This window comes from Lynx rufus, unplaced genomic scaffold (assembly GCF_022079265.1).
Source record: "Lynx rufus isolate CCGP_SWC_20201006 ecotype Redwood Valley unplaced genomic scaffold, mLynRuf1.p SCAF_5, whole genome shotgun sequence".
Taxonomy (NCBI): domain Eukaryota; kingdom Metazoa; phylum Chordata; class Mammalia; order Carnivora; family Felidae; genus Lynx; species Lynx rufus.
In genome coordinates, this window is record NW_025814867.1 from 92,481,090 (window position 1) to 92,553,178 (window position 72,089).

At 40.1% G+C, this 72,089-nt stretch overlaps 1 protein-coding gene and 1 pseudogene across 1 annotated transcript; one reads left to right on the forward strand and one right to left on the reverse strand.

Moving 5' to 3' along the window:
* Positions 1-13,757: 13,757 nt before the first annotated feature.
* Positions 13,758-21,204, reverse strand: NDUFB4 (NADH:ubiquinone oxidoreductase subunit B4). Its single transcript, XM_047099601.1, has 3 exons — positions 20,970-21,204; positions 16,178-16,324; positions 13,758-13,879 (listed from the first exon to the last, which is right to left on the reverse strand). Exons 1-3 carry the CDS (start codon positions 21,147-21,149, stop codon positions 13,817-13,819), a joined length of 390 nt encoding a protein of 129 aa, XP_046955557.1. The 5' UTR covers positions 21,150-21,204; the 3' UTR covers positions 13,758-13,816.
* A 13,622-nt stretch (positions 21,205-34,826) lies between these two features.
* On the forward strand, positions 34,827-51,823 carry LOC124527225 (40S ribosomal protein SA-like; annotated as a pseudogene).
* Positions 51,824-72,089: the final 20,266 nt, after the last annotated feature.

Consider the following 72,089-nt stretch of genomic DNA (forward strand, 5'->3'; position numbering starts at 1 on the left):
CCAATAATGTACTTCTTATTAGCTTCCCTCCCCTCCTTTCCCCACTGTCCTGTGGTGCTTCCTGAGCTCTTCTCTCAGATGACCCAAACTAAGACAACCACTCAAATAGTTTATTCCCAAACTCCAGTCTTTCCAGAACGAGCTCTTCTAACTCTGCTTTTAACCATGAACCCAGACTCTCATCTATTTCTGTTCACTCCATCACCAGTTTGGTGGCCAAGCCTCCCTAGAGCTGAAGAAACGTTCAGCATTTACATCCATCCAGTCCGAGCCCTTGGGCTTTATCTCCTCCACTTTATCTTGTTGGCAGCAACTCCTCAGCAAGAGACAATATTTCCCCCAGGCCAGGCTGTTCATGCTAATTAAAAAAAGATTTAGTTTCCTTCTGTTGTGCTTCAGATCAGCTAGAAAGATCTGTATCCTTTCCTTAACTCCCTATTCTCAAAAACACCTTCCTCTACCACACTCCTGAAGAAATATACCATCTCTTTACTGAGAAATAAAAATTCTTTAAAAAAAAAAAAAAAAAGCACCCTGATTAGTTCTCCTCAAATCGCAGGAGGGTTTTCTGACTGATCCCCTTGGCACTATTATGTATTTTCCTGTCTGAGAGGGTGAAATAGAAGCCAACCTTCCTTTTTTTTTTTTTCTTTTGGAGAAACTTCTCTCACAGAAGTCTCCACAGTAGCTTGGACAACAGCAATGGCTCGAGACCAGTGATTCTCAGTAGGGTTTTGTCTCCTCCAAGACATCTGACAAAGTCTAGAGACATTTTTGATTGTCACAACTAAGGAAAGTGCTACTGGCATCTAGCAGATAAAGGTTAGGGACATTGCTAAACATTCTGTAGTGCACATGACAGGCTCCCAGAACAAAGAATTAGCCAGGGCTGAATGTCAATGGTGCCAAGGTAGAGAAATCGTGCTGTAGCCACAGTGTTCCTCAACTTCAGCTGTATACTGGATCTCCTGGCAGCTTCCAAAACTCCAAGTGCCTGGAGTATACTGCAGATCAACTAAGTTGGGAATAGTGAGGATAGAGCGCCAATGAATTTTGTTAAGTTATTTTTTGTTTTAAGTTTTTTATTTTCATTCCGATAAAGTTAACATACAGTGTTATATTAGTTTCAGGTATATGACAAAGTGATTCAACAATTCTATACATTACTCAGTGCTCATCATGATAAATGTGCTCTTACTCCCCCCACCCCATCACCTATTTCACCTCCTTCCCCCTGGTAACCATCAGTTTGTTCTCTATAGTTGAGTCTGTTTTTGAATTTGTCTTTTTAATTTTTTTATTTGTTCATTTGTTTGGTTTCTTAAATTCCACATAGGAGTGAAATCTTATGGGATTTGCCTTTCTCTGACTGACTTACTTCACTTAGCATTATACTCTCTAGCTCCCTCCATGTCATTGCAAATGGGAAGACTTCATTCCTTTTTATGGCTGAATAATATTTCATTTTGTATATACACTACATCTTCTTTATCCATTCATCTATCATTGGACACTAGGACTGCTTCTATATCTTGGCTATTGTAAATAATGCTGCAATAAACATAGGGGTGCATATATCCTTTCAAATTAGTGTTTTCTTATTTTTTAGGTAAATACCTAGTAGTGCAATTACTGGATCGTAGGGTAGTTCTATTTCTAACTTTTTGAGGAGCCTACATATTGTTTTCCACACTGGTTGTACCAGTTTACATTCTCACCAACAGTGTACCAGGGTTTCTTTTTCTCTACAGCCTCACCAACACTTGTTTCTTGTGTTGTTGATTTTAGCCATTCTGACAGGTGTGAGGTGATATCTCATATTTGTATTTCCCTGATGATAAGTGATGTTGAGCATCTTTTCATGTGTCTATTGGCTATCTGGATATCTTATTTGGAGAGATGACTGTCCAATGGACTGTCTTCTGTCCATTTCTTAATTGGATTATTTGTTTTTTGGGTGTTGACCTGTATCGGTTCTTTATATATTTTGGATACTAACCTTTTATCAGATAAGACATTTGCAAATATCTTCTCCCATTCCATAGGTTGTCTTTTTTTTTTAAGTGATTTTTTTTGTTGTTGTTTATTTATTTCTTTTTGAGAGATAGAGTGAGAGGAGAATCCCCAGCAGGCTCTGTGCTGTCAGCACAGATCCTGACATGGGGTTCGATCCCACAAACCATGAGAAAATGACCTGAGCCAAAATCAAGAGTCAGCTGAGCCACCCAAACACCCCTCCGTAGGTTGTCTTAATTTTGTTGGTTGTTTCCTTTGCTGTGCAGAAGATTTTTTATTTTGATGTAGTCCCAATAGTTCATTTTTGCTTTTGTTTCCCTTGCCTCAGGAGACATTTCTAGAAAAATGGTGCTATAGCTGATGTCAAAGAAATTACCGCCTGTGCTCTCTTCTAGGATTTTTATGGTTTCAGGTCTCACATTTAGGTCCTTAATCCATTTTGAGTTTATATTTGTGCATGGTATAAGAAAGTGGTCCAGTTTCATTCTTTGGCATGTCCAATTTGTTGACAATGTCCAGCACCATTTGTTGAAGGGATTGTCTTTTTCCCATTGTATATTCTTACCCCAAATGAGAATTTTTTTTTTAAACTCCTCAAGCAATTCCAATGCACAGGCAAGGCTAAGGACCACTGTTTCGGAAACTACCTTAAGATTAGTATCTAAAACACCTTCTGGGGGTGCTTGGGTGGCTTGGTCGGTTAAGCGTCCGACTTCGGCTCAGGTCATGATCTCACGGTCCGTGAGTTCGAGCCCCACGTCGGGCTCTGTGCTGACCGCTCAGAGCCTGCAGCCTGTTTCAGATTCTGTGTCTCCCTCTCTCTCTGCCCCTCCCCTGTTCATGCTCTGTCTCTCTCTGTCTCAAAAATAAATAAACGTTAAAAAAAATTTAAAAAAAATAAAACACCTTCTGTTTCCAACCTTAGATCCTGGTCTGAATCAGGGCTTCCTAGATTAAAAGGAAGAGAAGAATTAAGGTGAAAAATATCCCTAAATCTCCCAGTAAACAGAATAAGTCTTTGTGTCTGCTGATGTTTGCGCCACCTGCTGCCTGTCAGGCTTCCTGTGGAACCATACCTTGGGCCACTCGACTGACCAACCCTTAAACTTAGACTGCCATACCCCCACACCATCCCTTGTCAGCTTGAAGAAGCCAGCTGGTCATCGTCCCTGTTGCCTAACAGCAGTTAGAGGCCCTATTCCAGGGGGAGGAATGAGTAGGGAAAGGGTTACATTAGAAAAGGAGATAAGGGAACTTCAGGGAGGCAGGATGCAGCTACAAGTGCACGACTGAAGAAGAGGCAGTGGCAGTGGAGTTTGGGGAATAAAGAGGATAAGATAAACGTGTTCCAGACCTGACTGGGCTAGGTGCCATGTGTGGATTCTCACAGACTTTCTGATAAGGTCCCAATAAAAAGCCAGGGACAGAAATCCCCAGCGGCAACCCAGTTGGGAGCCCTCTCATTCTTGAGAGCTTTACACTTTCTCTCAATAAATTCTATTACTTTGCTCAAAAAAAAGGCGGGGGGAGGGCATGGGCTGTGTTGGAGGTATTACCCAGGAAGGAAAGGAGCCTTCAAATGCAGTGGTGAGAAGGGCCACTGACTCCCTCCAGAAAGAGTGAAATTTGGTACCCAGGTGGGACACGGGAAGAGTGTGGGAAAGAGAGGAGTTAGGAAACCTAAGGCCTAGATGTAAATTCTTTATAAGTTAGAAGTTAATGTGTAGTTTCTGTACCAGAGTGACAAAAAAGTTATCACTATGGATTTGAAAGAAGTTCTGTCTTGGAAAGATATCTTACTACTACTACTAAAAAAAAAAAAAAAAAAAAGGCTTGAGTGCTGACCTTTAAAGTTCTTCATTACATTTACTGATCAACTAGCCTTCAATTTCATATAACCAACTTTATATAATTGCATCAAAAATCTGAGGCATGCCAGTGTAGTGCATAGTTAAGAGAACAGATGCTAGAACAAGACTGGGTTCAAATCCAGGCTCTACCACTTATGAGCTGTGTGATCCTGACCAAGTTACTTAACTTCTCTGAGCTGCTGTTTCCTCGACTGTAAAATGTAGATACTTCTTCATAAGGAATCCAAGATTCTGGGCTCAAGACCGTGCTGAATAAGTTTGAGCAAGTGACTTAACCTCTCTAAGCCTTCCCTTCCTCATTTGAATGAAGGAAATTACCTTTTTCACAAGGATTTGGTGGGGGTGAAATAAAACCATGCACTGAAGGCACCCACACTAATCTTGGCGCACGGTGAGCATAAGGAAATATTAGCAATTATTATTGTTAGTGGCTATTGTTGCTACTGTGACTCAGTGAATACTTATTCATTCCTGACTCAATGAGGCTGTTGTGCCACGTACTGCAGGTGACACTGGAATGAGTAAGCCAAGGTCCTTGTCACTAAATAAACAAGCATATAGCTGATGATTCTAATGCAGTAAGTAACAGAAGCCCAAAGTGTAGAAAATTTAGAAGTACCACCTCCTTTTTGACATCTTCTAGGTTTTGAAACATGAAAACCTTATTAAAGCTCAATTTAAGATCTCAACAGTGCATATTAATAGCTCAATTAAAGTGAAAGTTAAGACAGAATCTACACTTTGATGTAAGTAGTTTGCATATGACTAGCTACAGAGCTTTTCCTGGAGGAATCTTAACTAATCATGTAGGCCTTTGGGACTCTAATTAGCCTATTCTCAGTTTTTTTAAATGCAAAATGATAGGGCGCCTGGCTGGCTCAGTCAGAAAAGCATGGACTCTAGATCTCAGGGTTGTGAGTTTGAGCCCCACGTTGGATGGAGAGGTTACTTACTTACAAATAAATAAACAGATTTAACAAATAAATAAATCTGAAATGATATCAGAAACTTCGACACAACTCACCACAGCACTATCAACAGTGATACCTTGTAAAAACCAAATGTATGCAATTCTATACATTCCCTGGAAAAGAAATTTAACAGATGGGGCAGTTTTGCTCATTCACAAGCATTTACTACCTTTATTTTGGATCCTATGAATAAAATTAAAACCTGAAGGACAGGTGTACTTTATGATATGACTTCTCTTAATAAAAAGATATGGTATCAATTAAGAGTGCATTCAACTGTAAGAAAAAAAAACCTGCAAAACTGAAAATCTAGCATTAGCTTAACAACTAGGACTTTATCATATAAAAGAAGTCTGAGGTTGGCAGGTCAGGACATGAAGTGATCCTAGACCCAAGTTCATTCTGCTTTTCCGCTCCACTATTTTTGGCAAATTGTTTTATCTTCATTCCATTTCTAGGCCTCATATCCATGTTATTGGTCAGAGGAAAAGAAGAAAGCAAAAGGGGGAAGGAACAGAAAGGATTTCTCCTTGGGAAATTCCTTTTTATTTGGGAAAGGAAGCCCTCCCCTGCAGATCCTCCTTATGTCTTATGCACAGAACTGGGTCCCATGTCCACACTTAGAACAATCCCCAATTCATTCCCTGGAGCTGGGATCATGTACACCTTGCCTGAGAAAAAGGGAATTCCAGCAACCTCCTGTACAAACTGGGGTTCTATCAGAAGGAAACGAGGGCTATTGGGTGTTGGTGGGCAACCAGGTGCCTGTCAGGGATACCTTCCTGTGGGAATCCAGCAAGAACAATACAGAAGGCATTGGGTTTGAACCTAACATCTTCACTCTCACAGCCACAAGAGACAAATCTGCGAATATTTGCTTTATACAGGAAATGCTCCAAACATCTGCCTGATTCCTCCAAATACATCCTTATTAATATGCCTTATCAAGTCTTCTGTTTGTATGAAGTACAAATAGTAGGTTGGTGAGCAACTGTTTCAATTATCCCAAGTCTCATTTTTCATCACAAACAGGTGACATGGACAATCAGAGCCAGTGTTCTTAATCAAAACCTAGCTTCCTGTTTTTGTGCCAGTACCATATTGTCTGGCAAAAAAACAGACACATGGATCAATGGAACAGAATAGAAAACCCAGAACTGGATACACAACTATATGGCCAACTAATTTTCAACAGAGTAGGAAAGAATATCCAATGAAAAAAAAGGCAGTCTCTTCAACAAATAAAATGTTGGGAAAACTGGACAGCAACATGGAAAAGAATGAAACTGGACCACTTTCTTACACCATTCAAAATGGATGACAGACCTAAATGTGAGACAGGAAACCATCAAAAGACTACAGGAGAACTCAGGCAGCAACCTCTTTGACCTCAGCTGGAGCAGCTTCTCACTAGACACGTCTCTGAAGGCAAGGGAAACAAAAGTAAAATGAACTATTGGGACCTCATCAAGATAAAAAAACTTCTGCAAAGTGAAGAAAACAATCAACAAAAATAAAAGGCAGCCTACAGAATGGAAGAAGATATTTGCAAATGACATATCTGATAAAGGGTTAGTATCCAAAATATATAAAGACCTTATCAAACTCCATACCTAAAAAACCAAATGATCCAGTGAAGAACTGGGCAGAAGACATGAATAGACATTTTCCAAAGAAGAAATCCTCACACCTATCAGAATGGCTAAAATTAACAACAAAAGAAACAAGTATTGGCAAGGATGTGGAGAAAGTAAGGGGAGCCCCCTTAACACTGTTGGTGGAAATGCAAACTGATGCAGCCACTCTGGAAAACAGTATGTAGGTTCCTCAAAAAGTTAAGAATAGAATTACCCTATGATTCAGTAATTGCACTACTAGGTAACCCAAAGGATACAAAAATACAGATTTGATGGGGTACATGCACCTCAATGTTTGTAGTAGCATTATCAACAATAGCCAAATTATGGAAAGAGTCCAAATGTCCATGCATCCATCAACTGATGAATGGATAAAGAAGACATGGGGTGTGTATGTGTATGTTTGTATGTAAGTATGTATGTATGTGTGTGTGTGTATATATATATATATATGTACACATATATATATATATATATATATGAATATTAGTCAGCCATAAAAAGGAATGAAGCCTTGCCATTTGCAATGATGTGGACAGAGCTAACATGTATTATGCTAAGCGAAATAAGTCACTCAGAGAAAGACAAACACCGTATCATTTCAGTCATATGTGGAATTTAAGAAACAAAACATGAACATATGGGAAGGGGCAAAAAAAGAGAAACAAACCATAAGAGACTCTTAACTATAGAGAACAAACTGAGGTTTGATGGAGGGAGGTTGGGGGGCGGGATGGGCTAAATGGGTGATGGATACAAAACAGGGCACTTGTGATGAACACTGGGTATTGTAGGTAAGTGATGAATCACTGAATTCTACACCTGAAACCAATATTGCACTGTAGGTTAACAAACTAGAATTTAAATAAAAATTTTAAAAGAAAAAGAAAAAAAGCATTAGATTTCTAATCCTCAAATTAGGATTTCTTGAAGAAACGGACAAATCATTTCTCCTGTCAAAATCTTTCCTATAGAATTAGGCTGTGAGACTAGCAGATCTTTAAAGATTTTTCTGGCTCTAACATTCTATATACCTGTGGATGTGCTAGAAAATCTAAAGGTGCAAGTGGCAGTCTCTACTCTTAAAGATGCCACCTCTTGAACCCTCCAGGCTGGGTTAGGTATTCTTTCTCAGTACTGGACTCCACACAGCGTCAGTCTTTATCCTGTCCAAAGAATGGTTAAAGATATGCCCTCTGGAGTCAGCCTGCCCAGATTTAAGTTCTGACTCAGCCCTTGTTAGCTACAGGACGCAAGCAAATTAGTTAACCTCTCTAAATCCCTCTGCATCATGGGGAATTTTAAGGCATGCAGTGAGATGTGTAAAGCCCTAACTTTAACTTAGTGACTAGAACACAAGCAAAAGTTTAATTAAGTGTTGGCTGCTATAATTGTTTTTCTCCATTGTTCATTCCTCCAATAAGGAGCTGTATCTTTATTATATAAGTATCCTCAATGCTTAGTACATGACTGAGCTCAGTGAAGTGATCAATTCAGAGGAGACCTGACAGCCAATGTCCTACTAGAATTCAGTAGACACAGGCTCCTTCACCCCTGTGGCTCCAGGAAACCAACCATCCCTAGAACCTGCAGACCGACAGCAGCTCATTCTCCTTGCAGCCTGCACCATGTCTCCTCCCAAAGGTCCTGATAGGACCAAACACTTCTGTGCCACCCCTTCTCTAGAGCATGATTTCGAAGGAGAAGCTGCCTATCCAGTTTCTAATAGATAGCTGCAGGGTAGTTGGCCACCCTTATCTCCATCTACCCTCATCCAAGTCACTTCATAAAAAAATAGTAACACTCAGGGTGCCTGGGTGGCTCAGTCAGTTAATTGTCCAACTCTTGGTTTCAGCTCAGGTCATAATCTCTCGGTTTTGTGAGTTCAAGCCCTGCATTGGGCCTGCACTGTCAGTGTGGAGCCTGCTTGGGATTCTCCCTCTCCCTCTCTCTCTGCCCCTCCCCAACTCACACTGTCTCTGTCTCTCTCAGGATAAATAAATAAACTTCAAAAACACTTTTTTAAAATAGTAACACTCTTTGATGCTGTCTCCATCCTATATAAAGCATAAATAAAACCCTCTCTAGCAAACTTTGTTTTCTTAAATTATGAAAATAAGTAGAAAAAAATGTGCTTACCTGTGCAGATGTAGTTTCAAGAGAAGTTCCTTCACCTTCTCCTCCTACTCACAACAATTTCATATCAGACTGGTACCCCCTGAGTCCCTCCTACATTGATTTCTGGAGCAGACTCAGCCAGTTGCCTCCTTCATTTCCACTCCCCATTTTCTTTAGAGCCTAATTATCAAATAAGAGATGAATGATTTAAATGCAATTGATGATAGAAGTAAAGAATTGACTCAAAACTGCTAAGATAATACTCCTTGTAATTATGGAGGAAAAGAACTTGAATTCTTTTTTTTTTTTTTTTAAGAACTTGAATTCTAATGGTAAGTTTGTTTGCTCCAGAAATCTCAGATGTTTCACCAGCAATATTCAAATGATTGAATGTCAGACTTTAGGTTGACTTTAATCTTTTAAATCCTGAAGCTTGGCGATGAGATCGATGCACACTGCACTTTCTTGGAATGTTGAAGGGTAGATGACAGGGATCAGTGTCCCTCCAGGCCACAGTGAATATCAGCAGAAGGGGAAATGGCAATAAACAAGGCAGCCAGAGGGGAGACTAGTAGAAGGATTACAATCATAACTGTTGGTATAAACGGATCCTCTAATAGAAACATGATAAGGGCGCCTGGGTGACACAGCTGGTTAGGTGTCCAACTTCAGCTCAGGTCATGATCTCATGGTTTGTGAGTTTGGGCCCCACACCAGGCTTTCTCCTGTCAGCACAGAGCTGCTTTGGATCCTCTGTCTCCCTCTCTCTATGCCCCTCTTCCGCTCACTGTCAAAAGTAAACATTAAAAAAAATTTTTTTAAGAAACATGATAAAATTCTATTTGTTCATACAAAGGTAGAAAGTAGCAGCAGACATTTTGAAAAGCTCGAATCTTTTAATATATTTATGGTATTTTATAATTTACTAATTTTCAAGTGCTGTCCATATCTTTAAATCATGCATCTTTGATCAAAATAGTTTCTCGTACAGATCTCTAATATCCTCAATTACTTCATTAATGATCTTGAAGAATGTAGCGATAACCATTACTCTGTAGCTTCCCCAAAGTCACGAGAAGACTATCAAGTGCCCACCAGGAATGAGAAAAAAGAAAAAGGAAAATAAATCAGGAAATGGACCCAAAGAGATTTGGATCAGAGCATGAATGTAATATTTTTCACCAGGCAGGGTCCATAATAAAGGGTAAAAAGACACAGTACTTAAACAAACCAGCCTGTTAGAGAAGCAATATTGTCCCAAAGAGAGGAAGGGATGATGTACACGGATATGGAATTATTAAGACTGGCTCCTCAAGCATGTGCATAAAGGGGAACTAATAGAGATAATATATTTAGACTTTCATAAAGCTTTCGACAAGTTCACATCCAAATGAGTCATCCTGGGATTAGTAGGAACGGCTTTGTTCTGCAGAGAGGGCTTGTCTCAAAAATTGAAAATCATTTCTAGCCATAAGTCTTACAACAGCCTGATAACTGGTCAACCTCTAGCCTTTCTTGCCCTGAGATCCTCCTCCTCCAGAATCCAAAATGATCTTCCAGGGATGCAAATCCAATGAGGTTACTCCTGCTTAATACCTTCAGTGGCTCCCATTGCCATTAGGATGAAGCCCTTAACTGTGATAAAGGCCTTATGATCTGTTCTGGTTCCTTGTCATTTTTGGCTGCGCAGCATTTGAACCACTTTCTTATGTTTGGGAATTCCATATCTGCCTCACATTTTCAAGCTGAACATGCCATATGCTTGCTTTTTCACCCTCCCCTGCAACAAGAAGTTTTTCAGGAGCAAGTGATGGGAAGATACAGGAACCTTGAGGAACTTTTTCTGGTGGCTGTGGCTGTAACAAGCTTTAGCTTTTGGGCCAACAGAGGCAGCAATACCAGTGTAGGCTCCTGTGCCCAGTGCTCACGGCCAGCCGCATCAGTCAGACACACGGTAACATTATAGCACTCAGATGAGGTAGCAATTGGTATTCTCAGCAGACCACTTCTGGGTGTGATTTGGGGCATTGTTTGTGGTAGTGAGAAATAGTTAGAAATTGATTAAACTCTTAAGAACACATTGCTCAATAATTCTCAATGTTAAAAAAAATGTTTTACAATCAGCAAAACTAAAAGGCAACCTATGGAATGGGAGAAGATATTTACAAATGACATATCCAATAAAGGGTTAGTATCCAAAATCTATAAAGAACTTATCAAACTCAACACACACAAAATGAATAATCCAATTTAAAAATGGGCAGAAGACATGAATAGACATTTTTTCCAAAGAAGACATCCTGATAGCCAACAGACACAATGAAAAGATGCTCAAAATCACTCATCATCAGGGATATGTAAATCAAAACTACAGCGAGGTATCACCTCACACCTATCAGAATGGAGAAAATCAAAAACACAAGTAACAATAGGTGTTGGTGAGGATGTGGAGAAAAAGGAATTGTTGCACTGTTGGTAGGAATGCAAACTGGTATACCCACTGTAGAAAACAGTATGACATTTCCTCAAAAGGTTAAAAATAGGGGGCACCTGGGTGGCTCAGTCAGTTAGGTGTCCGACTCTGCTCAGGTCATAATCTCACAGTTTGTGGGTTCAAGCCCTGAGTCAGGCTCTGTGCTGACAGCTCGGAGCCTGGAGCCTGCTTCAGATTCTGTGTCTCCCTCTCTCTCTGCTCTTCCCCCACTCATGCTGTGTCTCTCTGTCTCTCAAAAATAAAATAAAACATTAAAAAAAAATTTTTTAAGTTAAAAATAGAACTACCCTAAATACTAAATACTTTGTAAATAGTAACTCTTCAAACAATGAGTTTAATAACAATGTAAGTATTACTAGTATATCTATTTTAAAGATAAGAAAACTGAGTCACAGAGAATGTAAATACTTTCCAGGTCACTTCACAAGTGGCAGAGCAGGGATACAAATGCAAGGTCACGGAAGGGGACTACAAGTTCCAACCATCTAATCACAGTTGGTTCTCTTGGCAACCAACCCCAGCCTTAGGTGCGGTCCGAAACTTGCCTCATTAACATAACAAAAGACACCTTTAACACAGCTCTCAGAAAATCCCCAGGGTTTTAGAAGCTCTGTGACAGAAATGAGGACAATGACCAAATATGTATTTCTTATTATAAATCACAATATCACAGGATTTCACTTTAATCAGAAACTGACTATCTCCTGGTAATTTGGGGCTTCTTGTGCCTGGGAAACAGTGGACAAAAGGAAAAAAAAAGATTTCCATATTGGCAGCACTAAATGACTTTCATTACAAGGAGCTAGGGTAGCTGCTACTACACAATGGGGGCCTAAAGGGATACATCTGGAATGCAGATTTACTAGTGCTTCTTGATGCTTCCATGTCCAGGGATAAATGTAAATAGGCAATTGTTTCAACAAAGACCTGATGATACAGGAGTAACTAAGGTTCTGGCCTTGGCAGATAAAGGACCCAGTGACTCCTTCAAGCAAGCAATCTAGACCGTCTAAAGTGATAGCCAAGGAGGGAAAACCTAGAAAGTTTGGTGGAGGGAAATGACGAATGTCAGTTATGGCTTCAGACATTTCCACAGTGCAGGACTGAAACTTGTTCCACTAACCCTCCTATGCTGAGATTGGACCTAGCCACCACCCTGAATGACATGTTACAGATTAAAGTGCACCCAGATCCAAGCAGTGCATGGAGTGGATAAGGAAATCGTCTACTTCTTGTGCCTACCTCATTTCCTCTTGGCCAGTCTTTTTACTCCAATTGCTGCTGCAGCTCCTAGCTCCTGCAGGTGTGGAACTGTCAACAAGACACCTCAGCTGTGCAGCACATCACTTGCTTCCTGCCCTAGGTTTTCTTCCCCCTCCTGTGAGAAGCCTGTAAGCACCCTCAGCCATTCTGAGGCACACCCATACCTGGAAGTGAAAGGGAATTAACTGTGTGAGACAACTCTCAACCAACTCGGGGACCAGCTCATGGATACTCATTTTTCCCTTGTACACATTCTGTGTACGTTCCACAGGGCTCCTCAAGGTCCCTGGTGGAATTAAGCCTGCTACTCTGAGGCAACAGGCCAATCACACACACCTGATGGGCTGTCCTTCTACCCCTGCTTCACTCTTACCAGTCTCCTACTTGTTCTTTCACATCACTCCCTAATATAACCTGCACATAAGCTTGTCTCTCAGGTTCTGTGTTTCTGAGTACCCCAGACTCATATAAGATTCAGATGAGAAGACTTGTGAATATGCTCTTAAAGTTAAAAACAATATACTAACGTAAATCAGCCCTAAAGAGCAAGCTCTTCCTGTAACACTTTCTTACTCTGCCTTCATAGGTCCAATTGTCACCCTACTGTTTCAAGACTGAACTATAAAGCATGTAGCTTTATTTTATTGAGCAATACTATGTTATCTCATTTCTATCTTCATGACCTTATGAGGAAGTAGGCATTACTATCTCCATGCTAGAGCTGGGGTAACAGGAGGCCTTGTATTCCAACTCAACTGTTCAGCTTGAGCTAGGGTTCTGACCCCAATCTAACCTTCAAAGCCCATGTGCTAAACCATTTTACTTCTTTTCCTCAGCGTGGCCTCTACTCTGTCTTCTTACCCTACAATGGCCCCCAATATAGCCATACTCAACACACCTTGCCCTTTAATGCTTCCGTTTTGCCCTGTTAGCCCCTGTGATCTTCAGAGCCTTGATCAAATGCCATCTCCCTAGACAGAATTGTTTCTCCATGAGCTTCTATATCACTTTCCTGAATCCCTGTCGTATCTTTTTTTACCACATTGATGTTACTGTTCTGTTGCATTTACCGCTGGGGCTGGAGCCAGACACGAGTTTAGATTATTAAGTAGTACTAGATATAATGAGCTCTCAAATAACAATAATGGAATAAAACAGTTGTCAGAGTGTACTCCTTACACACAGGGCCTAAACTTGTCTTATTGACTGTTGTCTTCTGGGACCAGAGCACAATGCCTGGCTCATAGTAGACACTCATTTGCTGAATGACTGAATGCATCAACGTGAATTTGTTTCTTCATTAAACTGCGAACTCTTACAAAGTAGGGATAATACAATGTACAGCAAATATTTGTTGACTTAAGGTAATAGGAAGAAAGAGAAACTATTTAATGATTAATAGGAGATTTATTTAAACAATAATACATAGAGTCATCATTGCCAGACTTAATATGAAATGCTAAATGTTCGATCCAATTTTCCTTCCTGGATCAGTTTTTCTTTCCTATCCTGCAGAGATAGAAAACAAACAAACAAACAAATAAAACAAAAAACAAACAAAAAAAACTGCATTAGAAACAACACATTCTGACCCCTGTTCATTGAAACACTATTTACAACAGCCAAGATACAGAAACAACCTCAGTGTCCATCAATGGATGAATAAAGACATGGTATATGTATACAATGGAATACTATTCAGCCATAATAAAAAAAAAAAAAGAATGAAATCTTGCAATTTCATAAGTACAAGCATATAGATACAGAGAACACACAGGTAGGTGACAGAGGCAGGAGGTGGGCAGTGGGCAAAATGGGTGAAGGGGATCAAAAGGTACAAACTTCCAATCACAAACTAAATAAGTCATGGGAATATAATGTACAGCATGGTGACTACAGTCAATAATACTATATTGAATATTTGAAAGTTGCTAAGAGAATTATTCTTAAGTCCTCATTATAAGAAAAAAGATTGTTTTTTGTAACTATGTATGGTGACAGATGTTAACTAGACTTACTCTGGTGAGCATTTTGCAAAATATATAAACAAACAAAAAAGTACTAGAAAATACAAAAACAAACAAAAAAACAAAGTATTCTGGCAGAACCCACAGTACAACTCTGAAACAACACTTAAATACTCCAAAGCTAATTCCCATCCCACATTGTATAAGGGAAGAAATAGCAGTCTGAAGAAATAAAGGGACAATGAAAAAACATTCCTATTGAAAAACATCTTATGTAGGGCACCTGGGTGGCTCAGTCGGTTAAGCATCTGACTTTTGGTTTTCGCTCAGGTCATGATCTTGCAGTTTGTGAGACCAAGCCCTATGTCAGGCTCTGTACTGACAGCGCTGAGCCTGCTTGGGATTCTCTCTCCCTCTCTCTCAATAAAGTAAAAATAAACATAAAAAAAAAAAAAATAGAGGGGCGCCTGGGTGGCTCAGTCTGTTAAGCGTCTGACTTCAGCTCAGGTCACGATCTCACAGCCCATGAGTTCGAGCCCCGCGTCGGGCTCTGGGCTGATGGCTCAGAGCCTGGAGCCTGCTTCTGATTCTGTGTCTCCCTCTCTGTCTGCCCCTCCCCCGTTCATGCTCTGTCTCTCTCTGTCTCAAAAATAAATAAACGTTAAAAAAAATTAAAAAAAAAAAAATAGATGGGGCACCCGCGTGGCTCTGTTGGTTAAGTATCTGACTTTGGCTCAGGTCATGATCTCACAGTTTGTGAGTTTGAGCCCCACATTGGGCTCTCTGCTCTCAGCACAGAGCCTGCTTCAGATCCTCTCCCGCTTACGTTCACACTCTCTCTCTCAAAAATAAATAAACATAAAAAAAAGAAAAGAAAAGAAAAGAAAAACATCCTGTGCACATGTTGCAATCATTTTATTACCCCACTAAAAATCATATGTCAAAAGCAAAATGCAAACACCTTCTGGGTAAGTGTGGCCTACCTTTCTGTGAAGCAGTTAATTTATCAATCAAAAATATATATATAAGGTCTAACAGGAGAGTGGACTGGCCAGTTTAAGGCAGAGCTAGATGAGTGGGTTCCAGTCTATATGGCAACATGAGGCCTCCCGGGGGTCTAGTACTAGCTGTCAAAGATAAGCTTGGCTTTCTCTGCGATCATATGGCCTCTGATGGCAGATTCCCACCACGGGTTGCTTTTGCTTTCCTCTTGTTAGGGTATTAGGAAGTTTTAACATTAATTCACAAAAATGTGACCAACATAACTAGAATTCATACAAATAGGGAACACACTAAATGACTTATGTATTCTGCTAATATTTAACCAAGTAAACATCTCTTTTAAAAACAGATGAACTAAGAAAACTAAATATAAAAATTCACAAAGATAATTTCTAAAGGTAATTCAAAATAGCAAAGTTTAACTTCTATATTAACTTTTTAAAGTTATTTCTGTATTCTCTCACTTAATATTCACAGCACAATTTCCTTACATCATCTAAAACACACCAGGAAAACTCTTTCATGAGCTCTAAGTTCAAGTCTTAGAAATTTAAACTGACCAACTTATTACTTGATATTCTAGAGCAGCCATTAAATTAAATTTGAAAGTCTCAGAGACTATCATGAATTTTAGTAAAGTATATTTCAGTAAGAGTTGAAATGATAAAGCAATAAAACCAAACACGTAATCGAAACTTTCTCTTTTAACTCTTGCTGGAAAGGAATAAAGATAAAAGAGTAGAGGGGTTAAGATGGGAGGAAGGCAGTGGACAAGAGAGCTGCAGCCAGCCTGGCGAACTAATCACACAGAAAGTAAGTATCAGGCCCCAATACTTACTCTGTCAGTTTTGAAAACATAAAACCAGAAGAAGAGGGGCCCAATTCCAAATAGAGCTCCTAAGAGTGAGGTCTTGGGAGTGGGTCTGAAATTGGGATAGATATTTGCTGATCTTGCATAGGTCCAACGAATCAAGGCAGGATCTTCCTGAAATTCATGAAAACAAAAAGTTACAGGAACTTAAGCAGGACCACACTGAAACAATCTCATCAAAACTTTTGTGGGGGAGGACAGGAGATGCCTTTTGTGCTCCACCACAGCTAAGGGTAAGCCCTGAATATTTCTAAATAGCTTTGGGGAAGACCTTTCATTTCTAGTATTTGTTGAATTAACTCTCTGATGATCTTGTTCAAATCCTTCAGAATTTAAAATATTCTTATATCACCCTTCAGCTTTCTATTTATTTGAGATTTAAGAAATATAATCTTTTATTTTTTTAAATTTATTTTTGAGGGAGAGAGAGAGAAAGAGCTTGAGCCGGGAAGGGACAAAGAGAAGGGAGACACAGAATCAAAGCAGGCTCCAGGTTCCAAGCTGCCAGCACAGAGCCTGACACAGGGCTCGAACTCACAAATGGTGAGATCATGACCTGAGCCGAAGTCAGATGCTTAACCAATTGAGTCACCCAGTTGCCCCAAGAAACCTAATCTTTTTAAGCTGTCAGAGAAGCCATTTTTTCTCTTTGATCTTTTTTTTTTTCTTTTCTGGATTTTTTTTTTTTTTTAGCTTCATTGTCGTTCTTAAAGTATGACCAACTGAATCACAGTATTCCCGATGAGGACTGATTTCATATGCTCTGTCATGCTTTGTACTCTGTTTCCAGGACCCTTTCTAATGCTACCCCCCACCCTGCCCTGTCTTTCCAGGCTATATACAAATTGCAGGAAGGTGAAGACTGAGGTAGGCTAACTCTGAACTTTAATTTCTTTAAGCTGACTTGGCAGATATTTTACAAGCAAAACTATTACATTTAACACTATTAAAATAATTTGTAGTGAGGACAAGGTTGTTAAAAAAAATAATCAGACTGTCTTGGTTTAAAAAAAGTAATTATCCATTTTAATATATTTATACTAGAACAACTATATAAGATAGCAAATCTGCCCCAAACACATAATTAAACTTAATTAGCTAAATCCCCAAATGATTTTATAAAAATTATTTGCTCCAATTAACTAATAGGCAGATTAAAAATAAGCAAATTAAATCAGCTTTAAAACTTTAATACTAAAGGAGAACATTCAAGGTCCTATACAATGCCAAGGAAGTCATGATTGGTAGAATTAAAATAGTTAAACTGGATCTTCCACAGATAAATTTTTAAACCAAAATGTCTGCAGAAACAGTAAAGGTGAAGACACAAGATATACACAGGTTTAAGGGGATGTTTGAGGTCAATACCTGAAAGGATAAATACATCTATTCTTGTATCTATCCCTTCTACTATTAATGTATTTGAATGATTCTCCCATGACAGAATTCTCAATTTGCCAGTCGCGTCTCTACATATTTACCTGTCAGATCAGTCTTCCAGAAACAGATATTTTATTTCATAAAAACATCAACAGCCCCATGACCATAGTTTATTGAGCCTGGTACTGTTAAGAGAAGTTCCAAAACACATTCCATGGGAGATGGTTTTCCTTCTTTGACACCACTCTATCTCAAAAGAACTATCAGCAGCATCTGACATGGTCAACAATCCTTCACATCATTTCTTTTGGCTTTCAGGACACACACCTGCCTGGTTTTCCTCCAAACCCTGTGGCCATTCCCTCTTGGTCTCTTTTGCTCTCTACGTCCTTATTTCTCTAAACGCTTAATACTGGACCTTAGACCTTACTGGTCTTTTTGTTTATTTTTATTTTGGGAGAGATAGAGAGCAAGCAGGGGAGGGGCAGAGAGAGAGGGAGAGACAAAATCCCAAGCAGGCTCCACACTGTCAGTGCAGAGCCCCATTCGGGGGCCAAACTTAAGAACTGTGGGATCATGACCTGAGCCGTGAGATCACGACCTGAGGTGAAGTGAAGAGTCGGACACTTCACTGACTGAGCCACCCAAGCGCCCCTTTGCTCGTCTTTTCCATCTACATTCATTCCCTTGATGAGCTCCTCCTGTCACATGGTTTTAAATATCCATCTATAGGCCGATGACTCCCAAAATTTTACTTCCCCAGACCTCTACCCCGAACTCCAGACATAATATCCAACTACCTGCTCAACACTGTCATGTTGTCTAACAGGCATGTCAAATGTGATGTATCCCAAACTGATTTCCCAATGTTCCACTCCATCTCCATCCCTGCTCCTCTCACATTCTTCTCTATGTTGGTAAAAAGCAACTTCATTGTTCTGATAACTTAGGTCAAAAACCTTGGAGTCATTCTTCACCCTTCTCTCTCTTACACCTCACATCCAATCTGCTAGCAAATCTGGTTGGCTTTACTTTCAATACATACTCATAATTCACCACTTCTTACCACCTACACTGCCAAAAAAACCCTGATAGATTACCTCAAAAGCCTCCTAACTAGACTCCTTGCTCTTGTCCTCCATAATGTATTTTTAAGTAAGCAACCAGAGAGAAGTTAAAGTATAAGGGCAGATTACTCACTCAGTAAAAGTCCTTCTTGGTGTGATCTAGTTCCAAGTACCTTTCTGACCTCATCTCTTCCTACTTTGCTTCCACCTTTCTCCACTTTAGTCACAATGGTCTCTTCAGTATTTTTGAAACTAACCAGGCACACTCCTGTCTAAGGACCTCAACACCTGTCCCCTCTACCTAAAACGCTACTTTCCCTGAGAGCTGTGTGGCTATCTTCCTCACCTCACTTCCTTCATGTCACCTTCCACGGAAGGCCTTCCCTAGGGATATCTAACATTTCAGCTGCTGTCCCTCCCTACTATATACACACATTCCGAATTCCCTTCCTTGCTTTATTTTTCTTATCACTTATCACTAACATGCTAAATGATTTACTTTTTTAAGTTTATGTATTTATTTTGGGAGAGAGAGAGACAAAGAGCAAGCAGGAGAGGGGCAGTCGGAGGGAGAGACAGAATCCCAAGCAGGCTCCACGCTGTCAGCGCAGAACCTGATGCGGAGCTAGAACTCACAAACCATGAGATCATGACGTGAACCCAGGTCAAAAGTCGGACACTTAACTGACTGAGCTACCCAGGTGCCCCTAAATTATTTAGTTTTTAAATCTGTTTATTACTTGTCTGCCCCACTGGAAAGAAAGCTCTATGAGGACAGGAATCTACACTGTCACCTCAGCATCTAACACAGGGCCTAGCCTATTACAGCAATTATTTGTTCATTGAATCAATCATTCTTAAAGATTAGGCAAGGAATTTCCATGTATTGATCACTAAATGATTAAGTGCCAGGCACTCATTTATTTAATTAACAGAACAACCAATGAGGCAGGTATTACTGTCTCTTTTATGTGACAAAATTGAAACTGTCCTAGGGCACAGAACTGGAAAAAAGAATCTGGGGTTTAAACTTCAGCTATCTGGCACATCAAACCCACCTGTGTATGTAAATAACAAATGTCTCTCTCCACACCTTCTCAAGTAAACACCTTCTTCTCCAGTTCTAACTAGAATTGGTACAGCCAACTGGTTAAGCAGATGTTTTGGGTTACAAAGATCAAGGTTTAAATTCTGCTCTATCACTTGCTAAGGGAGTATCACTCTATGACCTACTTGTCCTTCCCATGTTGTCTTCCAATCTGTAAAATCGGGTTAATAACAGGGCCTAATTCTGAATACTTGTGACATTTGAATATTCGGAAAGGGTTTAGATAGTGCCTGCACAACTTAAATTTCCTTCAATTCTCATAACTTCCAAAAAGTCCTACAGAACACCAATGCAACTGTTGGGAAAAGTGTTTTTTTTTGTTTGTTTTGTTTTGGGTTTTTTTTTGTTTTGTTTTTAGTATATTTGACATCATATTTAAACAGCTCTTGGACAGAAAATTATCAAAAAGTGCACTCATTAAATAATAGCTATCAGTCTACTGGTTATATATTAAGTGCCTGGAATGTTATACAAACTATTTCATTTAACCTCACAATGGCTTTATAAAGAGTATACTACCATTCCCACATAAGATCAGAAAATTAACGTTTGGACAGAGTAGGCAAATTGCCTAAGGTCACATAGTTTGCCAACTTGTGCTGCCTTGGCATATGAATCCAAAGACCACAGCTTCAACAGCTGCAGTTTTGGGGTCTTTAAAAGATATAAATTGAAAAATCACTATATTCCCATCAGGAGAGAGCAGTATTGATATGAATTGTGAACTGAATGGTGGGAAACTGCTTTAAAAAAAAATAATAATAACACACACAACACATTTTCTGAGCACTCATTACATTCATTACAGCCCGGTCACTGTGTTGGCTGGTGATGTGCCTGGTCTCATTTAATCCTCGTCACAGCCTCATAAAGTAGGAAGTGCTGTATTAATCCCATTTTCCAGACAGGAAAACCGAGGCTAAGCAGCAGAGTTGTGTCACTTTAGTGAGCAAGCCAGGATTCAAACCCAGCCCGGTGTGAACTGAGAACCGTCCTGTAGACCACCAAGCTCTCCGCCCAAGGTCAAAGGGCTAGTGGGTTGGCCTGCTCTCTGAGCCTGGAAAAGGGCCAATGTCTAAGATACGGATTGGAACGGTGGACGCCCCGCTGCGGGGTCTCCCTTGGCCGGTCTGGGCTGCCCGGTCGGAGGGGACAGCCCGGACTCTATGGCCCTTGATTCCCGCCCGGCCGGCCCCCGACTCACGATGAGCCCTCGGCGGCTGGGGTCGTTGTACTGAAGCAGGTACTCCCGTTTAAGTCGGGATCTTATGGCCAACCGCTCGGCTTGCGCCTTCCGGGCTTCTGGAGATACGTCGTATTCGGCTGGGTCGAGGGTGGAGGGTAGAGTGGCCAGGCGCGAAGGCTGGTACTTGGGGAACGACATCTTGGCAGTCCGGCACAGAAGCGCGCCTGCGCGACTCCGAGGCCCTCCCCCACTTTATTCTGACCTTCATCCAGTGGGAGTGCGCTTGCGCGTCAGCTGAAGGTAGGCGACAGAGCAAGACAAAGAACTCAGCTTCTTTCCGCAACCTTCCTCGCGGTCCTGGGACCCTAATAGCGATCTGCGCATGCACAGTGTGCTCTTTTCGCCCACCCCCGCTTCCTCCTTCTACCTACCCACAATCTGTTGCTTGTTGCCTGCTGTTTCCTAGCAGCCTTTCTCAAAGCAGAGCTTTTTATGAGAAGTTGAACTGTGTGAGACTGGCAGACACGGGGAACGGGACTGGCTCTAGTAGAGTCCTGTTTCACTGTGGGTCCCTCCAAGGTGTGTGACTTTGAACAAGTCACTTAACGTCTGTGAGTTTTCCTCCTGCTCATCCTGTGTAATGACCCCTATGCCGTTTACCTAACAAACCTTTTGTGAGGATTACATAAGATAATGGAGAGGTGCCAAAGTGCTTTGCAAAGCACAATGTCCTCTGCCAAAAAAGAGAATAAGCTTTTCTGTACGTTACCACATTAGATCCGTACAACGTAAGAAAAGGTGTGTTTTTCTTAGGCACGAAACAATGTTGAATAGGAGAATGATGTTAGAAATGTTGCCTGCCTGACTAGTAAGTCGTTAAAAAATGAAATATTGAATAAAGCGCGTGAAGAAACAGTATCTTGATTAAAATACCCCTTACCTAAAATCCTTAGCACTCTTCAGGTGCTAAGAATGAAAAATACCTTCAAGATACGAAAATATGCATAGAGGCATTGTGTCTTAATGTGAAAGATGATTCAGGGAGAAAAAAAAAGTAACCCAAGGGAAACCTCCATCCCTACTGTCTTTCCCCTTTCCCCCACTATCACCAAGGGGAAAACGCAACTTCAAGTTGCACAGCAGGGTCTTTGGGTACCAGTCAGGTACTCCTCAGGGGAAAGCATGTAAACAATATTTCCATAACTCAGACAAGGAAAGCTGGATCAAAAGAGAGCTTCACCTTGGATGAAATGTCTGAAGACATATAGGTATGTTGGGAAATGGCTGCTAGGCAGAGAAGGGACCTAGAAAGTGTTGGCATTTGAAGTGATGAGCAGCACTGCTGTCACATTTATTCAACATTTTAATATTGTTTTAAAACATTTATTAAGCACCCACTGCGTGAAGCATACTGCACACTAGTGAGTCTTAGTCAATCTTCCAGGCTCACTGGGGGAAATGCAGAAGAAATGAAGGACGTGGTGTTGTCTTTGAGGAGCTGACAATCAGGCCGTACAGAAAGAGAAGACAGAATATGATAATATTTGCAAAGCAGTTTAATGTCCAAATGAATTTAGAGCAAAATGGGCTCATGAGAATGCAGGCTGAGGAAATGTAGAAAAAAGAAATTTGAAACAAATCGCTTACATTCAATTTTAAAGGAATGAGAATAAAAGGAGTTCTGAGTTTTTTTTTTTTCAAAGGTGTTTCAAAATTGTGTTTATAGATTAGACACTGATATGGGAAAAAGGCATGCAAAAGGATAAAAGAAAGAAGAAAGGAGTACAAAGACTACAGATGACAACATTTTAAAAAGACTTCATAAAGGTAAGAGAGAGGGAAAGAGAGAGAAAGACAGAATAAACTTCATCATTTCCCTTTGGATTAGTTAAGGTATTTGTTTCTACATTTGCTTGGTTATCAAAAGGATCCCTTTAGATGATTGTCAAAAAGATGAAGTCCTAAGTTCTCTTCTGCTCTTGAAGATTCGGAACTGATCTGGCAGGGGAACCCATGTGTCTGTACTTTGTATAGTTTCTTGAGGGGATTCTAATACCGTTTTGCGTTTGGAAAACAGAGATGAGTACAAGAGGTCTTCCTTTCCCTCTTCTTTTTCCAGGAAAGGTCCTCCCAAAGTGAATCTATTTAACGTGAAGACCTGGATTCTATAATGAAAAAAAAGACTTGATTGAGCCTTTATCTTGAAATAATGCAATCAAAAAATTATGAAAATGAATATATCTTATATTTAACATTTCAGGTCACAATTACAACTGTGTGCTAATTCTGATAAATCAAGTGTTAATTTGTGGGCACAGTTATTTTTATTTTATTTTATTTTATTATTTTTTAAAAAAAAAATTTTAATGTTTATTTTTGAGAGAGACAGAGACAGAGCATGGACAGAGGAGGGGCAGAGAGAGAGGGAAACACAGAATATAAAGCAGGCTCCAGGCTCTGAGTCGTCAGCCCAGAGCCCAATGTGGGGCTCGAACTCACAAGAGCCGTGAGATCCTGACCTAGGCCAAAGTCGGATGCTTAACCCGACTGAGCCACCCAGGCGCCCCCACAGTTATTTTTATATAGCTCATTATCCTTCACTTTGCATTTGATTTTTGCAGAGGCTCATATTTGTAGAAATGTTGGAGGCCTTTATCCAGTTTTCCCAAGGTCCTCTCTTAATTCTTTGAAACTAAATTACTTCCTTTTGAAGCATTGATGTCATCATTATTCTTACCGATTTTCTCTTTTTCCCCTTTGTTATCTAGTACAACGCTCTGAGATCCTCCTTTATTAGTGACTTTGCAGGCTGCTGCAAACATCGCTTTTATGAATTTTGTGAAAGTCCACCTCTTTTGCAAGATTTGCAGTAGATTTCTATTATTTTTGAGGATTGGATATTTCCAAGTGGATGGCTAAGACTTTGATAGGAGTGGATGTAGGCACTAGGGTTAGCAGATGGAACAATGCAAGTGGGGAACAATTTCACAAGTAACCACTTCACCAATGAATATTTCGTATTTTGAAGACTTTTACTTTTCCTAATAGAATTTATCAGAATTTATTGGGACATGGATTACAAGGACTAAGTATGGAAACTGTATTTGGCTGGAAGAGGGGGGATGGAGTGGTAAAGTGGAGAAGGAGAGAAATACAAATATGCAGGGATAGTCAAGTATGACTGGGACAGGATTTCAGGGAACAGAAGATGGACAAGTGAATACAGAAACTGTAAGAAGCAGATAAGTTCCAGTTGCAGCAATATGAAGAGCATTCCTTCTCTTAATTGGCTAGGATCATAGGTAAATTTGTGAATAAATTCCCAACTTTGAGTCAGGAATAAACCCAATGCCCGGAGATTTAAGTAATCAGTGATTGTCAGCAGCTGACATTTAGTGAGCATTTTCCTTTATTATTGTTTTCAAAAATCTTGTCCTGACGTTGAATATCAGCAAGTGATGTACTGTCAAACTAGTACAGGGTCCCCTCCTTCAATGATCTTCTCCAGAACCCTGGGAAGGGCCCTAGAAATGTGTTCACATGGCCATTCTGTTTCTGTAAAATTAGACGAAGTAAGATATTTAAATCTCAGTTGCCTAAGACTGCTGTGTCTCTCCTGACTTCTCTTCTATTACATTTTCCCTCCTGGTGGGTGGTATCGCAGTGATCTGAGGCATTTGGGGGATCTGACAAATGAAAATTTGAATTTAGTGGGACATATTTATTTGATTCACATCAATTTCAAATGGAGTTTAATTATTGCTAGGCATCCAGGCGTAGGAATGGCTTCCAGGGATATCATTAACACCCAGTGTGCCGGGGAGGTGCAGGATCAAAGTTTGTGTTGTGATATGAACTTGTCCTGTGAATCCTGGCCCTGGAAATATAGGGGTAGAGGAGGAGAAATAAGGTTTGAAATATACAGAACCAGAAGCTAATCTGTGGGAAATTCTCCTAGTTATCATTGGCATTTTTCCTTTAAAAAGCACCCCCCTCCAAAATTATATAAGCTTCACATCCCATCAAATCCTGATCTTCCCGTTTATCTGTCTTGTTAAGGCTGCAAGGAAGAGATACAAAGTGCTATGTGAATTAATTTAATTGCAAGGAGACCTAAGAATATGGGGTAGAAGGGAAAGTTATCTCTCATTTGGTTATGTAGCCACCCTAGGAATTTATCTTCCAAAATTGAAATGAACAACAGTTCAAAGAGAGAATAAGAACAATACTTTAGAGCTTCAGTGTCCCATCTTAGCTCAAGTAAACCACTTTCTCTTTGTTTAACTAGCATCTACTCTTCCTCCAAAAGAGGATATTATTGAATCAGTTTGACACTATTCAATCTAGATTGCCTCAAAGTACCACATGGGAGGTTGGCTCTCACTGTATCCAACTTATCTGCAGCTCTGTTGATTTGGGCACTGTCGAAGTCAGTCATGAATAAGATTACACTACTGGTTTTACTCAACAGATGCACTTAAGTCACAGAAGTTTATCTTGTTTAGAGAAGATCCACATAGAACTACTTGCTTCAGAAGTAGTGGTATATCCAGCAGACACTTTAAGACTACACAGCCTGTCCATTACAAACATACATTACTTTCTACTTGTTTCTACTATAGCTTTATAGTAAGTCTTGGTATTTCAGGAGGCAAATCTCTCCGTTTTATTATAGTTCGAAATTGTGTTAGCTACTTTAGTTCCTCTTCTTTTCCAGATGAATTTAGTATTAAGATGTTAAATTCCGTGAAAAAAAATCCATTGGGATTTTGATTGGAACTGCACTAAATGTATACCTTAATTTGAGAAGAACAGACATTCTTCTCATATTGCATCTTCTCATCTGTAATCTATTAGTCAGGTCCTTTATTCCCTTCAATCATGTTTTGTAACTTTCTCCGTGAGGAATTGTTGCCTCCTCTAGTAGATTAATTCTGCTACATTATAGATTTCATTGCTATTGTTAATTGTTTCTTTTCCTATTACATTTTCTAAATGACTGTTGCTGGTGTATTATAATATTATTGATTTTTGTATACTGGTTTTGGAACCAGTATCCTTGTTGAACTCTTTATCACTTCTGTTGGCTTTTCTATTCCTTCCTTTGGATTGTTCTATGTAGTTGGCCATACCTTGAGAAAAGCAGTCTTGCCTTTTCTCTTACAAGTCTCATACTTGGTTTTCTCTCTCTCTCGCTCACTCTCTCTCTCTCTCTCTCTCATTGCATTAGCTAGGACCTACAGTACAATGTTTTATGATAGCAGAAACTGAGAATCTCCTATATTGTTCCCAGCTTTAATAGGAAATCTGTTCACCATTAAATGTTTGCTGTAGGGTTTGGTAGAAGCCCTTTATCAGGTTGAGAAAATTCTGTTATATTCTTTCCCAAACGTTTTTTAATCATGAATGAGTGATAATTGATCAAATATATTTCTACATTTTTGTTATATAGTCATATGGTTTGTCTGTTAATCTGTTAAAAACACAGAGAAATTTAGTAGGTTTTTTTATTTCAAGTTTTTATTTAAATTCTAGTTAGTTAACATATATAGCAAAATTGGTTTCATGTGTAGGATTTAGTGATTCATCACTGACATATAACACCCAGTGCTCATCACCAGTGCCCTCCTTAATACCCATCACCCATTTAGCCCACGCCCCACCCACCTCCCCTCCATCAACCCTCAGTTTGTTCTCTATAGTTAAGAGTCTTTATGGTTTGCTTTCCTCTCTTTTTTTCCCCTTCCCCTATGTTTATCTGCTTTGTTTCTTTTTTTTTAAGTTTATTTATTTATTTTGAGAGAGAGAAAGCATGAATGAGTGGTGGAGGGGCAAAGAGAGAGGGAGAGAGAGAATCCCAAGCAAGCTCCACACTGTCAGCACAGAGCCAGATAAGAGACTCAGTCTCATGAACCATGAGGTCATGACCTGAGCCAAAATCAAGAGTCAGATGCTTAACCATCTGAGCTACTCAGGCACTCCTCATCTGTTTTGTTTCTTAAATTCCACATATGAGTGAAATCGTATGGTATCTTTCTCTGACTGACATATTTTGTTTAGCATAGTATACTCTAGCTCCATCCACATCATTGCAAAGGGCAAGATTTCATTCTTTTTGATTGCTGAGTGATATATCCACTCATCAGTGGATGGACATTTGGGCTCTTTTCACAATTTGGCTATTGTTGATAGTGTTGCTGTAAACATCAGGGTGTATGTGCCCCTTCAAATCAGCATTTTTGTATCCTTTGGATAAATACCTAGCAGTGCAGTTGCTGGATCTTAGGGTAGTTCCATTTTTAACTTTTTGAGGAACCTCCATACTGTTTTCCAGAGTGGGTGCATCAATTTGCATTCCCACGAACAGTGTAAGAGGGTTCCCCTTTCTCCGCATCCTTGCCATCATCTGTTGTTTCCTGTGTTAATTTTAGCCATTCTGACAGGTGTGAGGTGGTCTTGTCATGGTTTTGATTTGTATTTTCCTGATGATGAGTGATGTTAAGCATCTTTTCATGTGTCTGTTAGCCAGTAGGTTGTTCTGATGTGGAATATTTTGCATTCTGAAATTAACTATTTCATGGCCATGATATGTTTTTTAATGTAGTGATTAAATAATTAAACTGAATTAAATTTATTAGCATTTTATTTAGGATCTTACCATTTATGTTCATTGATGAATTGGCTGTATAATTTTCTTTTTCCTATTTTGTTCTTGTCCAGTTTTGGTAATTTATTTACATGAAAAGAAGTGGTAGATTAATAGATTTCCTTTTTTTTTTTTTTTTTATTCTCCAAAATGGTTTGTTTAAGACAGGAACTGTATTCCTTGAAGACTTTGTAAATTATCTTTTTAAAACTGTCAACTGCCTGGGTCTTCCCTTTTTATTTTCAGGAGAGACTTTTGGCTATCAATTCAATTTCTTTAATGATGGGGTTTTTTTCAGGTTTTCTATCTCCTTTGGAATGAAGTTTGGTAATTTAAATTTTCTCAAATGTCTGTTTATTGCTTTTAATGTTTTTTTTTTTTATTTTGAGAGGGGAGAGAGAGAGGGCATGTGTGAGCCAGGGAGGGGCAGAGAGAGGGCGAGAGAAAGAATCCCAAGCAGGCTCCACATTGTCAGCACAGAGGGTTCTATCTGTCCCACGAACCCAACCATGAGTTCATGACCTGAGCTGAAATCAAGAATCAGATGCTTCACTGACTGAGCCACCCAGGTGCCCCTTAAATATTTTGTTTTAAACTTAATTGTTATAGAGTTTCTAATCTCATGATTTTTTCAGTCTCCACTGTTTTTATAATTATGATCCTCATTTTGCCATTAATATTGTTTGTTTTCGTGTCCCCGATAATCCCCATCCCCTATTTCTCCTATCCCTCCACCTGTCTCCCCTCTGGTAACTATCAGTTTGTTCTCTACAGTTAAGAGGGTTTTTCTTGGTTTGCCTTTCTCTCCCTTTTTCCTTTGCTCCTTTTGTTTCTTAAATTCCGCATATGAATGACATCATATGGTATTTGTCTTTCTCTGACTGACTTATTTTGCTCAGCACTATTTATCCATTTCTTATTTATCTTATTTATCCATTCATCTTATGGATCTTATCCATCTTATTTATCCATTCATCTAAGGAAGGACACTTGGGCTGCATCCATAGTTTGGCTATTGTAGATTATGCTGCTATAAACATAAGGGTGCGTGTATCCCTTTGAATTAATGTTTTTAATTTTGGGGGTAAGTACCCAGTAGTGCAATTCCTAGATCTTAGGGTAGTTCTAATCTTAATTTTTTGAGGAACCTCCATACAGTTTTCCACAATGGCTGCACCAATACTGTTTATTTATTGCTTCTTTTTTTTCTTCATCCATCTTGCTAGAAGTTTGTCTTCTTTGTCTTTACAGAGACCCCATTAAAAAAATTTTTTTTAATGTTTATTTATTTTTGAGAGAGAGAGAGAGACATGCAGACAGACAGAGCACGCGAGCCAGAGAGGCAGAGAGAGAGGGAGACCTAGAATCTGAAGCAGGCTCCAGGCTCTGGATGTCAGCACAGAGCCCGACACGAGGCTTGAACCCATGAACTGTGATATCATGACCTGAGCCAAAATCGGTCACTTAACCGACTGAACTACCAAGGTGCCCCCAGAGAACCCATTTTTTATTTTGTCATCCCTAATCAATTTTTCCTCTTATACTTATTTCTTTTATTTTTCTTGAGATTACTGTAATATTCTATTTCTGGTTTCTTCAGCAGAATACTTACCTCATTCATTTTTAATATTATGTTTTATAATTTTTTATGCATATAATTCTATAAATTTAATTTTAGGTATATAGTCATATGTTTTTTTAGTATTTTCATTTTCATGTAATTCTGAGTATTTCATGATTTCTATTATGCATTTTCCTTAACTGATAAGTTATTTAGAAATACGTTTTTCAGTTTCTGAAGTTTTTTTTGTTTCGTCAATTTTTTTACTGTTAATTTCTTGTTTAATTGTATTACTGTATAATATTAGTCCTTTGAAATTTATTGAGACTTTCTTTGGGCTTCCTATATGGTCAGTTTTTGTTAGATTGTTTTTTTTAACAAACCATTTTTTGAAATTTAACATACATATGGAAAGAAAAATGTACAAATCATACATATGCTGTTCAATGAGTTATTACAAAGTGAACAAAGCCTTCTAATCATACATAGTCATTTTTATTATGGTTCCATGTAAGCTTACAAAGAATGTATACTTTGTAAGTCATTGAGTGCAAGGTTAGATCAAGTTTTTTAATTAGGTGGTTTAGGTGTCTTATATCTTTCTTTATTCGTCTATGTCTCCTTGCTCTATTTCCAATATAGAAGTGCATATAATTTCCCAGTGCTATTGTGGTTTGTCCATTTCTCCTTGAGCAAGATTAGAATACACAGGGTGAACTGAAGGTGATATGGAAACATTTTAATGCACATGCATCTCTGGATTATTTTTACCAAAAGACAAAGAAACTCATACATAATGGTTCGCTCATTCCATCCATTTAGTGTGCTGTATACAAACCAACCAGGAAAAGAAGATTTCTGCTTAAAATATACAGAACACTTAGAAACACATCTGTCATGTAGACATATCCAAAAGCTCATGAATATTACATTTTGCATTTCTCTCCTTCAGAGACAGTCTTTTCATCCTAGTCTTAGCATATATCTGTTCTTATTACTAAAGTCACTTACATAAGGACATATTTGTACTTGAAAGGAACAATAAGTTGCCTACAGAGTATAAGGTGACATTTTCTTACAGCTTGTCAATTTAACATAAAAGAGGGTTGATCTGCTTAGCTGAGGCTATGTCATGCTTTTTTCTATGGTATAAAATGCTGCCCTATCATCATCTTTTGCTTGGGGAGAGCAATAGCCTCCTAGTTGGCTTTCTTACCTACATCCACCCTTACCATACTCCTATCTCTTTTCCAAACAGCAGCTAGGGTGACCTTTTAAAATACACATTATCCTAGCACCCCTGTTTAAACTCTTACATGACTTCAAGACTCGCTAAAGTCTGCTTCCTGCCTCTTCAGCTGTGCTTGGCTGTATGCTCCCCATCACTGTCTGTGCTCCAGCCACACTGGCTTCTCCTCAGTTCCTTCCTTCCCCAGGGCCTTTGCACTTACTCTTCACTCTGCCTCAAATATTACACACCATACTCTGATTCATCCTGCAGAACCCACTCAGTTCTATCACCCCTTGGCTAATCAACAAGGTAAAATCGCTCTACAAGCTTTTGTAGCATTGTAGACCTCTCCTTTACAACACTAATTACAATCCTAATTTTACATTTTTTATTATTTAATTAATCCCTGCCTCACCTCCCATTAGAATGCAGGCTCTTTGAAGACCAGGCCACAGCAGGCTGGACTCACCCTGCATCCCAACACTAGCACAGTGTCTGGCCCATCACAGCAGTGGTAATGGGCTAAATGACCAGTTCCTTTCTTCATTTCAAAGTGAATATATTAACCAAATATACCTTCACCCCTCTTGCTGCCTCTGTTTTCATCCCTTGCTTACTTCTAGTAATACTCCATACTCACCACTCCTCCCCTCTTCACTCCCCGCCCCCACTGTGAATTAAAAATTCAATTCCAAAAGCATTATCAGTAATACAGCTTTTTACTGAAGATTTTGTGTAGTTACAGAGGAGGGAGTACATTACAAAGTAAAATGCCATAACAAAGCCCTTTAACATCTCTGCTTCCCCCCAGCCTTGTCTCTACAGCAGCTGGAGCTGTCTTATCCCTCTTCTTCCCCCTCCCCCCACTGCAGGTGTGCTCTCAGAACCCCTCCAGCCAAACTGCCTCCTCCTCCACCTGCTTCCAAATGTATATTCAGCAAAACAAAGTGCAGCCATCGGCCAAGCCATGACTCCTGGCTCCTTAGTTCATAGGGCCACTTGCATTTATAAAAGTTTGGAACAAGAAGTGTTGACTTTTTGTTCATCTTTTCCTTTGCTTGCTGATAGTCTTTCCTCCATCAAGGCCATCCATGCCCTGCCTGCTTTCTATGGCTGACTGAAATCTTACATCCATCAAGGTCCAGTTCAAACGCCCCACCTTCTAGAAACCTTTCCATAAGACCCTTAAGTTGAGGTAATTTTTTCTCTTCCCTAAAAATGCACACCACTTCTTTTATTTTTATTGGTATTACAAGCTATGTTAGGATTGTCTTTTTCTCCCTCTCCTTTAAGAGCAAGTTCTGTTTCTTACTCTACAAGGTCTGAAGGGTCTGGCTCAGGACTCTCTGCACTGCAGGCTGCAGTGTTGGTAGAATTACAACAAAACATTCTGTATTTCTTTTCGTAGATTTTGGTAAAAGCCTCTTCAAGAAAGCTACTGATACCCAATATTTCAATTTCAGAGTCAGCTAGCAGAAACTACTCCTTCCCCGAAGAAACTCTGTACCTATTGTGGGTGGGAATAGTATAGCTTCTGGTTTAACAAGTTTGGAGAGAAGGTCTCTATCCAGGTAAAAGATAGTGTTGACATCTTTGCCTGGATTGACTCTGGCTTTCTAAAATGCAGCAACAGTCTGGCCCCTGAAAGACAATCAGGGCTTCTGAGAGATTTAGAGTCTAACTCATGTGACTTTTAAAATGTCAAGGAGATGGCTAAGTAAAAATGTTGTCATATGAATTTAAGCTCTTGAGGTCTAGAGAGGGACTTACTGCTAGCAGTTTGTGTTCTGTTATCATAATTGTGATCTTCAGCTGAGCAGATCTCTCACTTGGTACCTTGACCAAGCAGAGAAGGTAGAGCCCAGCGATGAGGTTTGTTTCATGTATATGTGACTGACTGAGGACAGCTAAAATGCACCTTACCATCACTTGCTCAGATTTTCTATCAAATTATGTTACCTTCTCAACATGAAACTGTAAATATCTCTAAATTCTTTCATTCCTATAAGCATCTTCCTTACTCCGGAAATGACATCATCCCATTTTTAAAATGTTGGGGTAGGTTTTGTTTCTTTTATTATGGAAATTTTCAATGTACACAAAGTAGAGGAAATGATACAATAAGCCTCTTAGACTCATCCTGAGCTTTTACATTTGGAAATATTTTGTCAATGTCATTTTATCTATCCCCCCTACATGTACATTTCACTTTTCTTTTTGCTGGATTGTTTTAAAGAAACCCCTGACTCTTTCATTTTACCCATAAATACTTTAGGATGTATTTCTAACAATTAAGGAGGGTTTTTTTCCTACATAACCACAATGCTATTGTCACACGTAACAAAATTATCAATAATCTCAGGAGCATTTTAAAAATAGGATTCTGGAAAAAGCAAGCCAAAGGAATGAGTAATATAGAATTTCAAGCACTATGGTAAGCAGTTTGGGAAGATGCTTTTAGCAAAGAGGGTACTTTCACTCTTGCAAATGACATCACAGAGCCAGATGCCACTTTCTCCTACATATCCATAATTGGATTTACTTTCTTACCCCCAAATATATTCCCTGGTTCAGTTCAAGGCATCAGCAACCACCCAGGAGCTCAAGCTCCAGAAACAGGGTCCTTGTAGACTTTCCCCCTGCCCCCACCCCTTTAGCACTCCCTTTAACCAGTTTTGAAGAGCTAAAACTCAGGGTGAATATTGCTCATATCCATCCCCTCCTTTGCATTCCCACTGCCACTCCTTTTGTCTGGGCCCCTGCTATCTATCTCTACATTGAGGTTATTGAAAGATTTTGATTTGTGTTCCTCCCAGAAACAGAGCCTGAGACAAGGATTTGAGTATAAATAATTTATTGGAGAGGTGATCCCAGGAGACCTGGAAGCTGAGCTGGGGAATGAGACAGGGACGTGAAAGAAGCCAATACAGGATGTATTAACAAGCACTGAAGGACACTGGAGCTCCATCCCACTGGACAAGTCTGGGAGACAGTACAGAATACCCCTCAGCATTATCCCAACCAACAGGCAAGGGAGCTGGGCTCTTATTTATCCATCAGGTCTCCACCTGTCATTGCCTTATGGCTGCTTTCAAGGGCAAGAAGTCCCCAGCACTTCTAGCCTGCACTGTGCATGGCCTAAGCCTACTACCAGCCAGAACACAGAGGGTCATGGGCCTTCAATGTATAACAGTAATGCTAAGGGGACAAGGGCAGGGCACTGAGAGCACTACATTGCCTCCCTTCTCACTCTCTCCTTCACAGAGGCAGGAATAACTTTCTAAAGTGCAAATCTGATTCAGGTACTTCCCTATTCAATAAAAAGGGTATGTGGATAATGCTGCAGACCAGTATTGCTTATTTCCCCTTACGGAGGTGACGGCCTTGAGTGGTGCTGAACCATATGATCCTGAGTGCCTTTGGCATACCTGTTGCAGGTGGCCAAAGTCTGGGTTGGACTTTGAGGAACTACTTGTGAGTTCAATGAATACATAGCTTTATTCATATGTTTATAGTTAAAACCTTGTTTACTTACAGAACAGGTTGGGAGGGGAAGTGACAAATGATTGCCCCTGGTTTGGATTCCACTGGTGCAGACCTTTACCTCTGAATAGTTATATATAACCCTTCCCAGACAGCAGAGTGCCTCTCTCTCCACTGGTGCACCAAAATTATTGTGGCAATACTTTGTTCTTTATGCAGTCACATTATCTGGGAATCTCAATGTGATTTACAAGCTTACATAACTTCCCAAATGAGTCAGCATGCTCATCAAGAAGGCAGCATGGTGCAGTGGAAAGAACATGGCATTTGGTGCCAGATAGAAAGTTCAATACCTGCATCTGTCACTTGCTAACTGTGTGTTAGACAAGTTATTCTACCTCTCCAAGCCTCAGTTTCTTCCCATCACGAATTCGGGTGGGAATACCTACCTAAGAGGGTTATTATAAGGATTAAATGAGGTAAAGAACGCTCAGTGTGATACATAAGAGGCCCTGAGTCACAGTTCACCTTCCCCATCCTATATCCTGATTTTACTCATCTGGCAGAGTTCTTGAACCTTACTGACCCGCAGTGAGTAGAAAATGCTGATTTCCTACTAGACAAAGCAAGTAAAGCTTTATCTCCTTTTAGCACTAGTGGATTTTAGATGAAAATCTGAATCAGTTCTTTGTAAAGGAAAACTGCTCTTGCTCCACTCTGGGCAAAGCATCCACATCATGTATGAAATAAATCCGTACCAGAAAGGGCTGGGGTGCTCCAGGAAGGGCTGGGCTGCACAGTCTGGCTCGGCACCCACGGCAGTCAAAGATTGCTGGCGTTTAGAGGTGACTTAGTGAGCACACGGCAAGACATACAGCCGGAAAAATGAAATGTGCAGGAGAGGATTGAAACCCCATCTGCATAGCTGTTGAGCGCGGTGGGGAGCGGTGAGGAATGGCGTTGCAGAATGCCCTTCGAGAGACAAAGCGGCAGCATACAAATGAGGGCACTGCTGTGCCAGCCAGGGCTGAGGATGATTCTGGAACTGTCTTTTCCAAAGTGGTTGGAGCAAATGCCTGCAAGTTAAAATAATAATAATAAATAAAATCCCTGGTCAGCAAATTAACACTGCTGCAAATGTTCCTCCCTGCCGGTCGCAACGCTATTAGGGGAGGATTACCAGACAAGCTGATTTCCAGGATCTTTATAGCCTGCATAATACATAGTTAGCAGTCAGCTGGGGTCAGCAGAGAGAGTGTTTATAATTAAGGGGTGATTGGTGAGTATGTCCATAACAGCAAAGAAACCTCTAAAAAGAAAAATCAGGAGCCAATCTTTGAACTTAGAAACTAGAGAATGTTAGAACATGAAAGATTCCTTCTGATCATTGAGCTGTGCTGATGATTTTTAAATGCTAAAGAAACAGTAGAACCTTTCTTTCAAGTAAAATCGTATGCAGACTCTCCCCCTGGAAGGCAAACAAAAGGAATGCTGCTCCGAGTAGGGGAGGGAAGAGGAGAGGACAGTGTGGTTCTGGAGCCCCAGCCTCTCCCACTCCCAGCCTTCATTTTAGATCTGCCACTGTGGCCCAGAATATAATCTGCAAATCATTAAGCCCCACCGACCATGGTGTGAAAACCTCTAGGCTAGTCCACCCCATACGTTGTACAAGTGAGTTTTGGCTCAAAGAGGGGAAGCGATTAGTATAAGGTCACCCAGCAGAACTGGGACTAGAGCCCAAACCTCTTGAGTTTAAATTCCTTGCTCTCTCCTAAAAACTACCTCCCCTTATAAAAAAAAAAAAAAAAAATGAAAAGTATCTTTAAAGATAAAGTTACCTCATGAAATAGCTTGTTAAAGTAAATGAGAAAGACAGAGGCATCCAAGTGTAAATACTGGCTTTGGAAAGAATCCAGTTCTATCTTCTTGACTGCTGGACCCAAGTGCAGCTTTTATTACATTTATTTTTAGGACTTTCAGCATGGCAGTCACAAAATCCAAGTAGATTTGCTAAACTAATGGCCTCTTATACCAGGGTAAATCTAACCAGTTTGTGCCTTCTAGAAAAAACAACCTAAAACTACAACAGCTTAGTATCTTTAAAAAATTATTTTTAATACACTGGCATAGTAAGAAAGGAATCTAAAATGCATGGTAGATGGAGATGGCCAAACCAAAGCTCTTATACAGTGGAGCACGAGGCATTTCAGATTCCTGACTCTACTTCCCATTGTGAGACCTTGAGCAGTCACAACCTCTCTAGCCCTCAATCTTTTTTCAAAAATCTACAAAATGATGAAATCATTAGAGTCATTAAAAGTCAATATTCAACAGAACCCTGACAGAGAACTGTCCAGTGTGCTGGTCAGCCAGCACTGTGCGTGTTCACAACAGAGGCCTCTATCTCTGAGTCAGAGGGTCTGGGAGCACAATTACTGTAGTAGAGGAGAGAGAAGCAGCAACATGGAGATGCTGTAGGTTGAAAGGAAAGAAGGAGGAGGGAAGCAGATGCAGAGAAGAGCAAAGGGCTCTCCTTTCATGCATCAGAGGATTGGATTTTGATCAGCAACCATCCTAGACATTTATGTCACACCTATTACCCTGAAGTCCTCTAAATGTTTCCTAATGGACTTGGCTTTGGGGATTCCATTCAAGGCCTTGAGCCATGTGGTCTCATTTTAAACTGGGAATGTTCAATTAAAATAGTAGCTATGTGGTAGCAAATGATAAAATGATACCAAGTTTTTATAAGGGGAAGAAAAGCAACATTTTTTAAAATACAACGTCCCACACATTTTGTTTGTTATTCAGTTTAATGCTTACTATAACTTTTAAATTAGATATCATTTCTCCCCATTTGACAGATCTAGATGCAGAGAGGCTTAGCATCTCCTTTAAGATAACAAGTATTTTATGTAGCTGTTGGGACTGTAAGCCCCCTCAGGAGAGAGACTTTCTTTCTTTCTTTCTTTTTTTAATTTTTTTTTTAATGTTTATTTATTCTTGAGAGAGAGCATGAGCAGGGGAAGGGCAGAGAGAGAGGGAGACACAGAATCAGAAGCAGGCTCCAGGCTCTGAGTTGTTAGCACAGAGCCTGACATAGGGCTGGAACTCACAAGCCGTGAGATCATGACCTGAGCCGAAATCGGACACCCAACCGACTGAGCCACCCGGGTGCCCCAGGAGAGAGACTTTCTTGTTCGTGCTTCTGTCATCAATGCCAAACACAGTGCCTGGTGCATAGGTGATCGGTGCACATCACTAAAGGAAACTGAAGGAAAAGGTCAAGCTTTAAATCCAGATCTGTTGAACTCCCAAATCTACTTCTTACTACCACCAAACTTATACAATTTATTAAAAACAACTGTTATTTGGCCAGTTGTTCTTAACCCCTTCTTTACTATGTAATTGGAAGTGTTATGAGCTCTGGTTTCTATGCCTGTTTGAAGCTCTAGCTACCTAATTAGTTACTGAGTTCCCATCTCTTGGCTGAATCTGTAATTAAGCAGGTTTTTTTAAGACATAGCCATAGTCCCAGGTTCCCTAAAATGTATAACATTCACCCAGAGGACCACACTTGAAGAAAAACACAGAACTGGAAAATATTTTATCATACTCCAGTATCATTGCTCTCCTCAGTCACCTTAAGCAATTACAGAACAAAACGGTGCTGTTTTTTTTTTTCTAATCAGTAAACACAAATTTTAAAAGGCAACTTTCATAGAGTTTCTTCACAGTACATCTTAGAAATGAAGCAAATCCTGATACAAGGATGCTAGTACACAAGGATGGTAACACATTGCAGTTTATGTCCAGGAACTGGATGAAGGTAAGAAATTAAAAACTTGTCAAGCATGTTGTATTACAAGGGCAAACTCAGGTGTGCCTGGGATCTTGCTCTGATTAATGCTTCAGGGCTCAGCAAGGCAGACCCAGTGATCTGTGGGTGGGTGGTTCTGAGAGAGTGAGCGATCAAAGTCATGTCTTCTTGTCTTTCTCACTTAGGGCCACTTCCTCTCTGGTGTGTTGACCAAGGCTATACCTGGCATGGCTTCAGTCATCCCAGGGTACTTCACTAGGCCTTTTCAGTTGTGTGCTCATCTATTTCTTCCTTCCTCCACTTTTCGCAAGTATTGACCAAGGGCTCTCATGGGCTTAGCCTCTGCAAGGTGCTGTGGGAGCTACAGAAAGAACAAAGTATGAGCTTCTAGACTCTTGTGGGCATTACTGATTATATACCTGGAACTCAAGTGTGACCACAAGGCCCCCACCGAGCTGAGCTGGTGACTTCATTATTATCACCTTCCTTCCTCATCAGCTTCTGAGGTCTTAGAAAGTCTGTCCTGTTATCATAGCCTGAGGAGTGTAATTCTCCCTTATTTCGCTCCACACAGGGGTGCACCATGACATCAACACAAATGCAGCCCTCTTGCCTTGAGTGACATAGCACCCATGTTACCATGCCTGCACAATCAGAAAGGTGACAACCCTTTACAAATCAGTCAGCTGGAGAAGATACAGGGTCAGTTCAGCTTTGTGGATAATTCTCCTTGCTTTCTATACCGGGTTTGGTTACCTCTATTTCCTGCCTGCACTGAACTACTATATGTATAATATATATATATAATATATAATATATAATATATAATATATAATATATAATATATATTTGCTTGGTGGTAGGTCTGGGTCTCTCAGAAGTCAAATATTCTCTCTATTTTCTCCTTATTTCCTGCTCTGATTTTCCCTCTAGAACATCTGCCCTGGTCAAAATCTTTTTTTTTTTTTTAATGACAGTTTTATAGTGTACAGTTCAGTGCTTTTTAGTGTATTTTCAGAGTTATACATCACCACTATCTAATTTCAGAACATCTTCATCACCCCCAAAAGAAATCCCATAGTCATTAACAGTCACTTCCCGTCTCTCCCCCCGCCCCTTCCCCTTGACAACCACTAATCTATTTTCTATTTCTGTGACTTTGCCTATTCTGGACATTTCATAAAAATGGAATCATACAATATGTGGTCCTCTGTGACTGGCTTCTCTCAATCAGCATGAAGGTTTCAAGGTTAATTCATGTTATAACATGGATTAGTACTTCATCCCTTTTTGACTAAATAATATTCAGTTGTACAGACAGACTGCATTTTATTTATCTGTTTGTCAGCTAGTGGACACTTGGGTTGTTTCCATTTTTTGGCTATGAGGAATAATGCTGTTTGAACTTTCATGTACCGGTTTTTGTGTGGACATATGTTTTCACTTCTCTTGGGTATCTATCTAGAAGTGGAACTGATAGGCTGGCGAAAATCTTAAGGAATCATTTCTAATGGTCTTCATTCCTATCTGTTTCCCAGGGAATACAGTTTCTCTATATTCATTAAACAAAAGGGAACGATCAAAGCAGGAACTTCTTCACCAAATCCTGGACACAGTCTTTGCTTTTCCAAATCAGTTACAAAGCCCAAACATCTCCACTCTAAACAACATGCAGCTTCGAGTAACTGTGGCAGGCCCAGGACGGGGACCAGTCACTGCAGTGATTCACATTAAACAGCAGCTTGTAGCACCCAGAAAGGGTACACAGAACCAGCCTCTTCTGACCAGGCTTTAATCTTATAAACAAAGGAACATTTATAGTCATGTCATTCTCTGCTTATAACTGATTCCCTGAAATCTAGTCTCTTGTATCCTGTCCATAATCTTGGACTATGATCTCAGGGTTATGCATGGCCTGGAATAAGCAAGGTACAACCTTGGAATCCTAAATTGCCCTTTCCCCACCAACTGCTCTGCAGGCTTCTGTTTATAACTGAAGTCTGCCCTCTGCTGGTCGTAGCCGGCCCTGACCTGCAACATGGAGCCGCTGAGCAGATTTCTTCCAAAATCATTTCTTCTCCAGGAGCATTTAGGAAATTGCTACCATTTACTCAGCTTATAGCAATACAGAGAAATGGCATCTTCTGCAGGGTATTCCTCTTTTATTTTTTTACTTTTTGATGTTTGTAGATTTTTCCCTTTTATTCAAAAGTAAGTTTCAGTTACTTATGAGCCACTTTCATTTGTGATAAATAACCATTATTTGTATTTATGCAGTGTCTGCCAAGACCCTTCTGTTCCTATTGGCTCATGAGTCACTAAAATACTCTTCCATGGTAGAAGTGGGCAAAGGCTATTTGAGATAGAACATAATATGAGTTGTGGGCTATCATCTTGCCTAGTAGTTTTCCAGAGGTGGTTTGTAGACTGCCTTGAGTAAAGAAAGACCCAGGGACTGATTCTCCTCAAGTTTTGTGGGATATCCCACTTGCCCTGTTGGAAAGCTGCAGGGCATCAGACATTTGGGGATCCCATGCAGACATGGCAACCAAGTGGGCACTCTGGCCAGGGAAGCAGATCCAGGAGGGACATGAAAGATAAGTGGGGAAGGAAGTCAGAGCCTAAGGAGACCAGGAGACAATGTAAGCAAAAGGCTGAAGTGGTGACAGGAGGCAAGAAAATAAAGTAGAGGAGGGAAGGTGGTTTTACAAGGGCAGAACAGGGGACTAAAGAAGTGACTGCTTCCCTGAGGACCATTACTGCTTTCTGCAATGCAGTAAAAATCTGTTCAGTTTTTAGGTAACAAAGGAGAAGGAATCCTTTCGATGTTTTTATCCAGAGTCCTTGAGAATAACTCTATGCCTCTGAACTCATGTTTTAGGAACATTTTAACTTTCTTCCCTGAGAGAAATGCAGCACTTTCATGAAAGAAAACTTAATTTTTAGAGACACAGTTTGTGTTTCTAACATCTGAGTAGCTGGGAAGGAGGGGACTCACAATGATTCGTTATGATGAGCATACATTCTAGCCAGAGTTCTGGAAATCTGTCCCCCTTCCCGAAAGTACAGCCATAGTGGGGACTCCACTGCCTAGAGCCCCTACTGGTTCCACTGCTCATCCCAAGGCCACCCCCCATAAGTCTCACTGTCCTTGTCAGTCTCCTTGGAACCACAGAAACCAGGGCTCAGTGTGTAACAGAGACTCCTGTGTCCTGTTCGATCTCTTCCTTTCCATCTTCCTCTTGCCTCCACCTTTACCTCCTTCCCTAGTCCTCTGGATGCAAGTTCTCTCCTCCTACATCGCCCCTCTCTAGGCTTTGTGACTTGGAACTCAATCATTTTAGAAACGACAGGGCTTACTGTGTTCCCATGCTGGATACTGCCCCTTTAAAATCAACCTTAAGTTGGAGGGAAGAGAGAACCAGGTCTTCTGCCTTTCCTCCCAGAGATAAAAGCTATTCTTAGCAGTCAAATCGGCTTGGCATTTGGGGAGACTTGTATTTTTCTCCTTCCCACCCCAGGGGTTTTGCCATTGCAATTCCTCTTCCTCATAAAGAAAAGATGAAGGGGATAAAGAGAAGGGGAAAAAAGGAAGGACGGGCACCATCGCTGCTGCCCCAGTAGGCTCTTCTCAGGACTTATTGTGGAAGGCTGGTCCGGTTGGAGCACCCTCACCCCAACCCCATAAGACCGGTTTAATTCTAGCAGTCATTTTTCAGGCAAAAAGACTAAAGGCCAAATGAGCTCCCTTCAGGCCTTTCCACAGCACTTTGTATGTGGCACGTGTTCATTAAATATGTTTGCTCAGCCAGCCTCCTGCCTGTACCCTCATTAGGGTGGGTCTCTCAGGACCGCCTTCACTGGGCATTTAGGGCCCAGCAATCTGTCAGGGCATTTAAAACCCAGCATTAAAGAGCAGGCTTCGGAGAAACCAGGAACTAGGGAAATAAAAATTTTTTTAATTTTAAAAAAGGAAAGGAAAAACATGGATGTGCAAAGCTCAAGAAGCTTACGTAATCCGATTCCGCTTGGACCCAGATGGTGAAATTCTGCAGAGCGGCCAGCAGGGGGAGCTCAGGCAGTGTGTCAGAACGCCGGCGCGGAGGTTGCCTGGAGCCAAAACTCCGCACAAACAAAACAATGAACCTTTGTGGTTTCTCTTGGGTTCTTAATCCAGGCCGGCTGAGTCCAGGAAGGCCTGATCATCATTGTAGGGGACTCAGCTAGCATCTCGCAGAACACCGATTTCATAAGTCTGTCTGCTTGCCTCTGTCCCCCAAATTGTTTCCTCTGTGTTCTGTTCGACCTCTAATCCTTTTTCTCAAACTCTCTCAGTAACCCTTTGTACCTCTTTTTATAATTCTTGTTTTCTCTGAATCTGTGTTTCTGTCTGTGCTTCTTTCTTGTTATTTCTCCGTATCATCCTAGGTCTGCTAGTCACATAAATGAAAAATAAATGGAGATGAACCCACCCAAGAGCTGAGCTTTGAAAGATTTTGAGATCTTGCAAAAGCTAATACTTTGATTAAAATGTACGCTGTGCCACAAAAGTGGTTAATTCTGCCACTACTTAGCTGTGCAGTCACGTCTTTCATGTCTGTTCTCTAGTCTCTGTCCTCCAGGCCTGCTGCCCTTGCCACCCTGCAGTCTCTCCACTGCCATTGATTACTGCTAAGCTGTTGCCCACCTCCCCCAACTACTGACCTCCAGTAGTTGTCTCCCTCCCTGACCAACAGGACAAGGTTTTCCAGGTCTTTTAGAGAAGATGCCCACACCTGAATAGCTGAACCTCTAGTGACACAGTGTTTCTTACATAAGACCCAGCCCCTCATTTCCAGAACATGAAACTCTTGTGGGATCAGGGGTTGAGGGGCTCCAGGGGAGAAATAGAGGGACTCAGCTTTGCACTCTACATGGAACCTCTTATTATCTAGTATTCAGGTGCCGGACTGGATCTGGTCCACTCTGTCGCAGTATCTTCATTCATGGTGACTTTCTCTCAGGGATCTTCCTCATTGTATTTCTTTCCAGATTGACCCTCAGGGACCTTTAGTTTATCACACAATCTGTATATCTGAGTCTGTGGGGTAACAACCAAAAGATTGAATTCTTTTTTCTGGGCTTTTGAGCCCTGGAGATTCAAGAAATGCAACTGAGTGTATGTTTTAAGGTTCCAGAGCATCCTGGGACAGTCAAGCACCCCGAGCATTTGATGGAAGGCAGCTTTGCCTGGAGCCCAGAGAGGCCAAAAGAGGACCCTGAGCATGCACAGCATACAGATAGCTCCTGGGCAGTGATGCTCAGCAGGAGCTATTTCAGTTCCAGCCCTAAGTACTGTGACTATGGCAGTGGCAGTGATGTATCCTCATTTCTACACGCTATAGTCTCTACCTCCAAATCTATTCTGTTCTATCCAGGTTCTCATTATTTTTAAGATCCAGTCATATGTGTCCCTGAGAGGTGGATTCTAATATTAGATCTGGTAGGACATGATACTCTTCAGTACCTTAACTTTCAGTACCTTAACTCTTGTTATCTTAACTTTCTTTAAGCCTCCTGGATTCAAGGATGGTAGTGGTGCTACGATCAGATCACAGTTATCTCTGCCCTGCTCAATTCTTGGTAACCATCATCACTTCCTAGTTCCAGAACCTGTTTGGAACCAAGTTTAAGACTAAAGTAGGGAGTAGGGGGACAGACAGGCAATGCAATTTAAAGGTATTTACCACTTTCTTGCCCTTTCTAGGCCCTGGCCATACAGAGAGTCTGAACAAGACATAGGCCCTGTCATCAGGGAGCAAATGCTTCTATTGGAGTGACCCACTGTCTCTCTGATGGGAATAAAAATGAAACTGCTGCAGAAAAACCCAGCACTGCAAAGTGCTAACATCATGAGGCAGGTTGCCTCTGCAGTGCAATCTATAATCTCTGTGACTTCCAGAACCAAAGAATTGCTATATGAGTTTCTAAATTAGGCTTTGCGTTACTTTGGAAATTAACAAAGCATTCCTTCCCACAGACTCTGTTCCCAAATTAAACATTTTGTGCTTGTACAGCTGTTCAAATGTTGGTGAACTGAAGATGAAAAGGTTCTTAGGAAGGGAAGAGAGGTGGGTGCCTAATAAGGGGAGGGGAGCACTGCGGGGGAGTTCTTGGAGGGGGAGCTGGAGGTCAGGTAGCAGAGATTACAGAACAGTTGGAGAAGTTTATAATCCAGTTAGTGAGCACATAAAATGTTTTTTAAATTATTAGGTCTAGATAAATGTAGGTTAAGGGGGCCCACTATGATCAAGTATTTAAAGGCATACTTTTAAGTGGAAAACTTGAGAAGTGGCTATTCCCCTCCTCTAATCAGTAGAAGCCAGAGGAAACAGGAAATAAACAAAAACTGCTAAGATGGCATCTTAAGGTCATTGTGAGGCCCACTTTTCAAGATCTGACAACTGTTAAACACTAAAATGGGTCACAGAGGATGGCTGTCACCATGGCTGTGACTCTCCTCCAGAGGTATTTATGGAAAGAACAGAGCCTTTGTGTTCCACAATGCTGCAGGTAACATCCAGGGTAGAGACAGAGGCATGTCCTGGATGAGCTAGCTCCCCAGGTTCTCTTCTAGACTGGGAAAGAAAAGAACTCTTATGGCATTAGAGGCCTTTAGCAGCAGCTAGAGAGAAATGGACAGATGAAAGGCCCACGGTCCCCACTGGCCCACCTCTCACCAACATGCCAGAGACCCTTCATTAAGCCGCCTCTGTGTCATTTGTTTCATGAACTTGTACCTTGATCTTTGCTTACAGGGATGTGAGCCATCTTGGCAAATGTTTTTTTAGAAAGCCTTTGCTCACAAAAATTCTGTCCGCAATATTTGGATTGGCTACCAGGCCTCTCATTTTCCACACAAGTTGTTCCCAACTTATCTCTGGGTCTCTTCCAGAAAGGCATGAATTATTTGGTGGTGATGTAACTTGAAACCCAGATTCCACTTGGAAACCATTTTCATAGAGGTTGGCTGGGTGGTAAGGAATGGAAATGGGGACTGGAGAAGAAGAGAGTGAAGAGGTTTAAAAAAAAATCCAGGTTTAGCCAGATAGTATTTTCCATGCAGCTGAGGGAGCAAGAGGCCCTGCCTTCAGTAGACAAGGCCCCAGGGCTCACAGAGTCAGAGAGCTGTGCTGGGCACTGGCTGTCCGGCTCCCCTGCGGTTCCAGAGCATGGCCCTGGAGAGGCTGTCCTCTGGTCTTGGCTATGACACCTTTTACCTGTATGGTGCTTTATGGTTTCAAAAGCACTTTCACACACTTGTCTTATTTGATCCTCACAATTATGCTATGAGAGAGGTAGGACACAAATTATTACCCCCATTTTAGAGATTAAGAAACTGAGGATCAGGGCAGTCAGACAATGTGCTATCACACAGATAGCAAGTGGAAAGCCAGAACTCCAGCCCAGGTCTTCTAACTTGAGCTCATTTACTCATCCTTGTGAGCAGTCCAGTGTGCCTTTGAAATCAGAGAATTCTGGACCTTCTCTCCAGAAAGATAGACTTGGAATTTTTAGATGCTGAAACTCAACATAGACTCCAGGTAAAATTCCCATACTTTCAGCCACCCTTATGAATTCTTGCAAATGTATGCATGCCTTGCTTCCCTGACCAGACTGCAAGCTCCTTGGAGGTTCAGGCTGTGTGTTTTCTCTTCCTTCCCATTCGCTCTCATAACTGTCGCAGAGCCAAGCACCTAGCCAAAGCTGTTGCATTGCCAGGAAGAGGTAAGGCAAAGTAAAGAAAGCAAACTAAGTAGTCGGACAGATGTCCATTTCCACATTTGACCACTTGTCCTACAAGAACTGGTATCCTTGTACATGTTCTGTCCAAGACAGTCGTCTGCCAGCCACACTATTTCCCAAATCCTAGAATACAGCAGTTTCCCATGGTGACAGCAGAAATATCTTCCTCCTCGACATAATTTTCCAGGCACAAGATGGGCTCACAAGCATGAAGAGGTAACAACCTCAGTGATCTCACACCCCAGGATCCTGATGTAAGTAAAGCAGGCAGACTGGCTGCCTTAGCTGGGGAATAGAGGTGGGTCCATGGGAGGGGCTGTAATGAGCTTAAATTGAGAGGGAGGGGTGGTAGTGAAGCAGGAGCAGCAAGAGCATCCAAGGAACACTGCTGAGGACATCTGGGTGCCCAGAAGGAGAGAGTGCCTTCTGGCAGTGGGAGGGGTAAATGTGCCTGGGGGATGCCTCAGTAAGGCGGAGCCCAAGGCCAGTGACATTCTCTGACCACAGTGTTCACTTGGCACCAAACCTCAGGGCCATCTTGCTTCATCTCCCTAGAACTTATCAGCAACTGTGACTCCAGTTTTCTCACCAGAGCTACAGGGAGGAAACACTCAGTGATAATCCAAAGGCAAGGACAATTGACTAGTTAAACAGAGATGGCCCCAGTTTAAGACCTTTGCCCCGTTGTTACCCTGCCACCTCTTCGTTACCCTGTATCGCAAGTCCTTACTTTCCCAGGTTTGGTGGAGAAGGAAAAGGATTCCAAGACTGTTGTAAGCAAGCGGGGCCACTCCCAATAAATGAGACCATCCCATACCCTAGGGACTGACTCAGTTGAGTTTCAATGGTCAGAAGAATCTGAATTTCAGACAAAGGAGGTCTCTGTTTCTTACCTTGTAGATAACAATGACTCTACTATGAGAACAATTCTAGGGTGATACAATATTACAGAGAACCAGGACCCTAGAGATTATTACATATTCATCCAACAACCTCATTGACACATGAGGGGACTTAAGAAAATGGCAATGACATCAGTGTCCAAGCCAACCAGGAAGTTAGTGAAAGAATCTGCACTAGAACCCAGAAGTCTTGACCCAATACCACACTAGCCCTTCTCCTGTCTTACCCACCCTGGCCCTCTTAGATGACAAAGGTTTCCACCCAGGGGCAACTCTGAGCAACCAAGGAAGGAAGGTCTGAATTTGCAAAACTGCTTTGTGGAAACTACTGCTCTTTAGGAGACCTTCTTATGTTGCAGCCAGCCCTGGGACTGTGTCCTTGCCTCCCTGCATCCTGTAGGAAGAGAGAGAACCGAAATTTTTGTTCTAAACGCCCTTCTGGCCACCAAGCCTACCCCCTCTGGCCAAACCCAGTACCTGATTTCATCCTAGTGGATCTCCATCCACCAGTCTTGGTGCCTCCTCCTGGAGCAAAGGGGCTGATACCTTGTCAGGTACAAGTTGGAAGTGGAACATGTTACACAGACATCCCATAAATGCTCTACAAGTGAATAACTAAGGTTCCACATCTCCTACACTGCCTCTAGCTCACACTTCCAAAAGCATCCAGCAAACTTGCGTTCAACCTGTGGATCAGATTAGGTCAAATAAACAGATATTTATTGAGGTATTATTGGAAAGCCAATGCACAGGTGCTGAGCTCTACACAAAGACATGCCCAAGTCCCTGCCTTCAAAAGACTCAAAAGCTAACTGGGGGAGACCAGGTGATATTTCATTTTAAGTTAATATCACAAGGTAGCGATACAAGAAGTGCCATGAAGCAACAAGTAACCATTTGCAAAATTACTAGAATAGAAAATCTGTGTGTTGGTACACAGGAAAAAACACTGTGAACTGAACAGTTCAGGGAAGCTTGTAGAAAAGGAAAAACCTCATCAGGGCTTTGAAGGATGGGTAGAATTCAAAGGAGTGGAGAGAAGGTTTGAAAGAGCATTACAGAAATTGGTAACTGAGAAAAGATACAAAAATAGGAAAATGCAAGTGTGTTGAAGGTAGTAAGTAAAGATAATTGCAATAGTAGATGATGCTTATCATGTATCAGACACTGTTCTCAGCTGTTGCATTGTCTCAGCTAACATTAATTCTTCTGATTCTCATGCAGTTCAAATTAGTACTATTATTATCGCATTTTTATAGTCAAAGACACTGAGGCATAGAGAGGCTTACGTAATTTACCTGAGGACAGTGCTTATAAGTGACTGAGCTGGAATTTGAGCCCAAAGGCTACACATTTGGCCACTGCTTCTCTCATTGTGGCTAGAAGGGTTGATTTCTTGGAAAGGTGTGTTGGTGGCAGATCATAAAGGATCTGGAATACTACGTTACAAACTTGGACTTGACTTTGTGGTCAAAAGGAGAAACAATGAAAAGTTTCTGAGCAGGCTGGCACCTGGGTGGCTCAGCTGGTTAAGTGTCTGACTCTTAATTTTGGCTCAGGTCATGACCTCACAGTTCAATTCATATGATCAAGCCCCACTGTCAGCACAGAGCCTGCTCTCTCTCTCTCTCTCAAAACAAATAAATAAACATTAAAAAAAAAAAAAGTTTCTGAGCAGGGAAGTGGATCTCAATTTAGGGCATTAAATTGAGACACTGTACACAGGAAGGAAATCCTAAGGACACCTTCACATTTTAAAAAAGCACAGAGAAATATATTAGTACATAGGTACAGATGCCCTTCCTTTTCGTAGAGGGCCTTGTGCAGTTACTTCCATTGGCTTCTCAGATCTTAAGCTAAAAGCGTATAAATCCTTGGTTGGTGGCATGGAGGGAACAACCAAAATGTAAACTGACCTGAAATCTACCCAGGGACGTGATCAAAAGCCAGGGGCTGAGATAGGCTTAGAGGATAGTGTTTACAGGGAGATAGGAGACCTCGGATCAGGAGACAGTGGGGAAGAGTGGAGGGAAGAATATGTCAGACAGCAAGTGAGAGCTCAGCAAAATGAGTTGGAACCTTGGGTGTATAGTTCAGTGATATCTTAAGCATGATTGAATCAAAGTTTCTGGAAGAGGCAAAAATATTGTCAGCTATCTCCTTGATTATTTTGTAATAGCAGATAATCTCTTTAGTCCCTTCCCTCTTTTTACAGGCTAAAATGGAAAATCTTTTCTCATGCACAGAATGCTTTTATTTCTCTCTGTGTCTTTTAAGACTCGATTTTGCTAATACATTCTATCCAGCACTATAAAGCCGAGCTTGTTCTCATGACCATCCACTCTAATGAATGTGGGACAGATGAAGTAATAAGAACTTTGAAAGGGTGGTGATGGAAATAAGAGCATCTTTTTGTATTTTCCAGGAACTGTATGCACAAAGAAGCCTGCTCAAGCCAATAGAGTAAAAGCATTGGATAATTTGATTTCTGAGCAGAGATTAGATAATTGTCATGGATGGGACTTTGGGAATGGTCACAGGAGATGAAGCATCATCCTGTTGAGATGGTCTTCAGGGAATATTGGGTGTGTGTGAGTGTTATTTGGCTCCTGAGTCACAAAGCATGGGTTGTAGGGCTGGCCTTAGCCCAGGCTCCAGGAAAAATTATGTATTTATCCTTATAAATTGCGGTATTCAGTATAACAATTGCCTTGATTTATGGCCACGCCTTCATGACCCCACTTTTGGAAATGGACTCCAAATCTGAGTTCCAAGCAGCTGTTTTATGTCTACCCACAGGAAGCCAATAAATAAATGATGTGGGGGTGGGTGAAATGGTTTGTGAATGCCCAAATCTGTTCTCTTGAACATACATTTTTGTTTGAAGAAAGAGTTGATTAGTTTAAGTGAGGGCAAAAAACACTCTAATGTAAGAAAATCAAATGTTGTATAGATATCCCCTCTCCAATCACATGTGTGGCATTGATAAATGGTGGCTGTTGGTCTTTCCTTCCTTTGCTATCTTCTCATCTTCTCAGCTGCTATGATTTGAGAAGACTTAAGCCCAGGCCTAATGCTGAATCATTTCTGGCTGGTGCTGTGCACAAGGGGTTTGGAAATAAGTCACATACCCAGACCCAAGTTCTAGGAACCAAGTGACTACATCCAGGCTCCCATGTTGACCACAAATTCTTCCCTTTAAGCCAGGTCTGGGATAACTACTACCCAGAACTAACCTGGGTACATGGGTGGCCCTGCAGCCAAAGTTCTATGTTGGCCCTTCCCTGTATGTTGGCCCAAATCCCAGAGGTGAACTATTACCCTGGTTTCTTCTCCTAAGTTCTTACTTCTTTCCTGATTACTTCTTACTTACTGTCTTCTCCTTCTAGAACTAGATTCCATCCATCCTTGTCCCTTCTCCCCACAAGCTGGGGTTTTCTGATGCCAGGTCATGGAATGATTATGCCATGGGACAGGGGACATTTGTCTAATTGGACCCTCATATTGAGTCCTGTTGATTTAATTCAGTGTTTCTCAACAGGAGTGGAACCACCCCTGAGGGATGTATTGGAAACTCAAGGGGGCATTTTTGATTGCCACAATTATTGGGAAGGGCACTAGTGGCATTTAGTGAGAGGGAACCAAAGATGCTATTGTGCAATTGTGTGCAGCACAGGCACCTTAACCAAGAAATGTTGTGTGTCCCGTATAACCTTCAAAAGTCACACTGGACGTTTGTGTGCAAAAATCTGTTTATAATTGTCTGGATGTGGAATTCAGTCCCATTTTACTTGGAAATACAAGTTACTTTTGCATAGTTTTAATATACATGGAATTTTCCATACATGCCCTCTAAGCATTTTTAAAGAAAGAGAAGACTGTACTGTGTTTGGTTCAGAACTTTACCAGCAATAGTCATAATTTCAGAAAAGTATCTCACTGACAGTGACATCGTTCTTGGTATTTGAGTTGCCAACACACCTGTCTGTGTCTACATTTGTCTCTGCCACATTCACTGTGATCTCAAAGCAATGGACTAGTTTATTCTATCTTCTGGTTAGTCATCCCCAAGCATTAATATACTCTAATACATATTAAAATTTTATTACAAAATATTCCTCTTCTAACAGTATTTTTCTTTATTTTTATAGTTAGGATGTTATATTAAAAATATGTATATAGGTGGTTTATTATCTGTGAATTTCTTTTTATAGTAGTAAATGGGACTTGACAAAACATTCATTTAAAATTAGGTCATTGGCTTTCCGCGCTACCCAGGGAGGGGTCTATAATGGCGTTGTTTTATGTTCCCATTGTAACTTAAAGGGAAACTTTCACAGTGTCTGGAGCCCTTGACGTCCAGCAAATGAAGGAGTAGGATGCCCTCAAATTCCTTGCAGCAGGAACCCAGTTAGGTGGTACCAACCTTGTGTTGGTATTCCAAATGGAACAGTACATCTACAAAAGGAAAAGTGATGGTATCTACATCATGAATCTGAAGAGAACCTAGGAGAAGCTTCTCTTGGCAGCTTGAGCCATTATTGCCGTTGAAAACCTGACTCAGGGGTGCCTGGGTGGCTCAGTCGGTTAAGCATCCAACTTCAGCTCAGTTCATGAACTCACGGTTTGTGAGTTCAAGCCCCGTGTCAGTCTCTGTGCTGATAGCTTAGAGCCTGGATCTTGCTTCAGATTCTTTGTCTCCCTCTCTCTCTCTGCCCCTCCCCCACTCGCACTCTGTGTCTCAAAAATAAACAAACATTTAAAAAAAAGAAAACCTGGCTCATGTCAGTGTCATATCATCCAGGAATACTGGCCAGCAAGCTGTGCTGAAGTTTGCTGCTGGAGCCACTCCTATTGCTGGCTGCTTCACTCCCAAAGCCTTCACTAACCAGATCCAGGCAGCCTTCTGGGAGCTGAGATTTCTCGTGGTTACTAATCCAAGGACTGACCACCAGCCTCTCAGAGAGGTGTCTTATGTTAACCTGCCTACCATTGTTCTGTGTAACAGAGACTGTCCTCTGTGCTATGTGGACATTGCCATTCCTTGCAATAACAAGGGAGCTCACTCAGTGGGTCTGAAAATTGATGCTGACCTGGGGAGTTCTGTGCATGTGTGACACCATTTCCCATGAACATCCATGGAAGGTCATGCCTGATGTCTACTTATACAGAGATCCTGAAGAGATTGGAAAGGAAAAGCAGGCTGCTGCTAAAAAGGCTGTGACCAAAGAGGAATTTCAGGGTGAATGGACTACTCCAGCTCCTGAGTTTATGTGATTCAACTTGAAGTCACAGACTGGTCTGAGGGCATGCAGGTCTCCTCTGTCCCTATTCAGCAGTTCCCTACTGAAGACTGGAGCACTCAGTCTACCACTGAAGACTGGTCTGCAGCTCCCACTCCTCAGGCCACTGAGTGGGTAAGAATAACCACTGAGTGGTCTTAGCTGGTTTTCCACAAAGGCAAATAAAATGAAATAAGGTTGATGGAAAAGAAACAGTTTCTTTAAAAAACAATTAGCTCATTGGCCTCATCAGATTAAGAATCCTTTGGGGCGCCTGGGTGGCTCAGTCAGTTGAGCGTCTGACTTCGGCTCAGGTCATGATCTCGCGGTCCTTGGGTTCGAGCCCCGCGTCAGGCTCTGTGCTGACGGCTCAGAGCCTGGAGCTTGTTTCAGATTCTGTGTCTCACTCTTTCTCTGATCCTCCCCTGTTCATGCTCTTTCTCTGTCTCAAAAATAAATAAATGTTAAAAAAAAAAAAAAAAAAAAGAATCCTTGACCTCAGTGGATATTGCGGCACTGTCTGTTGAAAGCAAGAAAAGACTGAAGATGAGGTCAGTGCCTTCCCAGAGGAAGGCTGTGGCTGCCTATCAAGGGGTCTCATAGGTAGTATCCCCTTGACCACCTTCCAAATTTTATTGTTTATGCTCACCAGGATCTCAGAAGTTTCCAGAATTCAAGGTCACTTGAATCAGGCAAAACCATAAGTTTACTCAATAGTCAACTTACAAATTTACAGTGGGAGCCATTTCTTCCCAGGGACTGAAGGTCTTATGTCCACTGTCCAAGGCAGCCAATCCTAGGAACAAAATGAACATGAATGCTGAACAAAGAGTGCAAAGGGTACTGAAGAGAGATCAGAAGAGACACTCCAATCCTCCAGCAGAGCATACTTCTCCAGCAGCCACGAAGGGCAGGGTCTCTCCTCTGCACAGTGCTTGGGTTTTCACTTTCTGTAGCCCAACTTGATTACTTCCCCTTCTGGCCACACCGCCATCCACTTTTCACCCAGTCTTCCTCCAGGCAGTGTACAATTCAATTGATTAAATATCCTCTGCTAAATGACGTTCACATCCTGGACTTGGCTTCCTCTGATTACACCAAATCACCTATCTTGATTGGAGCTTTGTGAGGTCCACGCATTTTACAGTGTCTTGTTTTACTCCCACAGATGACTAATCATATCCCCATTGTCTGTGAATTTTACTAGTTCAACTCAGAAGGTGACCTTATGTCCCTAATCTCCAAATTCATGGAGAGGCAGACTTCCCACTGTTGCATCCATATCCTGGTGTCAGAAATGAGGGCTGAGGCTTTCTCAGACTCTTTTCCTGCTCTGCATTAGTCCCTCTAGCTGGGACAGTTTTTCTGATTCTTATCTCAACTTGATAAAGAATAGTCCTGCCTCACTCCAGCTTCCCACTGATCCCTCTGCCCCCAGCCACCCTAGGTGGCAAACTTCTATAATAGATCAAGCTGGAGGCCACCCAAATTGTGATAGTAACTGATTATGGGTCAGAATAAATAATACAGGCATCAGGGTATTTGTGGGATTTTTGGATTTGGGTTTATGGTTTGTTGCTTTTGAATATAGAGTGATTTCTTACACAAACTGGTCAGATGGAATGATAAGCTGATTAACTGAAGAGTTTAGTTAATTAAGAGATAGTATATGTGAAATAGATGAACAATGATTCTCACAGAATTATTAATGAAATATGGTTAATTCAAAATCTAAATGAACTGTAGTTATTTTCTCATTTTTCAGAAGAGTTCAGGGAAGCATTCTTGCCCCTCTGCACCTTTCATGACTGTATTATGGACTGAAGTAATGTTTCCTGCAGCTTTTCATCTCAATCACCCAAACCCTCTCGAGTCCCTATTAGTGTTCTCTGTACTCTTTCACTTTCCAGAGTTGAAACTTTAACTATTATATTTGCATGAGTAAGAACCTCACTTACTTACTTATTTATTTATATTAAAGTTAGGTAACATACAGTATAGTATTATTGGTTTTAGGAGTAGAACCCAGTGATTCATCACTTACTTATAACACCCAATGCTCATTCCAGCAAGTGTCCTTCTTAATGCTCATCACCCATTTAATCCATCTGCTCCCCCCTCCGGCAACCCTCAGTTTATTCTCTGTATTTAAAAATCTCTTACGGTTTGCCTTCCTCTGTGTTTTTACCTTATTTTTCTTTCCTTTACCCTATGTTGATCTGCCGTGTTTCTTAAATTCCACATGTGAGTGAAATCATATGATATTTATCTTTCTCTGACTGATCTATGTCTCTTAGCATGATAATACTCTAGTTCCGTCCACATTGTTACAAATAACAAGATTTCATTTGTTTTGATCACCAAGTAATATTACATTATATATATGTATATATATATGTATATATATGCACACATACACACACACCATATCTTTATCCATTCATCAGCTGATGGACATTGGGCTCTTTCCATAATTTGGCTAGTATCAGTAGTGCTGCTATAAACATTGGGGTGCATGTGCCCCTACAAATCAGCATTTTTGTATCCTTTGGAAAAACATCTAGTAGTGCAATTGCTGGGTCATAGGGTAGCTCTATTTTTAACTTTTTGAGGAAACTGTACTGTTTTTTCCCCCAGAGTGGCTATACCAATTTGCATTCCCACCAACAGTGCAAACGTGTTTCCTTTTCTCCACAGCCTCACCAACATCTGGTTTCCCGAGTTGTTTATTTTAGCCCTTCTGACAGATGTGAGGTCATATCTCATTGTGTTTTTGATTTGTATTTCTCTGATGATGAGTGATGTTGAGCCTCTTTTCATGTCTCTGTTAGCCACCTGGATGTCTTCTTTGGAAAAGTGTCTATTCATGTCTTCTGCCCATTTCTTCCCTGGATTTTTTTTTTGGGGGGGTGTTGAATTTGATAAGTTCTTTATAGAGTTTGAATACTAACCCTTTATCTGATATGTCATTTTCAAATATCTTCTCCCATTCCATCAGTTGCCTTTTAGTTTTGTTGATTGTTTCCTTCACTGTGCAGAAGCTTTTTATCTTGATGAGGTCCCAATAATTCATTTTTGCTTTTATTTCCATTGCCTCTGCAGACATAACTAGTAAGAAGTTGCTGCGGCCCAGGTCAAAGAGATTGCTGCCTGTTTTCTCCTGTAGGATTTTGATGGTTTCTTGTCTCACATTTAGGTCTTTCATCCATTTTGGATTTATTTTTGTGTATGGTGTAAGAGAGTGGTCCAGTTTCATTCTTTTGCACATTGCTGTTCAGTTCTCCCAGCACCATTTGCTAAAGAGACTGTCTTTTTTCCAATGGATACTTTCCCCGCTTTGTCAAAGATTAGTTGGCCATATATTCTGGGGTCCATTTCTGGGTTCTCTGATCTGTTCCATTGATCTATGTGTCTGTTTTTGCACCAGTACTGTCTTGATGATTACAGCTCTGTAATACAGCTTGAAGTCTGGAATTGTGATGCCTCCAGCTTTGATTTTCTTTTTCAACATTACTTTGGCTATTCAGGGTCTTTTCTAGTTCCATATGAATTTTACAATTGTTTGTTCTAGCTCTGTGAAGAATGCTGGTGTTATATTTATAGAGATTGCATTGAATGTATAGATTGCTTTGCATAGTATCAATATTTTAACAATATTTCTTCTTCCAATCCAGGAGCATGGAATATTTTCCCATTTTTGGGGGGTCTTCTTCAATTTCTTTCATAAGCTTTCTATAGTTTTCAGCATAGACATCTTCTACCTCTTTGGTTAGCTTTATTCCTAGGTATCTCGTGGTTTTTGGTGAAATTCTTAATGGGATCAATTCCTTGATTTCTTTTTCTGCTGCTTCATTATTGGTGTATAGAAATGCAACTGATTTCTGTACATTGATTTTATATCCTGTGACTTTGCTGAATTCACATATCAGTTCTAGAAATTTTTTGGTGGAGTCTTTTGGGTTTTCCATGCAGAGTATTATGTCATCTGCAAAGAGTGAAAGTTTGACTTCTTCTTTGTCAGTTTGTATGCCTTTTATTTCTTTTTGTTGTCTGATTGCTGAGACTAAGACTTCCAGTGCTATGTTGAATCATAGTGGTGAGAGTGGACACCCTTGTTATGTTCCTGACCTTAGGGGGAAAGCTCTCAGATTCTCCCCATTGAGAATGATATTCGCTGTGGGCCTTTCATATATGGCCTTTATGATGTTGAGGTATGTTCTTTCTACCCCTACTTTCTTCAGGGTTTTTATCAAGAAAGATGCTGTATTTTGTCAAATGCTTTTCCTGAATCTATTGACAAGATTGTGTAGTTCTTATCCTTTCTTTTATTAATGTGGTATATTATGTCGATTGATTTGCAAATATTGAACCAGACCTGCAGCCCAAGAACAAATCCCACGTGATCATGATGAGAAATTCTTTTAATGTGCTGTTGAATTCAATTTGCTAGTATCTTGTTGAGAATTTTGCATCCAGTTTCACCAGGGATATTGGCCTCTAGTTCTCCTTTTTAGTGTGATTTTGTCTGGTTTTGGAATCAAGGTAATGCTGGCTTCATAGAATGAGTTTGGAAGCTTTCCTTCCATCTCTATTTTTTGGAACAGTTTGAGAAGAATAGGCATTAATTCTTCTTTAACTGTATGGTAGAATTCCCCTCTGAAGCCATCTGGTCCAGAACTCTTGTTTGTTTGGAGATTTTTGATAACTGATTCAGTTTCTTTGCTGGTTAGAGGCCTGTTCAAATTTTCTGTTTCTTCTGTTTCAGTTTTGGTAGTGTGTGAGTCTCAATAATTTGTCCATTTCTTTCAGATTGTCCAGTTTGTTGGCATGTAATTTTTCATAGTATTCTCTTATAATCGTATTTCTTTGGTGTTGGTTGTGATCTCTCCTCTTTCATTCATGATTTTATCTATTTGGGTCCTCTCCCTTTTCTTTTTGATAAGTCTGGCTAGGGGAAGAACCTCATTTTAACCTCTCTATAGCTTCAGCTCATTCTTTCATTAAGTTTGTTGATTTAATATAGAGAAGCCTCCCCCACCAAATCAAGAATTTATGTTAGTGTATTTCTGTAAGGCTTTAATTTAATGTCTTCCATTCTTCTCCATTAGAAGAAGATGACAGTAAATATAGCACAAGCTCATAATTTTCCTAAGAGTTTTTAAATATAGGATGAACATTAAACTGAAATTGAAGTGTAAGAAATATCTGAAATTGTACTGCATTTATTCATTCATTTAATTATTCATTACATGAACATTTAGTAAGCATCCATCATGTGGCAGACACTATATTAGGAAATAGAAATAGCAAGATAGCAAGTCATGGCTCCAATTTTCTCGAGGAGCTCCACAGTTTAAAAAAGGAGAGACACATATGTAAAAATAAAATTTCAACTCAGTGTAATGGGTATTACTATGGAAGTTTGATGAAAGCTCAGTGGTAGCACAAAAAAAACTAAAGGACCAACTCTACCTAAGGAGAACATTTTCCTAAGGAGGAAAGTAGCCTCCACAGAGGAAGATACTTATACTGAGTTTTGAAAGAGAGGTAGACATTTTCCCACTAGAAACAGAAAAGAGGGATATTTCAGACAGAAGAGCATGTGCTAATGTACAGAGGCAAGTAACAATAATGCAGCTTCTGGGGACTGGAAACAGTTTCATGGGTCTGGTGCCTAAGACAAGACCTCATAAAGATGAAGCTGGAAGGGCTAGATCCTAAATGGTCTTGAATGCCCTAACAGAGGGTTTGGATTCATTTATTTGGTAGTGGGCAGTAATTGATGAGTGCTAAACAGGGAAGTGACACAATCATATCAGTGTTAGGTAAGATCACAATGGATTCTATGTGGATGGATATGTGGTAAGACCGGAGGTAAGAAGTATAACTGAAATAGGTGGCTGGCCACTGAAGATTTATGATTCAGCGATTCAAGATTCTACAGTATTGAGTGGATTCTGGGAAGCCTTTGCTTCACCAGGGTCGACCTATCCCAGCTCTCTCCAAGTGGAGCCATGTGACCAGTTTTTGCTAAAAGAATGTGAGTTAAAGTGTGTAGGTCATTTTGAGCCAAGGGGGTTAAGTGAATCTATCCTATACAGTTTTCACTTCCACAGAAAACCTGAAGGCCACCTGTTGAAAATGGTTTTATCACAAGATGGAAGGAACCTGAATGCCTGAGTCAGAAAAGGGGTGTCTAGGAGAGTCACCCAGCCAATTACACTTATGTTGAACTTCACGAGTAAAAAAAAAAGTTGTGTGTATTAAGCCTCAGAGATATAAATATCATTAAAAAAATACCTTTTGGAGGCAAGGGAATTAAAAGCAAAAATGAACTACTGGGACCTTATGAAGATAAAAAGCTTCTGCACAGCAAAGGAAACAACCAACAAAACTAAAAGGCAACCAACAGAATGGGAAAAGATATTTGCAAATGACATATCGGACAAAGGGCTAGTATCCAAAATCTATAAAGAGCTCACCAAACTCCACACCCAAAAAACAAATAACCCAGTGAAGAAATGGGCAGAAAACATGAATAGACACTTCTCTAAAGAAGACATCCGGATGGCCAACAGGCACATGAAAAGATGCTCAACATCGCTCCTCATCAGGGAAATACAAATCAAAACCACACTCAGATATCACCTCACGCCAGTCAGAGTGGCCAAAATGAACAACTCGGGAGACTATAGATGCTGGCGAGGATGTGGAGAAACGGGAACCCTCTTGCACTGTTGGTGGGAATGCAAACTGGTGCAGCTGCTCTGGAAAACAGTGTGGACGTTCCTCAAAAAATTAAAAATAGACCTACCCTATGACCCAGCAATAGCACTGCTAGGAATTTACCCAAGGGATACAGGAGTACTGATGCATAGGGGCACTTGTACCCCAATGTTTATAGCAGCACTCTCAACAATAGCCAAATTATGGAAAGAGCCTAAATGTCCATCAACTGATGAATGGATAAAGAAATTGTGGTTTATATACACAATGGAGTACTACATGGCAATGAGAAAGAACGAACTATGGCCCTTTGTAGCAACGTGGATGGAACTGGAGAGTGTGATGCTAAGTGAAATAAGCCATACAGAGAAAGACAGATACCATATGGTTTCACTCTTATGTGGATCCTGAGAAACTTAACAGAAACCCATGGGGGAGGGGAAGGAAAAAAAAAAAAAAAGAGGTTAGAGTGGGAAAGAGCCAAAGCATAAGAGACTCTTAAAAACTGAGAACAAACTGAGGGTTGATGGGGGGTGGGAGGGAGGGGAGGGTTGGGGATGGGTATTGAGGAGGGCACCTTTTGGGATGAGCACTGGGTGTTATATGGAAACCAATTTGACAATAAATTTCATATATTGAAAAAAAATAAATGTATATAGAAAAAAAAAATACCTTTTGGGTTACCCTGACTAATACAGGAAGAGTATTAGGAGATGTTTGTGATACTTGAGGTAAAATAGAGACTTTGCATGTTATATGCTGAAGTATAGGAGCCCTTGAAGAAGATTAAGTGGAAGATGGAAGAAAAAGGATAATAATTTATAGATAACGTTAAGAAAACAGAAGGAGACAGGATCCAGAGCGCAGGAAGCAATAGCTCCTTCAACAGGAGAAGGGAAGGAGCAAGATCTATTTAAAACAAGAGGAAAACACTGCTATAGGTAAGCAGTAAGAAACTGCCTACTAGTGACATTTTCTCTGTGTAGTAGGAGGTAAAGACATCTGCTGAGAAAGTGAAAGTATGGCAGTAAGAGTTTTGAGGAGCAAGAGAGCTGTGCAGAGATATTTAACAAGTGAAAGACACCAGCCCACATGGTTGAATGAATTTTCTTCAGCCCAGCTCATCATTCTAGGAGTAGGGGTCAAAAAGGTGGATTTTAGGATTAATCCAAGATTAAAGGATTGCAGAGTAGGTGCAATGCAAAACAAAGGAATGATGGAAATGGCCCAGTAAGTCTGGATGGGTTTCAGTACTGTTACCAAGGACCCAACAATAATTCAGTGGCTCAAACAAGATAGAATCTTCCCATTCTGGGTACACTGGAGTAAACATAGTCCACACAGGATGCAGGGAATAAAAACCTGGATAGATGGGATATAGCAGCTTTTTCAAGGACTCTGAAAATTAAATAGTAGCTGGTGGTTGGGGGAAAGGACTAGAATTTGAAGTACCATCAAACTGGTGGTGAGTTTATTATCCTTTCCTTCCAATATATCAGTGTGAACTGTAAGCAACACAAAACTTGGAGGTGGGCATCTGCACAGACAGAGCTCCAGGAGAAGCTATCTATTTCTGGCCCCCAAAGCATGGAAGTCTCCTAATTCTCAAATGGGGGAAACCCCTGCCCCTTATCTTTTCTTCATTCTTTCATACCCCACCCTCTAAGAAATCCCATAACAGCAGTGGCAGTGACAGCAACTGTAGTGACAACTGGCCTGCAGGATTCTAAAAGGCTGAGGGAGGGGAACCTTCCTCTCTGATTAGAGGAGCTGTGATTCTCAGAGGGTTAGACAAACCCCCATTACTTTTTATCTTCTCTGTGTTATCATACTGGTTAGCCCTGAACATCATTGTAATTACAAAAAGTGTGCAACATAGTGGATAAATATAACCCAAATTCTTGCTAGATAACTCCAGGTAACCAGAAAATACTGAAGAAATTACCATAGGGAGGATATTGGAAAAGCCCTATAAAGTTGCTTATGAACTCATTTCCAAGTATACACACATGGATCTAACCCTAAACAGCATGCCAGAGACTGTAAGAACTAATCTACAGAATTAACCACTGCCAGGGTCCCAAACTATCCACTGGGTGGTGCACATGCAAGACAGATCTGAATAGCACTGAGAAATCTTTGCAATTCCACAGAAAGCTGGTTGGAACGTGTACCTGAACCCCTGGATTGGTTGTCTGTTAAAACAAAACAAATACCCAGAATCCCATAATATAATATTCAAAATGTCCAAAATACAATCCAAAAATAATCAACACATAAAGAACTAGGAAAATCTCAACCCTGTGTGGTAAAAGATAATCAATATATGCCAATGCCAAGATGACACACATTATCTGATAATGAAAGCAACTATTATGAAACTAACTCCAAAAAGTAAAGGCAAACACTCTTAAATATAAAAAGCTAAAAAGTCTCAGCAAATAAATTAAAGATATAAAGAAGAAACAAAGGGCAATTTTAGAATTAAAAAACACAAAACTGTAAAACAAAAACTAAATGGGCCCAACATCAGTAGGGAGATAGCAAAGGAAAGTATTAGTGAACTTGAAGACAGATCAGTAGAATTTACCCAAAGTGAATGAGAGAGGAGACAGATTTTTTTTTTTAAGAATAGAGTTTCACACACCTGTGAAATAATAACAAATGATCTAGCATTGATGTCATCAGAGTCCCACAGGGAAGGATAGAAGTGGAGTGTAGAAAAAGTATTTGAAGAAATGATGGCTAAAAATTCCCAAATTTTGTCAAAGGCATAAATCTACAGACTCAAGGAGTTCAGAAAACCTCAACAGGATAAACCCAAAGAATTCTGTGCCCAGACATATTGTTAGCAAACTTATAAACTAACTACAAAGAAAAACACTTGAGGGTGCCCAGAGGAAAAGGACTTATTATTTAAAGGCAAACAATAATTTGAATAACTATAGAATTCTTACTAGAGACTATGGAGGACAGAAGGAAGTGGAACAACATTCATAAAATGCTAGGAAAAAAACACTGAAACCAGAATTCTATATCCAATAAAACAACCTTTAGGAAGGAAGATGAAATAAAGACATTCTCTCTCTTTTTTTATTTATTTTTACTTTTTTTATATTAAACATAATTTATTATTGAATTGGTTTCCATACAACATCCAGTGCTCATCCTAACAGGTGCCCTTCTCAGTGCCCATCACCCACTTTTACCTCTCTCCCACCACCCCCCCCCATCAACCCTCAGTTTGTTTCTCAGTATTTGTCTCTTATGGTTTGCCTCCCTCCCTCTCTGTAACTTTTTTTTCCCCTTCCCCTCCCCCATGGTCTTCTGTTAAGTTTCTCAGGATCCACATGGGAGTGAAAACACATGGTATCTGTGTTTCTCTGCCTGACTTATTTCACTTAGTGTAATACCCTCCAGTTCTATCCACATTGCTGCAAATGGCCAGATTTCATTCTTTCTCATTGCCAAGTAGTATTCCACATAAAGAAGATATATAAACCACATCTTCTTTATCCATTCATCAGTTGATGGGCATTTAGGCTCTTTCCATAATTTGGCTGTTGTTGAAAGTGCTGCTATAAACATTGGGGTACAAGTGCCCCTATGCATCAGTACTCCTGTATCCCTTGGGTAAATTCCTAGCAGTGTGATTACAGGGTCATAGGGTAGATCTATTTTTAATTTTTTGAGGAACGTCCACACTGTTTTCCAGAGCAGCTGCACCAGTTTGCATTCCCACCAACAGTGCAAGAGGGTTCCCTTTTCTCCACATTCTCTTTAGCATCTATAGTCTCCTGATGTGTTCATTTTAGCCACTCTGACTGGCATAAGGTGGTATCTCAGTGTGGTTTTGATTTGTATTTCCCTGATGATGAGAGATGTTGAGCATCTTTTCATGTGTCTGTTGGCCATCTGGATGAAAGATATTCTCAATGAAGGAAAACTAAGAGCAAGCAGACCTACCCAAAAATAATTGCTAAAGAAAATCCTTCAGACTGAAGGAAAATGTTACTAGAAGGAAACTTGGGACATCAGAAATGAAGAGAAAGCAAGGAAATAGCAAATATATAAGTAAATATGAGTATTCTCATCTTGAGTTCTTTAAAATACTTTTCTAAAGCAAAAATTAGAAAATATCTAAAACTGAACAAAAATGAAAATGCAACATATCATAATATGTGGATGCAATTAAAGCATTGCTTAGAGAAATATTTATAGCATTAAATGTTTTATTGGCAAAGATGAAAGTTCTCAAATCAATATTCTAAACTCCACCTTGAGAAACTGAAAAATGATGAGTAAAATAAAACTCAAATAAGCAGGATGGAAAAAATAAATATAAGAGCAAAAAAATCAATGAAATTGAAAACAAGACCAACAAAAAAAAAATCGGTGAGATCAAAAGCTCAATAAAATTGATCAATCTTTAGCCAGAGAGGAGAGAAATTGCCACTATCAGGAATGAAAGAGAGGATATGACTATAGACCCTGCAGACATTAAAAGAATAAGTTTGGGTGCCTCAGTTGGTTGAGTGTCTAACTTTGGCTCAGATCATGACCCCATGGTTCATGAGTTTTAGCCCCTCATCTGACTCACTGCTATCAGCACAGAGCCCGCTTCAGATCCTCTGTCCCCCTCTTTCTCTGCCCCTCCCCCACTTGCATACTCTCTCAAAAATAAACATTTTAAATAAACAAACAAACAAATAAATAAATAAATAAGGGAATACAGTGAAGAACAACTCAACACACAAATTTTCAACAACTTAGGTGAGATGGACTAACTTCTTTAACCTACATAGTGCTATAGCTATTAAAGAGATAAATTCATAGTTTAAAATCTTCCAAAGAAGAAAGCTCCAAGCCCAGGCAGTTTCACTGGTGAATGTGCAAAATGTTTAAAGAAGAATTAATATTATTTCTACACAATTTCTTCCAGAAAACAGAAGAGGGGTAACACCTCCCAGCTTACTTTATGAGGCTAGCATTATCTTGATATAAAAACCAAACAAAGTTAGTACTGGAAAAGAAAACTAGAGGTGAATATACTCCATTATCAGAGACATAAAAATCCCAACAAGATATTAGCAAATTGAATCCAGTAATATATAAAAAGAATAATATACCAGAATCAAGGGAATTTATCCTGTTAATGTGATGTTGTTCAATATCTCAAAGTCATTCAATGTCATCTATCATATTAATATCAAAAAAGATGAAAAGGCAAACCACAGACAGAAGATCTTTGCAAAATAAAACATGTATCTGACAAAGGACTTATATTCAGAATATATTTTAAAAACTCTCAAGACTTGACAGAGACAAATTGAACAAAAGATTTGAGCAAATATTTTACCAGAAAAAGTATGTTGATGGCCCACAAGCTCCTGAAGAGATGTACCAAATCATTAGCCATTAGGAAAATGCAAATTAACAGTTCACTTAGTATGGTGGCTGAAATTTAAATACTGACAATATTAAGCCTTGGTGAATGTAGAGCAACTGGAGTCCTCATATATCACAAGCAAGAATGTAAAATGTAGAACCACTTTGAAAGTCAGTTTAGCAATTTTTTAAAAAGTTAAGCATATACTTACCATATGGTTCAGCAATTTCCCAGATATCTACCCAAGAAAAATGCAAACACATCCTCACAAAACTGGTATATGAATATTTACAGCATAAGCATTTATAATAGTCATAAATGTAACCATATAAATGTCCAACATCTAGTGAATGGATAATCAAAATACAGCATATCCACACAATGGGCTATTACTCAGTAATTAAGAGGAATGAGCTACTGGTACACATAACAACATGGATGAATCTCAAAAACACCGTGCTAAATAGAAGAAATTAGTCACAACAAGCAACATACTATATGATTCCATGTATATGAAATTGTAGAAAAGGTAAAACTACAACGACCTGAAGCAGACCAGTGGTTCCCTGGGGCAAGCATAGACTGCAAAAGGGCAGAAGGAAACTTTTTGTGGGTAATAGAAGTATTCTAAACTGGATTTGGGGCGGGGGGGGTGTATGGATGCACATATATATGCAATTTACCAAAGTTCATCAAGCTATACACCTAAAATGAATGAATATTATATGTAAATCATGCCACAATGCAGATAGACAAATAAAAGTGAAGATTAAGTAAGGAAGTTTTCACACAAATAAAACTTCAGTGCCAGCAGCTGTGAACCAAAAGAAACACTAGAAAGTTCTTCAGGCTGAAAGAAAATGATCTCAGAAGGTAGCATGAAAGGGCACTGGAAAGGGTAAATACATGGTTAAATATAAAAGAATATTGACTGTTTACATCAGAACAATAATAGATGCATATGTAGAAGTAAGATACATGACAAGAATAGCACAAATTGTGGTGGGCACTAAATACAGTTAAACCGTTGCAAAGGTCCTTGCCTCATTTAGGGAGTGGTAAAATCAAGAGTACTCATTTAAGGTAGACTATAACACATCAAGGATGCTTATTGTAGTGTCTGTAACAACTAAGAGAACTATATAAGATGTATAACTATAAAGTGAACAGAGAAAAATGGAATAATAAAAAATGTTTTCATAATGCAAGAGAAGGCAGGAAATGAGAAAAAAAGGAACAAAGCACAAGAGAACAAATAGCAAGGTGTTAGACTCAAACTCTACCATTAATTATTAATAATTTTAAATGTCAGTAGTCTATAATCCAATTAAAAGACAGTTTGTCAGACTGCATTTAAAAAACACAAAACCCAGCTATATGCTATTTATTCACCAGAGTCACACATTAAGTAAAAAGAGGATGTTTGAAAATAAAAGGATGAGAAAAGATCTACTACATAAACACTCATTAAAGTAAATCTGACAAAATTAAATATCAGCAAAGTGCACTTGGAGGTAAGAAGTATTACTAGAGACTAAAAGGGATATTTCGTAATTATGGGAAGACATTTTAAAATACTACCCATTTCTATCTTCCTTTCTTGTGTTAAGTGCCATAATTATCTAATAATAGAGTAACTACCTTCTGGTAAGATGATGATTCCAAAATATCTTGTCATTTCAAGCACAAAAATATCATGAAGCCGGTTTTTAAAAAAGTATTGCCCATCCATGCATCACATTAGACTTTTAAGAATGGCACCTTTGAAAATGTTGGGACTGTTACATTTGCTGATCACCAAGGGTTTTATTTGTACCTATAGCATTAACATGTGGAGAAATACTAACTGTATCTGTTCTATTTAATAGTCTATTTCCTCTTTATTCTTCTGAAGTCATGGCTAATAAATTCACTCAAAAAAACAGGAGTTAGTTAGCACTGTCCAAACAGACTAGTTTCATCAACTTAATGAAAATAGTTTGGAAAAAGATGAGACCTTCAACAGCTGTTATGTGTCTTGATCAGAGTTCAGTCATTACCTGTCTTTAAAAAAAACTTTAACTTCATGTTCAGCTATTTTCTTTTTCCGGGTCCACACCTAGCTTCTAATGTATCCTTAAATAGAAAGCAATGAATGTAAAGCTGTAGAACTTTGGGTTAATGTCAGGTTCTGTTACTGTTTTTCACCAGACTCTGAATGTCATCATTCAGAAACCACATATGGCTCAGTGAGGTGCTTTTGTTCATAAAAACCCTTTGGTTTTTCTCAGTGAGCAGTAGCCAGAGGTAGAGACACTCTCTAAACATTGAACCAGGAGCTATTCAGGTAGGACACTGTGTAGGATAAGCAGAACATGTCCATCATTCAACAACTTCATTTGAATGAGGACCAGCAACAAAACAACAACAAAATGGAGGGGCAGTCATGTCTAAGCTTTGATGTGTTATAAGCTGGTCAGAGCAAAATTAACTGTATGGCACACTGAGATTGGAAGATTTGGGGAGATGTGGCCAGGGTGCAGGGCTCTCAGAGGAGGAGGAGCTAAGATTTCTGAATGATGGAGCAAGAAAGAGCTAGGGAGGGGAGCATAAAAACCTTGGCCTCACTTGCCTCCCTGTTTTTGCCTCTGGCCAATACTCCCTGTGGGTCAAACACAACTGGAAAGCAGAAGGCAAGTTGGGGCAGCCTCTCCAAGTGCAAAGCAAGATGGAGAAAGGTATAGATGGCATCTGGATGGGCATAGGAAGCTATCTAGCACAGGAGGCTGCTGCAACTGTCTAGATAACGACCACCTACTGAACTTGAATCTCCATTCTGCCATAAACTGTGTGCTCTGTGACATTGTGAAAACCATTTAACTGGTCTGAGCCACAGTGTCCTATTCTGTTAAAATGTGGGGGAATATAGCTACCTCTCAGAGTTATTGTGAGGATAAGGTTAATACTTGTAACATTTAGTGCAGTGCCTGGCACAGAGTAAGAGCTAGACAAATGATGTTACCTTCCCTTCTCCATTAAACATATTCTCTGCTTGTCTAGAGATCTTTCTTTTTAATGTTAGCATGCTTTAGAAAAATCCTCTTATTCCTAAAGACCCAAGGGAAGTGTCAGGATCATTCCTATGTCAGATACATTACAGTAATAATTGCCTTGGTCAGGGTACTATTTAAGCAGAAAAACATCTTTTATTCTTGAGAAATGTTGCATACACTACAAGGGACTAATTTGGCCCTTAGCAAATAATTCAATATAAGCTCCCACTTATTTACCAGAAGCAGCAGTTTATTTCCTAGGACTGCTAGACACTGGCATCAGCTGTACCCTATTTGTTTGTGTCAGGTAATGAGATGCTCTGCATGCAGAACACTTTCATTTGGGGAGGCTCAGAAGATTTGCCATAAGCCAATTGTTCATTCCAAGGATTAGAAGAGCATTTTTTATTGTAAATTGCACACCAATTTGCAATGCCATTTCCAAGTTCTGATGGAAAGTCTATAATGTATTCCTATAATCATCTAATGTTTTTATCTATGATCCCTCAAGCTGGAATATTTTCTGCCATTCCATTCACCCAGATTAATTCCAAAACAATGATGTTTGCCCTGCTGGCAAGGCCTCCAGAGGAGTATAGACCATGCCCAGGCTGCAGGCTTCCCCTGTGGGGTGCTCTGATGACAAGGGAAAAAATGAAGGTATTGAATGCAGTATGGAGAAAGGCTCACAAAATGATACTAATGCTTCTGTGTATATCCACTTTCCACTTTACCCAGCAACCTTACAGCCACTATGTTGATTGATGGTTGCCTCCTTGTTTTTTACAAATGAGAAAACTGACACTCCAAGATCTAAGCAGCTTGCTTCCACAAGTTGGGTTGACACAAGGATTAGAATACAGAACTTCCTATTCTAAAGTACTTGTCCGGGGATGAAAACGTAAGCTTACATCCTAGAGTAACCTGCTGACTGCGTGCTGTCTGTAAAGCAATAAGACAAGACCACCAGAGCTTCACCAGTAAAAAAGAAAGCAGACTTTAGAGTTTATTTATTGGCCTGACAAAAAGACACTCATCAGTTAAAAAAAAAAAAAATCATTGACTAGTTTGCTGAGGGGGAAAAGTCAGAATTTTGTAAGTGCTTTAGAAAAGTGGAAGAGATTCAAGATGTTTATGCTAATTAAGGATTGGAAACTAATACTCTGATAGAATGGAGCCAGTCCAAAGGTCTTATGTGATTGGTTACAACAAGTGCCATTGCTCAGTTAGTTAAGCGTCCAACTTCAGCTCAGGTCATGATCTCACCATTTGTGAGTTCAAGCCCTGCATTGGGCTCTGTGCTGACAGCTCAGAGCCTGGAGCCTGCTTCGGGTTCTGTGTCTCCCTCTCTCTCTCTCCTCCCCTGTTCATGGTCTGTCTCTCTCTTTCTCTCAAAAATAAATAAACATTAAAAAAAATTAAAACAAGTGCCATTGTTCATTGGTCTGGAGAGCCTTCAGCTGGATCCAGTAAGGGTCTGGAAGGTGGGGGGGGGTGGTCACTAGAAGTTAATATTCCTTTTTCACCTTCAGCTGGTCACAGTAGTTAAGCACAGCATTCAGTTTTGACATCTCAAACTCCCAAACTCCTCAAACATTCATCAGAATCACACCAATGGCTTGCTGAAACATTGCTGGGCCCAACCCAAGTTTCTGATTCAGTAGGTTTGGCTTAAAGTCTTAGAACCTGTATTTCTAACAAGTTCCCAAATGAAACTTTGCAGCTGGTCCAGGGTCCATGCTTTGAGAATGACTGTCCTACTAGATACATAATGCCGAAAGGGGGTAGTTTTAATTTTAAACCTCATTGACATCAGCCTCCTCTTTAGGATCTAACTACCAGATGACTCTCTCACAGAGGTCTCTCCTGACAATGACTTTCATATTCTACTTATGGAAGACCTGCCTTTTCTTCCGACAGTAGTTCTCAAAGGAGGGAACTATTTTTATGGGGGAGGAGGGAATGAAGAAATTGTTCATGGAATCCAAAGTCAACACAACTTTTACCACAACTTCACACCCTGTATCTTTTCATTTCCCTTCCTTGGGAAGAATCAGTACTGAATTGTTTGACTCGTCTTTAAAAAAAAAAAGATAGCATTACATGCACTGAATGTGTCTCATGACATTTAGAGTTTGCTTTTTGTTACCCCACCTTCCCTGATCAATAATCACATTTTTCTATGCTCATAACTTTATCCTGTCTCATTTTTGGTCAGTGTATAATCTGATTTATTTCTGCTATGACTCAGCCAGATAGTTTTCCAAGCTTACAGTTCTCCTTGTAAAAATCCAATGTTCTCCAGTTATACCTTCTTTGTTCCTTTGTTGGGCATATATCTCTCAGTGCCCCATGGAAGTTATTTGTGTACTGGTTTGTGTCTTCCAGTGGATTGGTGTCTGTGGAGAGAAGGGACTAATTATAAAGCTTTGTTTTTCTCATACCACCAATCCAGGCCCTGCTCATAATACATGCTCAACAAACATTAGTTTGGATTCGTTGGCAGTTTTAAATCAGATATGCCTTTACTGATTCTTTTTTATTCACATAAGTAAAATTTATATTTTTGGCATATTTCTGATTCATAGAGACAGATAACCACCACCACCATTAATATACAGAAGAGTTCCATAAACTTTTCACATATGCTTCCCCTTTGTATTCAGAACTCCCCTTTTGTGCCTGGGCTGCTCAGTCGGTTCAGCGTCCAACACTTGATTTCAGCTCAGGTCATGAGCCCAGGGTTGTGAGATCGAGCCCCATGTTGGGGTCCATGCTGAGTATGGAGCCTGCTTGGGATTCTCTCTCTCTCTCTCTCTCTCTCTCTCTCTCTGCACATCTCCCCCATTCATGCTCTTGCTTTCTCTCTAAAACAACAAAAACAAACTCCCCTTTCCTTTAGTCCTTGGCAACTACCGGTCAGCTCTTTGTCCCTATAGTTTTGCTCTTTTCTGAATGCCATATAAAGGTGATCATGCAGTATGTAGCCTTTGGATTTGGTTTGGTTTCACTTAGAAAAATGCATATGAAAGTCATCCATTTTGATGCATGTATCAGTAGTTCATTCTTTATTGCTGAGTTGTATTCCATTGTATAACTGCCCAACGTTTGTTTATCCATTCACCAGCTGAAAGATACATGGGTTGTTTCCAATCTTTGGCAATTATGAATAAAGCCATTGTGAATATTTGCATACAGGTTTTTATGTTAACATAAATTTTCATTTCATTTTGATGAATACCTAAGAGGGGATTTCTTCATGTTATGATAAATGTATATATAATTTATATAATATATAATAAAGGAACTGTACCACTTCATAGTATTCTTATCAGCAATATTTAAAAGTTTCAGTTACTCTATATCCTCATTAGCTCTTGGAATTGTTTGTTTTTAGACATTCTAATAGGAATTTAGTGTTATTTTGTTGCAGTATTAATTGGCATTTCCATAATAATTAATGATATTGAGCATCTTTCCATGTGTTTATTGCCACCCATGTATTTTCTTCTATTACAAAGTATGTGTTCAAATCCTTCACCTATTTTTTTAATTGAGTTGTTTGTTTTCTTTCTGTTGAGTTTTGAGAGTTTTATATATTTTGGATAAAAGCCATTTGTCAGATATGTGATGTGCACATATTTCCCCGCAGTCTGTAACTTATCTTTCATTCTTTTAACAATGTCTGTGCAAAGCAAAGTTTTAAATTTTAATCAAGTCCCATTTTTCAATTTTTTTCTTTAGGGATGATGCTTGTGTCGTTCTAAGAACTCTGCCTAACTCAAGCTCACAAAGATTTCCTCCTATTGTTTCTTCTAAAACCTTTATAGTTTTACATTTTATATTTAGTTCTGTGACCCATTTTGAGTTAATTTTTATATAAGGTTTGGAGTATAATTTGAAGTTCACTTTTTATGCTTGCTGGCATCCAAGTGTTCCTGTACCTTTTGTTGAAAAGACTGTCCCTTCTCCGTTGAATTTCATTTGCACTTGTGTCAAAACTCAGTTGGCCAAATTTTGTGGGTCTATTTCTGGATTCTTTATTCTGTTCTACCAATCTATGTATCTGTCTTTTCATCAATACCACACAGTTGTGATTTCTGTACTTTTTTTTTTTTTTACAACTTTATTGGAGATATAATTTATATACCATACAATTTACCCATTTAAAGTTTGGGGTGGGTTTTTTTTGTATTTCTTATTATCTTTTTTTTTAATTGTTGAATTGAAAATTTTAAAATTTAAATCCAAGTTAGTTAACTTATAGTGTAGTATTGGTTTCAAGAGTAGAATTTAATGATTCATCACTTACATATAACACCTGGTGCTCACCCTAACATGTGCCCTCATTAATGCCCATCACCCATTCATGCCATCCCCCACTCAATACCCCTCTAGCAACCCTCAGTTTGTTCTCTGTATTTAGAAGTCTTTTATGGTTTGCCTCCCTCTCTGTTTTTACCATATTTTTACTCCCCTTCCTTTATGTTCATCTGTTTTGTTTCTTAAATTCCACATATGAGTGAAATCATATATTTATCTTTCTCTGAGTTATTTTGCTTAGCATAATATATTCTAGTTCCGTCCACATTGTTGCAAATGGCAAGATTTGGTTCTTTTTGATCTCCAAGTAATATTCCACTGTGTGTGTGTGTGTGTGTGTGTGTGTGTGTGTGTGTGTGTGCGCGTGCGCACTGCATCTTCTTTATCCGTTCATTAGTCGATGGACATTGGAGCTCTTCCCATAATTTGGCTATTGTTGATAGTGCTGCTATAAACATTGGGGTGCATGTGCCCCTTCGAATCAGCATTTTTGTATCCTTCGGAAAAATACCTAATAGTGCAATTGCTGGGTCGTAGGGTATCTCTATTTTTAATTTTTTGAGGAAATTCCATAATGTTTTCCAGGATTACTGTACCTTTTTAGTAAGCTTTGAAGCCTCCAACCTTGTTCTTCTCCTGAATCATTTTGACTTTTCTAATTCCTTTGCCTTTCCAGATAAGTTTTAGAATCAGATTGTGAATGTCCACAAAAAGTTCTACCCTGGGTTGATTCTTTTTTTTTTTTTTTTAATTTTTTTTTCCAACGTTTATTTATTTTTGGGACAGAGAGAGAGACAGAGCATGAACGGGGGAGGGGCAGAGAGAGAGGGAGACACAGAATCGGAAACAGGCTCCAGGCTCTGAGCCATCAGCCCAGAGCCTGACGCGGGGCTCGAACTCACGGACCGCGAGATCATGACCTGGCTGAAGTCGGACGCTTAACTGACTGCGCCACCCA

Bases quoted from the DNA above. Each gene is read 5' to 3' on its own strand.
- NDUFB4 (XM_047099601.1), bottom strand. From the start codon at position 21,149: ATGTCGTTCCCCAAGTACCAGCCTTCGCGCCTGGCCACTCTACCCTCC. The intron at 16,325-20,969 runs GTGAGTCGGGGG...CATGAATTTCAG, and splicing joins CCAGCCGCCGAGGGCTCATC to GAAGATCCTGCCTTGATTCG. The intron at 13,880-16,177 runs GTAAGTATTGGG...CTATCTCTGCAG, and splicing joins ATGTTTTCAAAACTGACAGA to GATAGGAAAGAAAAACTGAT.